The following is a 60,948-nucleotide window of genomic DNA, read 5'->3' as shown; positions in this document are numbered from 1 at the left end:
TAAGACAGTATCTTTCAGAAAACAACCTGTAAACACTGATTAACACTGTTCCTACACAATTGAATGTCTGACTGCTCGGATGGGTGACCTCAAGGTGGCAGCTCTAAATTAATCATGTTGGACACATGAACGATTACATCGGGCTTTGCTCCTGCAACGGCTGAGGATCCAGTAACAGAACGGGGTTATGGGCTTGGCCATCGTATAGGATGCTTTTCAAGAAACCATATGCTTCATGTTATTTGTTAGACTATTATTAATTGTCCAGGCCAATTGTTTGATTGCAGAATATACCAGTCAACTGCAAACCATACATGCAGTTGGATCATTTATGTTACAAGTAAGCTTGGCTTGAAGAGAAAAGAACCACAGTTAAGTGTTTCAGTTGACTGTGAGCTGAAATTGGTAGTGAGAACTTGACAAGCCACGGTTGGCCACTGATTAGCAAAAGTTGAATATAGTGATTGCCATGAGGGAAGGAAATGTGATGAACACCTAACAAGGGCAACCAACAAGTCATAGTGGGCATAAAATTAGAGGTAATTTGCAGAAGTGACTGGGAGAAAATGGAAACTGCAGGTGTGGTTGCAACCAAACACGCAGTACATAGAGGAAAGCAAAAAGAAGATTAGCTTTTGTGGCTAAATGGGCTTCATCAGAAACAGTATAAAAGTACAATGGTGGAACTCAAGCCTACTAAAAAAAAAACAACCATCTTAATCCAGACTAAGCTGGTTTGCTGGTTTTAGCTGGTCTCCCAGCCTATCCATGCAGGTCTGGTTTTCTGATTTTGGACACTTCAGCCAGTCAGGTTGGGAGGCAAGCTGGCTGTTGAAATAGATCACTGAATACCTCATTGTTAGACCAGCTAAACCTGCTTAAATCAGCTAAGACCAGCAAACTAGGATGGCCAGGCTAAGAAAGAGCTAGACTATCTGAAAACCATCTTAGCCAGCCTGACAACAAGCTATACCAGCTTAAACCAGCAAAGACCAGCACAGGCTGGTTTAAATTGTTTTTTTTCATTAGGGAAACCATTTGGTGGAGGTGTTGTGCAGGCGTGAAAGCAGCGATCTTTAGTAGTATGGCTCTGTCAGAGCATCCAAAGAAGATAAAACAGTATTTCTTGCAAAGAATTACAAATTCAGACAATGATGATGACAAAAGCTGTGGTGGTTGACTCCCCAATGAGAATTGGATTGGTTTAGTGTGTGAGGAACAAATTCTACTTAGGCTAGAGATGAGAGTCACAAGTAGTGCAGAACGCTTTAGCTCAACGTGATTCTCATCTCAGTTCGGCAAGTTTGGGCAGCTTGAAAGTGGCAAACAGGATGTGCAGGCCTATGAGTTGAGTGACTAGTGAAGCCATGTGACAAAACTAAAGTTGAGTTCTTTGGATTGCAAATTAATTAATAATGGACCAAAGGCACCCCTTAAGAAGAAATAGCTTTTTTTGGTTGGAAAGAGTATGAGGAGTGAAATAATATATTTCTTAACAATATTGAATATAATATAATTTGTGTCAAATAAAAATTATGTAACGTAAACAGGATTGGGGAGTAACGGAATACATGTAACGGGATTACATATTTAAATGTAGAGATTTAAACTGTATTCCACTACAGTTGCATTTTAAATCATTGTGTAAAGGGATCAATGGAAAGGAGGAGGCGAGAACTGGCTTGACGGTGTAAATAATATTTTAATAGTAAACTTAGACACACAAACACACACATGACGGACATGTCCGTAAACAATCTCTCTCTCCCGCACGATCCTCTGCAGTCGACCTTTATCCCTCTTGGAGGCTTGATTAGCCTAATACGGGACTGGGTGTGTAGGATCACGACCCGGCCCCGCCCTCCGCCCTGCCACACATTGGTTATCTGAAGACACTTACATTCAAAACTACATTTTGATTACTGAAGAGAATACTTTGCATTATATTGTTATTTGTTTCATTTAATATTTATTGCTTTCAGATGGAAAACATTTATCCATATAAACGATGCGATCCAAAGTGCATTTGAACAGCGGTGAAACACTTTCTTATGATGTGTTACATTCATACGAGCAGACAGAGAAGTACGTTTGGAGCACAAGAAATAGAAATAAACCTTGTGTAAATTGTTAGCTTTACACTAAGTTAAAATGCTATTTCTAGCCATTTTACATGCACATGTTACCAGGAACGATCATATTGTTTTATCAAGAAAATTCATGTTAGATCATAATTTATTTTTTTCCAGTAAATCCTTTGATATTAGGGCAGAAATCATATTCTTGATAATAATTTTTGTTTTGTTTTCCTGTAAAAACGTCTCAAATTCCTTAAAGCAAGATCCATTTGATTGATCTTGTTTTAGAAACAACACTGCATATGATATTTAGGGTTTTTCAGAGAATGTATTTTTAACATGTGTATTTTGTCTTACTGTACAGACAGAGTTTTTATTTAAATTTATTTTATTGTCAAAACAAGTGAAAAAAATCTACCAGTGTTGAAGAAGTAATCCAAAGTATTTAGAATACGTTACTGACCTCGAGTAATCAAACTGATTACGTTACAGATTACATTTTACAGCATGTATTCTGTAATGTGTAGTGGAATACATTTCAAAAGTAAACCTCCAAACCCTGAACGTAAGGTGGTATTTATTAAAAAAAACAAAAAATTTATAAGATCACCTCTTTATTTTAGGGGGGTAAAAGGCACTGAGGAGTGTCTGTTGTGTGTTGTTGTGATTTAGGGTTTGTTCTAAAACTTAGTGAGCTGCCTAGCTGTCTCTTGCCAACATAGGCAATTGTCTTCTATTGTCTTCTACTTAAAGGATGCCTCATAACAGACCGATTTGGAATGTGCTACAATGTACATGCATCATTCGAATAGCAAACCTCACGTAAAGGGGAGACTCCAGTTGCAACTGATTTCAATACAGGTGATGCAAGTGGAACAATTTGCTAATCTAATGAGCACGAATGCACAAAGTACAAACAAATGTATTTTTCTATTATATAAAATATATATATAGATATTTTTCAGTATTGATTGTATTATAAGTATATCAATAAACCAAATTTCTCTTACTTCATCCGCCATCTTAACCCTTCTATAGTATTCATGAATTTTTTATACCAAAATAAACTTTCCTCATTTAATAGAAAATGGTTTCCTTTTAAGTGGGCAGTACAAGACTTGGTGACTTTTCCTCCATTTGCCATCTGGCCATGCAAAAAAAAAAAAAAAAAAAAAAAAAGGGGCTTGATTCAATAAGTAAAAAAATAAATTAAAAGCAGCATCTCTGGTATTCGCGGTCAAAATTGACCGACCATTGAAATTGAATGATAAACCTTTTTTTATTATCTGTCAAATAAAATAAATAAATCAGCCACAATGCATAAAAGAAACTAAAACATCCTCAGTGCAAAACATACACACCCACTCACACACAAACACACTTACACACACAAAAACATTAGCTGGTGAGACTATAACACAGAGCTTTTTTTTACATTTGTCCAAATAAAAATAACTAAACATAAATCAGTCACAATGCTAAACACACACATTCAGAAATGAAGGGTTGAGACGATAACACACAATGCAGAACGTTTACAAGAAATGTCCTCGTAAACCCGCCAATACCAAACGGAGGTGCCATTTTTCCAATACCATTCAAGGGTTAAATGCCAAGCTCATCACAATGCATTCTGGGATCGCCTCTCCTGGGGAAGGAAAGGATACATTTTCCAGAAAATGTACTGCAATTTTCATGTTAGAGGTCATAATGTATGTGAACATGACCCTTTTGAAAATACTTGTGAATTTTGCTCTGGCAATTTCTCTTAATGTGAAGTTCTATCATAAGTACCTATAAATGTCCATTTTGATGATACTGTATGTGTGTACAGCACATGTGGTACATTTACCAGTAAAGGCAACCCAACGATTGTCCTGTAATTTACATGGTTGCATGTGTGAAAGGGGCTGAACTCACTTTGAACATTCTTTATAACAAATCTATTCGCTCTTTATATGGGGGGGGCGGCCTTCAGCCCCTGCAACAAGAGGGCTATTAAAAAACTTTTGACAAAAAGACAAATACGTATTTTTATATATAAATGTGATAACTTCAGGGATTCTCATGAGGTACATAAATTTGCAACATTTTAAAAGTTATTAAATGTTAGACCAAATAACCTTAAAATCAACTTTTAGACATTGCACTCAGTGACCTGATGGATCAGGCCAATTTTGCAGTGCATAGTGAAAAACAGGTGTTTAGGGAAGTGCTGTTATAGTTTTTGTTGCTATTTAGTGCTTTATGGAGAAAATTAAATCAAAAGTACCTTTTACCCTGGGGGCCCTTTAGCACGTTTGTACCCTACTATGGACCAAATACAGTCCTACATCTAGGTAACACTTTTCCAACTAACAAGCAAAGCAATTGCAGCATTATTTTATGGGGTTACTTTTTACCATGAGTCTTGTTGCAATTAGGAGCAACATGGATGGACCACAATGCAGGCAAATCCCCTTAAAATGAGAATTCGTTTCCAGTCAGCCAGGCGAAGATTCATTTTCTTGAGGACAATTACCCAGATTCTTCTGCAGAAGCCCAGACTTGAATCTAATTGAAAATCAGAAGCATGATCTGTAAATTGCTATCCACTGGAAATGCTCTGTCTACCTTTGCAGAGCTGGAGCAATTTTGCTCTTAATAAAAGGAAAAAATTCTAAATTATTAAACAAATCTAAATGTGTAAAGCTCATAGAAAACTTTAGAGGACGTCTCTGCCTGGAGGAAAATTAATTTCATCTGGAATATCTGGAAATGCACACTATACAGTATATTCCAAATGTTCTGTCAAGGTTTGGACTGTTGATTTAATTGGCTTCTTCACCGTGAGTGACTCGCATCCCCTTTCTCGAGACGAATTCCGATAGTAGAGCATTCATTTTGATTGTTAGTGCATATTATGTAATAGAAGACATCACAATGATCTTTACGTAATTACACAAATAAAAAGGAAATAGAGTATAACATAATGCATCTGATTCTTGCATGACTATAGTACAGTAACTGTCACGGAAAATAAAAATAAAGAGGAGGGTACATATCACTCTGTCATGCCTGCGAAGACATGTGTGATACTCAGTGTGAGCTGCACAGATCACAGAACCACAATATATAAAAAAAACACTGTCTCATCTTCCAAGCATAGACTCCTGCAGAAAGCAAGAGGCTGTGGGGTTACTATAGTAACAGAGCTGACAATCCATGTTTTGTTGCCCTGTTTCACAGCTATCATGCCAAGAGTATGTCACCATGTGTTATCAGAGCTTACCCACACACACACACACACACACACACACACACACAAAATGTGTGTATTAAATGCAATACACATGAAGGAACATTAATCAGAGATGAGCTTGTACAATGAGTCATTTATGATCAGATGAATATTGAGCAATAAATTAATAAATAACATATAGACATATGTTGACAAGAGGGACCCATGCCATAAAGGGACCAGGGGCCACATTAGAGAAATGTCCTTCCTTAAATTCTTATTTACTCACCCTCACGCCATTACAGGTGTGTATGACTTTCTTTGTTCTGTTCCTTCAGAACACAAACAACGATTTTAAGAAGAATATTTCAGCTCTCTAGGTCCATACAATGCAAGTGAATGGTGACCAGAATTCTGAAGGTCCAAAAATAACATATAGGGTAATCCAAACAACTCCTGTTGTAAAAATCAATTTATTCAGAAGTGATATGATAGTTGTGGGTGAGAAACAGATAAATATTTAAGTCCTTATTTACTATAAATCTCCATCTTTGACCAGGCTCAACTGGTAGATGGCAATATGCAAGAAGAATGGAAATCGACAAATACAAAAGAAGCAGAATGTGAAAGTGGAGAATGATAGTAAAAATAGGATTAAATATTTATCTATTTCACAAACACATCAGTTCTGAAGATATACAGTAGATCTAACCACAGGAGTTGTATGAATAACTTTTGTGTTACCTCTATGTAATTTTTGGGACATTTAAAGTTCTGGCCACCATTCACTTGCATTGAAAGGACCTACACAGCTGTTCTGCAGAAGAAAACCATACACTCATGAGAGTGAGTAAATTATAAGATAATATTCATTTTTGGGTGAATTCTAGAGTTAAACGCCCCAGATTATCATAGAGGGTGGGCTCTTTTAACTTGGGCTAGTAAGCAACCACCCTAAACAATAGTAATGCTATAGCAATCATCCACAACACCCTCGTATTAAAGTGCCAACATTTGTACAGGGAAGCACTGCTTGAATTCTTGCGAAATGAATAAATCTGGAGGCATATTATAATTGCACAAATTACTAGTTAACTTAAAAACAAGTTAAGCTCAATCGACAGTATATGTTGCTAAGTGTTGTCCCTCTTTAATTAAAATAAAAAAGCAATAATCACAGTTATAGTAAGGCACTTACAATAGAAGTGAATGGGGCCAGTTCATAAACATTAAAATACACACGTTCAAATGTTCAGACACTAGTGTAATGGTTTTCCACTAAGGAAGGGTCGGAAACAGCGTCAGTTTTAAAGGTAAGGGACCTTTATTATCTTCTTTCCACAGTTTTAACAAATGACATAATACTTTGCTTTCTCGGTGTTGGTGTCGGGCTCTCGCCCTCATGCTCTGTGGCTGCTGATTTTATCCGCTCTCCTCACGCTACTGCAATTAGATACAAGTGTTAGGCTTAATTTAGCTCAGGTGTAAGCGCCCTTACCGCTTTTCTCTCCCAGATGGGCGCTTGACCACGCCCCCGCTGCCACAACTAGATGTACACATTATACATGCTAACATGATTTAGTGTGATAAAATAAAGGATTTACTAGCGTTAGCCAGCATTACACCGTCATAACAACGAAGTTGTAATTTTGCATATAACTTTACACAATTAAGGTTAGTAAGCGATTTTATCACACAAAAATCATTTATAATGCTTGCGTCTAATGGCTGTACCTTTGAAACTGTGTGTATTTTAACACTTACCTACTGGCCCCTTTCACTTCCATTGAAAGTACTAAGAGATGAGTCAAAATTATGCCATAAATGCTATCGATTGAGCTTAACATTTAGTTTGTTTCGAGCCTGAAACATTCCTTTAAGTGATAAGTTGTAACACATGTTCTGGACTTGTTTTGTCTTGTCTCTGTTCCGTGTTCCCCTCTGATGGTCCTCCAGGTTTTTCGTGTAAGCCTTGTGTATATATTGGTTGGTTAGACTGTAATGTTTGTGGAGGGATGAAAGAAGAGAGTCCCGGATCTAAGTGCAGCGCCTTTTAATCAACAATCAAAACACAGGAACACAAGAAAGCTAAACAAACCACTACACCCTACTAGGATACTAACCGACAAAGTCAGAGAACACACAAGGGCAATATATACACAGGGACTAGTGAGGTTTACAAGAAGCACATGGAGAACAATCAGAGAGGAACATGGAACAGAGACAAGACCAGGCACTGAAACATGATTTCAAAATAAGACAGTGTCACAACTGGAGAACAAATGAGGAACTGAATATTTTCAAATACCTTTCACAAGTAATGCTTTTTCAATGTGTTTGTCTGGGAATCATTAGTGTCCATAACACTTGCTCCTAATGATTGTTGAATGAGTTGTGGAACGGATGTAGTTATGACAGAACATATTTATTGATAGGGCTCAGCTGCAGTGTGGATTTATATTTGCAATACATTTCATTCACATGTGATGGCAAACCCCTTTACTGCCTTCCTATAAAAACTGTCAAATTGAACCAGGAATTCACGAAGACACAGTACATAATGAATGAAATTCCACCTCCATTCTCTGTCTCACCTTCTGCTAATATACATGTCTCCTAGAGCCAATTACAGACAGACACTATATTCACTAGGTTTAAAGCTGAACATTTTCTTTTCCTGATGACTAAGAACAGACTCTTAAAGGTTGTTTAAGCTTTTGGTCTTTGAATACAATGATTTAGAGCCCCTGTGTTGTATCCATAATCCTCATAATTCTCCCTTGTGTTACTGCATGTAGATTTTCTATTTAAATGGTCATCGTTACTGCTGTGAACTGTTTTTGCATACTATTTTACAGTCATGATTAAACTAAAAAGGTAACATTTGTCAAGACTTGTTTGATTCCATTTGAATTTTGAAGTTTGTTGATGTTTAAGTTTAAATTCACAAACATTCCGTTTCAGACTCTTGGCTCATTTGAACACATTTGACTCATTGGCGCATTCTGTCAATGCAAGTCTATGGGAATTCTGACTACTTGGTATGGTAAAACCATAAGTCTGATAAGTAAGTGTAAAGAGGGTTAAGAGAAAGGAGGAGGCGAGAACTGGCTTGACAGTATAAATTATAGTTTTAATAATAAACTGAACGAAAAACACACAAACATAAATACAGAGCAGCTGCATGTCATTCTTTCTCTCTCTCGAACCATCGTCACAGGGCGCCTTTATCCCTCAGGCTGATTAGGGACCGGGCGTGCGTTGTTCCAGCCCGGCCCCGCCCTCCTCCGCTCTACACTCCTCCTGGCATTGCCTCAGACTGGGGAGCTCCACGCTGTCAGGGAGTCCAGTCCCCACTCGCCTCGCGGACGACGGCCATTCCCTGCGTCCGGGCGGTCGGGCTACACCATCTGGAGACGGCAGCGGCCGGAGAGTTCTTGTTCCCGGACTTTGCAAATTCAACAAGAGAGAAACGCGATGAATTCAAAGAGTGTAAGAAACTCTTGCATTAATGGAAGTTTGCTTTTGCTCTGATCTTAACGGCCAAACTGAGAATAGAAGTGAAGGATGTATTTAAGTCTCCCAAACAAGCACTGTCCTTCATAAATACACTGGAGTGAGTAAGCCATTTGGTGTTTCTTATGTGAGTGGATTGACTCGCTGAACATACAATCGATTGTCTGAGGAAGCTGGGCGCAATTTTTGTTTCTGTTTGTATTGGTTCCACCTAGATGCTGGAGTTTGTTTTGTGGAATAACACTTCTCCTTAAAGAAACTTTTCATTGACGAAATGTGATATAGTGTTTCTTCAAGAAACACATCTTTCCCCACAGGAAGCTGAAAAATTTGGGAAGATATGGGGTGGACATATTTTCTTTAGTGCTGGCTCAAGTAAGAGCAGGTTTCTCAGTAAGTTCTCAGGATACGAAGTCAATTGGTCTAAATCCGAATCTTTGTCTCTGATTTTGTAAACTTTAAAGATTTAAATAATAAAAAGGTTTTCGATTGATGCGGGCAGGTTACATTAAGGAAGCTTAATGTTATTAAAATGAATTGTATTCCAAAATGTAACTACCTGCTACAATCTCTCCCTGTAGATGTATATTACTATGCGTTCAGTCTTAGACATTTGGCTCATTGGTCACTTACACCTGAGAGAGCCCCTCCCTGGGTTGTTTTGCGATTTTGTGGGTGCGGTTGTGCCATTGCCCGTTCTGCATAATTTATTTAGTAATTCGGCTGCTAAGCAAGTGCAGAGAGTGCGTGCAAAAAAAAAACGGCACTTTTAATTCTTAGTGAATCTGCTCCTGAATGACTATCCAATCTTTTCAAATGAAATTTTAAGTAAACATGAGAATCCATAAAATTGTCTCTAAATGCACATATATTTGGACTACAACTTCAAATGGACATTGTTTGCTAAAGCCTTGCAATGAAAAAAAGACGAGAGCTGGCTTTAATGGGCAGGTGTGTCTTCATTTCATGTTTATGTCCGTAACTCTCGTTTTGATTTTGTCATGTCAGATGTGTACTCCTGATGTAAAAGGAATTCCTCTCACTGTAACATTTCTATCATAAAACAGTGGTGAAATATCAAAGCTTGAGATCACACCTTTCTAATGATGTAGCTAGGTATATTTTGTCACGATTAAATCAGAATGGAAAACAACACGTAGTGAATGTAAACAATACTCATCATGACTAGTGCGGCCTTTGGCAATCTTTCGTTAGAAGGGAAATTCAGTAAATAGCCTATTACAGATTCTGAAAAAGTGAGCACAGTCATACTTCTTCTCCTCTTTCCTTTTCCTCTTCTGACTCCTAAATTAATACATCGGACAGCCTCTTTATTATGCCTGCATCCCACTCTACCTTGAATTTGATCGTAGAGGGATGGGGGCTCCCTAGGGGTTTTTCGAAAATGTCATTCTAGTCTGCTAAGCATTGTCAATCATTGGTTTCAAGTGCCATTGCTGTAAACTACTGTAATTGCCACCCGCAGGGGGCCCTTTCCCAGCTTGGGTCGCCAGGCAATTGCCTGCCTTGCCTGTTCCGTAGGCCCGCCTCTGCATATAATGTTTTATAATACATAATAATCTGTAATATTTTGACTTTTTTGAACGGGGAACGGGGGTTACACAAGTATCCTAGATTATAATAATACCATGATATATACCACCAGGATCCTGTTTGTTAGCCATATTCATACAGCATGGAATTTAAATGGTACTTCAAGGCACTCTAAAGAATACTATAGAATTACCACCTTCATGGTAGTTTCCAAAAAACATGGTATTACCATTGATTTTCCATGGTACTTTTTCTAAGGGTGATACAAGTTTAATGCAATTAATACTTAGTGTCTGTGGCAAAGTTAACAGGAAACTACTTTAAGTCAGTCCTTTGTGGAAATACATTGACTTTGGTGGATTAGATGACTCATAGTGCAGCTGGCGGATCACATGTTTTTGTCTGATATTCAAGTTGCTCCCCATCAGCCACCTTTGAACTCAGAAAATATTTTTTTTCATGGTCGAGAACCACACACATTTTCTTTAGAAAATTAGAAAATGAAGTTTTATATTGTGAACAAACTGGTTGTTGATTAATGTGTAACATGCTAATCAAATTGTGTTTTAAGAAACCAATTAAATATCAAGCTGCTTGTAAGGCTGAAATCATTTTGAGTGCACATTCAGTTCTCTTACGAGAGGTTCTCTCGTATTGCGTAAGCTAGCTTACGCTACGGGAAAGATTCATATTTTCTGAGATATTGAAGCCAAAAAATTATCCTTAATTTTGTATCATTTGTCAACACAGTGCAGCAACTGCAGACCTTGAGCGGGCTAGCTAGCGAGCTCATTGGTTGCTCTGCGGCAACTGCTGCAGCCTATAGACGAGCTTGGGCGAACTCGCGTCCAATGAGAGGCGTCCGCGCGCTTACTGCATCAAAGCCCGCCAAAATGGGCGTGGCTAGAGTGCATATAAGCGTAGTTCGTAGGCGAAGCTCTTCGCATCTCTGAACTGGAAGCCGCGTCGCCGTTCGAGGGGCATCTAGCAAGCTTGGACAGCGCTCGAAGAAGCCGGCCGTCTCCGCCACCTTCAGCCATCCTGCGAGCTACGCCATCCGGCGACGTATCCTTTTTTAGAGCAAGCTAGTTCTTAACGAACTTCACAAAAGAGTAACGAGCGTCTTTTTTAAGATGCCTCGCACCACTTGCGCCCCTCTCAGCGCCGGAGACCGCCACATCATCTGCGCTGTCTGCCTGGGACTGGGGCATGCAGAGCTCGCCCTCGCTGAAGGCGGATGCGACCTCTGCGAGGAGCTTCCGATGTCGACCCTGCGGGCTCGACTCGAAGCGCTCAGAACCGAAGCCGCTGTGCCGCCTTCCGTTCCGCCGCGCAGGAAAAAGCGCCGCTCCCAAAGGCTGCCAGAACCGGTGATAGAAGCGACTGCCTCACCGGAGCCTCTCCCTCGAGCATCGCTCTCACCCTCCCCGCCCCCCCGGGACGCGCAGTTGCCGCCCAGCGGCCGCACTGTTGCCATCTCGGAGGACGAGGCGGAGGATAAGGGCTGTTCCATCATGGCTTCGGACAGCGAGGAGTGGTCAGTCTCCCACGCCTCCTCCTCGGCCCAGGAATCCAGCAGGACCCGCGCCGGAGTCGAAGGGGAACTAACACGCCTCCTCACACAGGCCGTCGACCGCCTCGGGCTCGAGTGGTCACCGCCCCCTGAGCAGGCTCCCAACAGACTCGACGGCTGCTTTCTTCAGAGCCGTCGCCGCACAACACCCGCTTCGCCCCCTGTCAGTCCCCCTCTCTCAGGCTACTACAGTGGTGGATTCAGCAGCCAACAAGCCGGTGATACTGCCCGCTTGCCTGCACTCAAACTCCGTTTTCACGGCGACCCAAAGACATCTTGTAAAGAGCAAACATGCCTTATGTGTAGAAAATGTGCCCACAATCCAGTGTTCACCCCTACACACAAGCATTACACTTCCCGTGTTCCTATCAGAGCCCACTCACATAAAGCGGACACAGCCCGCTCGAGTGTTAGAATCAATAAACGTGCCCACGAATCCGTGCGCGCGCCCCTTCTCTGGCCGCTCTGTCACACGACCAGCCTTATGTGTAGAAAATGTGCCCACAATCCAGTGTTCACCTCTACACACAAGCATTACACTTCCCGTGTCCCGATCAGAGCCCACTCACATAAAGTGGACACAGCCCGCTCGAGTGTTAGAGTCAATAAACACCCATTCTCTGCCCGCTCTGTCACACGGCCAGCAAACACTTCTCTGTATGTAAGTCCCGTGCCCGTGACTATGCTCGCGCATCACTTAACAGATGTGACTCTTTCCCCATTCACCTCAATCGGGAAGTCACTCACAGAACAGCCTGTCCCTGCTGTCTGCGAGCAGTCATGCATAAGCACAGTAAGCGCGCTCACACATTCTGTTCAGCTGCTGTGTGCGGCAATCAGGGCGATTTGGCCATTCACCCTCTAGCGTTACGCTTCAAAGCGTGGGAAGCTATCCCAGGGATATCCAAATGGGTGTTAAGCACAATAAAACAGGGCTATTTGCTACAGTTCGATCGCCACCCTCCCCGCTTCAGAGCGCGGCTCGAAACTATTGTGAACACGGAAGCAGCCTGCATGCTTCGTTCAGAAATAGCAAACCTTCTGTGCAAAAGGGCCATAGAGAAAGTGCCGCTTCGCTGAGCGAGTTGGGGTTTTACAGCCGTTATTTTCTTGTCCCCAAGAAAGATGGCGGCCTCAGACCAATATTAGATCTCAGGGGTTTGAACAAGGTGCTTGCAAAAAGACCGTTCAAAATGCTTACAATCAGGAAACTCCTCGCGCATACGTGCCAGGGGGACTGGTTTATCTCTCTCGATCTGAAAGATGCCTACTTTCAGATCAGATAAATCCCCGTCACAGGCCATTCTTGAGATTCGCCTTCGACGGCCAGGTTTATCAATACACCGTCCTTCCGTTCGGCCTGTCTTTAGCACCCCGTACTCTCACGAAGTGCATGGATGTGGCGCTCGCACCCCTGCGGAGTCAGGGCTTGCGAATTCTGAACTATTTGGACGACTGGCTGATTATGGCACAGTCACATACGGAGCTTCTGTCTCACAGAACAGTTCTCCTCAGCCATCTGAACAGTTTGGTTCTTGCAGTCAATTGGACCAAGAGCTCACTACAGCCCAGTCAAGCAATTTCCTTCCTTGGAATAGAACTAGACTCCGTGGCAATGACGGCTCGCTTATCTACACGGCGTGCACGCCGTGTTCAGCGACTAGCCGCATCCTTTCAGATGAACAGCCTCACGCCTCTGAAAAAATTTCAGAGAGTGCTAGGTTACATGGCCTCAGCCGCAGCAGTACTTCAGCTGGGTTTACTGCGCATGCGCCCGCTTCAGCATTGGCTAAACACCTGCACGTCTCGCCGGGCTTGGGCCACAGGCCGCCAGCCGATCAAGGTGACTCAGACCTGTATTTCAGCTCTGCAGCCCTGGACAGTGGCCGAATGGTATCAGCGGGGAGTGACGATGGGAGCTGTATCTCGCCAAAAAGTCATCTCGACAGACGCGTCCAACACGGGTTGTGCGCTTGTGCGCTTTCTCCCGGTCATTCAGGGTCACCACGTCCTGGTCCGTTCGGACAACAGATCTGTGGTATCCTACCTAAACCGCCAGGGCGGTGTCAGATCCAGGAACCTCTTCCATCTGACGAAACGCATACTGAGTTGGTCCCAGTGCCACCTGCGCTCGCTGAGGGCGACGCACGTGCCAGGCCACCTGAACGATGGCCCAGACAGACTGTCCAGAGACAATATTCCTCCAGGGGAATGGTCCCTGCACGCTCAAACAGTCCAGAAGTTATGGCGCATATTCGGCAGAGAAGAATAGACCTCTTGCGTCAGAAGAGAACTCTCACTGCCCAATATTTTTCTCGAAAAGTGAGGATGCGCTGGCCCAGGACTGGCCCAACCGCCCACTTTACGTCTTCCCTCCCGTCTCGCTATTGCCACAGGTAATGCAGAGGATCAGGGAAACGCATCACTCGGTGCTCCTCATAGCCCCGCGTTGGGAGAATCAGACATGGTTCCCAGAGCTTACGCAGCTGTCACTGACAGCGCTGTGGCCCATCCCAGTGAGAGCAGATCTCCTCTCTCAAGCTCACGGCACGATCTGGCATCCCCACCCAGAGCGCTGGGCACTGCACGCGTGGGTGATCAACGACTACCCGTCGCTCTGCCAGAAGGGGTAATAAACACCATCATACACGCTAGAGCCCCTTCCACGAGAAGACTCTATGCGTCAAAATGGTCTGTGTTTTCAAAATAGTGCACCGACAGAGACCTGGACCCACGGACATGTGGGGTGTCGTCGCTGCTCGTGTTTTTACAAGAGCTGCTGGATAAGGGCAGATCCCCATCCACGCTCAAAGTGTATGTGGCGGCCGTCACGGCGTTCGCTGAACCCCTGCACGGCCAGTCACTGGGAAAAAAACGAGCTGGTCATCCGCTTCCTCTAGGGAGCTAGAAGGATGAACCCCCCGCGCCCCCCATCGGTTCCTATCTGGGATCTTTCTATAGTTCTCGAAACTATGAAAGCCCCCCCTTTCGAACCGCTTCAATCCGTGGATTTGAAATACCTTTCACTCAAAAACGTTTTTCTGACTGCCCTGTCATCAGTCAAACGTGTGGGAGACCTGCGTGTCTTGAGTTTGGACCAAGTGACTCCAAGGTCATCTTAAAGCCTAGAAACGGCTATGTTCCCAAGGTGATCGGTACTCCTTTCAGAGCACAGGTCATTTCCCTATCGGCGCTGCCAGCATCCGATAGCGAACGCGACGCCAATCTCCTTTGCCCAGTCAGAGCACTGAGATTGTATACTGCGCGCTCCGCCTCTTTCAGACGCTCTGAGCAGCTTTTCGTTTCGTTTGGAGGGCGCATCAAAGGTCTCGCCACCTCGAAACAGACACTGTCTAGATGGATAGTGGACGCTATTGCTGCCACATATGCGTCAAAAGACCTGCCATGCCCGTTGGGCATTAGGGCTCACTCCACTAGAGGCATGGCCTCATCGTGGGCATGGTCCAGCGGGATTTCCATTCACGACATATGGAAGCGGGCTGGGCTTCCCCCTCCACCTTTGTCAGATTTTACAATCTGGAAGTGCCCGCCCTGTAGGCAAAACTACTAGCGGTTTAATACGCTACAGCTCCCCTGGTGAGCTGCACTGATGGGACTCATTCCACACAGACCGGCACCGCCGCTCTGTCGTTCCCTTCCCACTATGTGCTTATGTATTACACACACACTGGCCCGCAGTCTTGCCGGCCAAATATTATTTCCCCAATCACAAGGGCTCCCCCGGGTCCCCCCACCCCCGGGGCTCATGCAGTGGATGCTTGGCGCGCACGGCATTGACAATGGGTTCCCGTAGCGTAAGCTAGCTTACGCAATATGAGAGAACCTCTCGTAAGAGAACGAATCGGTTACCTAACGTAACCTCGGTTCTCTCTAGATGAGGGAACGAGTATTGCGTAGCCGGCCGTGCTTTCAGCGCCACGGCGACTTTCGCTTCATTCAATGAAAACCAGGGTTCCAGCCTCACGAACTACGCTTATATTCACTCTAGCCACGCCCATTTTGGCAGGCTTTGATGCAGTAGCGCGGACGCTCTCTCATTGGACGCGAGTTCGCTCAAGTTCGATCTATAGGCTGCAGCAGTTGCCGCAGAGCAACCAATGAGCTCGCTAGCTAGCCCGCTCAAGGTCTGCAGTTGCTGCACTGCGTTGACAAATGATACAAAATTAAGGATAATTTTTTGGCTTCAATATCTCAGAAAAGATGAATCTTTCCCGTAGCGTAAGCTAGCTTACGCAATACTCGTTCCCTCATCTAGAGAGAACCGAGGTTACGTTAGGTAACCGATTCATTTTATCACCTTACACAATTACAGATAAAATATAGTAGTGTATAATACAGCATAATATTCTTGGCTATAGTGCACAACAGCAAACAGGAGAAATCAAAATTTATTCAACTCATCTCTAGTTTTACTGTACCAGAAACTAATGTCTCATTATTTATGATGTACTGCGTATTTGTGAAGATGCCAACCATGGCATAAGATGGCACATGGATCTTTCTTATAGATATATTATCCAAAGGGTGCATTCAGGGTATAAATAATCTAGGACAATGTAATCTAATCTAATATAAATATTGAATAAATATATATACTTACTGACCACTTTTTTAGGAACACTTGGTCCCTATAAAGTGCCCGATGTGGTCTTCTGCTGTTGTAGCCCATCTGCCTCAAGGTTCGACATGTTGTGCATTCTGAGATGCTATTCTGCGCATTACAATTGTACAGAGTGGTTATCTGAGTTACCATAGCCTTTCTATCAGCTCGAACCAGTCTGGCTATTCTCTGTTGACAACAAGGCTTTTTTGTCCACATAACTGCCACTAACTGGATATTTCTTGTTTTATTTTTGACACTAGAGTAAACACTAGAGACTGTTGTGCATGAAAATCCCAAGAGATCAGCAATTACAGAAATACTCAAAACAGCCCGTCTGGCACCAACAATCATGCCACAGTCTAAATCACTGTGATCACATATTTTCCCCATTCTGATGGTTGATGTGAACATTAACTGAAGCTTCTGACCCGTATCGGCATGATTTTATGCATTGCACAGCTACCCACATGATTGACTGATTAGTTAATTGCACCAATAAGTAGGTAGACAGGTGTTCCTAAAGTGCTCAGTGAGTGTATAATATAAACAAAATATGTAATAATTTCCACCTAATCACTTGTGAGTCAAGATGCTGTAACTATTCATACAGTCTTCTGCTGTTTGGTGTTATGTTTTGTGTCTAATTATATATTTTTTTTAAATATGCATTTGCAAATACCTGACATTACTATTGCATAATTTATATTTTAATCTTTTTAAATAAGCACTGATATGTGCAGGTTAACTGTAAACTATGTGAAGAGCAAAGTGCAATCCTCTCAGAAACAAATGGGAAAATGATTTTTATCTCCATTGCACTTTATTCATGTGTGATGATGACCTGTGCTGTTTTTCGAAATGCATCAAGAAGAATTAATGATAAGATAGAGAAAGGAGAATTGCTGTCATTCCTCCCACGGTTCCCTGCCAACACAAGCAGAGTGCTAACTAGGACAGCTTCCCTTCTCACCACACATTTCCATAGCAACCATTGTGGAACTTTCAGAGAAACATGGTCCCAAAGAGAAATAAGTGTTTTACCGCAATTAGTGGCATATGATGCCTTGTCTCGTGTAACAACACATAATATAACCTTTACAGGATCTAATACATGCCAATTAAATAAATACCAAGTATGAAGTCATTTCTTATAGGAGTATGAAAGTAATTACATAATACATAATGATCTGTAATATTTAGACTTTTTTGATAATCAGTTTGGCCTGTTTGTTAAGACATTAAAGGGTAACTAAACACCTGCTCAGAGTCTGACTCCACCCACTAGAAATATTTGAAAATGCAGGAAAAGTGGGCAGACCCCGGCGGGGATAGAGGGAACGAACCGAGTGCGGGGCTGAGCGGTGGGGGGCACCTGAGACTCGTAGTGACGGATTAATTGACAGCTGCTGTCAGACTCTATGTTATTATTATTCCTATAAAGGCCATTTTTGTTCTGCAGAGAAATATTTCCTTATAGGAGGACATTATTATTTACAAGACTTTTTGAATATTTAATGTAGTAGTTCACTATTATGTAAAAAATCTGTCATCGTTTATTCACCCTGTTGTTGTTCTAAACTCATGACTTGCTTTCATCTATGGAACACATAAATAAAAATAATAAAAATATATTTAATTGATGTTCTTTCCCATATAATGAAAGTGATTGAGAAATTGGGCTGTCAGACTCCAAAATGACAAAATGAAAGTATCATAAAAGTGGTCCATGTGAATTTTGTGCAATAATCGAATACTTTTATGATATGGGGGGGGATTTTGACAGCCTCAGTCCATATTCACTTTCATTATTTGGACAAAAGTGTCCATACAGGTTTGGAAGAGCATGAGGGTGAGTTAATAAAGACAGAATTCTCTTGTCTTTCAATTAATGCATAGATGCAATAGAAACACACAGTTACCAAAACACAATAACAAAGATTACAGCCGCACCGCGTGGTGCTTGAGAGCAGTATAATTCAAAGCTGACACTCAATATCATTCAAAGAGACGGCTGCTGCTTAAGTGTGGCAGAATAGAACACATGGCTTTGATGCAAAGCCGGATAATTTGCATGGAGAAAACGCGCCAATTTGGACTCAGGGCACCAAGAAAACACTCATCACATCTGTTGCCATGGCAGACAACTGTACAGTTAGCACTCCTATGTGTATGGAGTGGACAAAAATAATCAAGGTGATGTGGATGCCCATGCACGCAATTCATGATCCCAACCCTCTGAGCAGCTACGCATCTGTTTCTTTCTTTGTGACATGCCAACACACAATATGCTTATGTTTTGTTGTTTTTATCCCAATATGCAGTTTCTCAATTTCATCTGTAGGTCTATGTGATACACTGCATTGTTTTTTCCTCTCTCTATATATATTGATATATATTCTATATATTTTTTGCAAGCAACAGAAGAGTGCAGGACTATTTATTGTCTATTGTTAGTGTTTAATGAAAGAAATGTTAACTTTATAAATTTGGTACATTTATAAATTTAAAAAATATAGATTTGATTTATGAGCCGAGACAAGGTCCTGGACATTTCAGTTGGTAGTACAGCATTGTGGCAAGAGGGACACAATGTCTTATTCCCTCCATCAGGGAACAGAGGTTATGCCAGTTTGTCTGTCCAGACCAACACGTGCTTGCCCTAGACCAACAGCAATAGCCTCCGCAGGGCAAGCAATACTGCCAGCAACTCGAGGCAGTTTGAAGTGCCAACACAGCCGCAGTCCTGTCCAGAAGCCGGCGGCAGCGTACCCGTTGCTCATGGTGCCCCAGCCTAACTTGGAGGCGTCTGTCGTACTGAACAAGTGGCGGCAGACCGGAGTGATGGCCACGTGATGTGTGCAGCGGCGCCATGCACACCTCGGGACTCAAGTCTGAAGCGGATGGTCCTGGCCAGCCAATGTGACGAGTTGGAAAGTACTAGCTATGCATTAAGAGGCTACTGGACTTATTTAAGTTCAATTGGAGAATTAAAGTTCATGTAAATTTAAAAAGATAGGTTCCTTAAATTCAATAAAAATAAATAAATTAGTATTTGCATCCATGTATGCAGTTTATGGCTACATTTTTTTTAAATGAAATTAATAAATAATAAATAAACAAACGTTCAACTCTAGTAGCAAATTTTAGTCCTTCTAGTTCTTTCTAAGTGTATTTGGCTCAATGCTTTCTGTAGAAAGTTCAGAAACATATGGGGGAGAGAGCAGATCCACACAGAGAGCAGCTCTGCATTTCAAGAAAACACAAAGACACGGAGTGCAAGTGCTTTACTTTCTAAATAGATTTCTTCAACAGCTATCACCCAAATCCAGCAGCTCTGCTTCATTTCCTTTAATATTCAAAAGGTACTCTGGAAATAAGAAGCTTTCACTCTCTTGTAAAAGACTACCAGAGAGTGAACTTTTATTATCCAAAGTGTCCAAATGTGCTGGTTGTCGTCCTACACATCTTTCATCTCACATCTTTGGGTTGCTATCTGAAAGAACCTGGATTCTGATGTGGGTGTTATTTTAGTGAACCAAGACTGGTACATCATGTAACAGATTGTTACTTAAGTTGAATTGGTTGGTGTGAGAAAGTTCGGTTCTTCAGGAGACAACGAAGCAGTTCAGGCAAGTATTTTTATATCTGCCTACAGTGTTTTGTATTGTTTGGCTGCTATTTCAAACACTCAATTCATGTAGCTTCTTCACCACACTCAATAACAAACTTTTTAACACACTCAGTACACGCAGACACCGTACTTTTATGTCGCTCTCTCTCTCAGCAAAACTGATGCACTGGTGTGCCTTATCAGGTCTCCCTCCGCCATCACTACAATAAAAGACAGATGTTAGAGATAATTACTACCCAACCCCCTCATTGCTCTCTCTCTCCCAAAGACAGAAACATGACCATGCCCCCATCCCCACAGTTGGCTATTAGGAGTCGGTGTTTGTAGCCTTCTAGCCTGCTTAGCATTGCTTATTCTTATACGTTCATAATTTGATCCTTCAACATTTTACCACATGCTTAGTTTTTGCCTGCTTTTCTACTGTTTCAACTGCGTATACTTTACAGCGTGCACCAGTTTCTCTCAAGTTTCTTTTATTTTTTCCGCTTGTCTACATCTCACATCTCGACTGCGTGCATTCATGTTCTCCTCTGTGTTTTACATGGATTATTGCATCAATCTCAAACATCTGCTGATCAGGAACCACATCGAACCACATCAATCTCATACCCTCGTTGCTCAAGAACCATAACAACAACAAACAATTGCGGTAAGTCATGGCATCTGCTCACTTTATTTCTTCCTGCATTGCATGCCACATGTTTACTATAGCTTCTTCTGTCAGCAGTGAGGGATTCGCATATGGTAAATGTAAGGAATTAGTCTGGCTGAAGGAGAAGATTAATGAGTTAGAGACATGCATCAGAACACTAGTGGAGGTTAGTGAGAAAGAGAAGTCTTTAGACACTGTTTCGGATGTGGGTAGTACAGCGAGCAACACACACTCATCAGTTCCAGCTGTAGAACCCCCGCAGCAGGGTGTTTGGGTGACGTCTCAGCAGCATACTCGCTCAGCAAAGTGACACCACTCTCCCATTCCTGTTATGGTTTCTAATCAATTCTCCCCACTCAGTGATACTGAGAATCATGTTGAAAGAGCCTTAGTAATAGGTGATTCTATTGTAAGGACCGTGGAAATAGAGACTCCAGCCACTATTGTTAAATGCATTTCGGTTTTATTATTTATTATATATACAATTAAATTGTATCTACAGTGAGGGGTTCTACCAGTTTGGAGGCCGAATTGGAATCGATAAGAAGAATATCAAGGGAGTAGAAAAAAACGGTCAAAGTGAGCCTTATCAGCTGTTCTTTCTGAAGTATATAAAGAGACGTAGAAGTCCCTGAATTTAAGGGGGTTGATTGTAGGGGCGGTAGGGGTAGAACTTTGAGTAATATGATGCAAGGAAAAGGATTGACGTAGCTGAAAAAACAATTTACACAGGAGTTGTTGAAGACAGGTATCCAGTATCCAAAACGTGCATACAAAAAGTGCCAGCAAAAGCAGAGAAAACATCTAATATGTTCCAGCACCTGAGGGATCACAATCCAGAGATTCATGCCCATAATTTTACAAACACAGTAAATATTATATGTAGTGTACTACTTACCATTTGGTAAAGTCAAACACTGAATTGAAACCGTGTAAATCCAAAAAGTTGTTTATTTTAAGTTTAAAAGAGGAGGGATTCAGCTTTATATTGTGAATGTGATGCTTGAATGTAGAGATGAATGTAGTTTGGTGCAAAAAGTGCAAATCAAACCCAAAACAACAGCAAAGGACCTTGTGAAGATGCTGGAGGAAACAGGTAGACAAGTATCTATATCCACAGTAAAACAAGCCAAGGTATTGGAGTGGCCATCACAAAGCCCTGACCTCAATCTGAAAAAGTGTGTGCGAGCAAGGAGGCCTACAAACCTGACTCAGTTACACCAGTTCTGTCTGGAGGAATGGGCCAAAATTCCAGCAACTTATTGTGAGAAGCTTGTGGAAGGCAACCCAAAACTTTAGTCCTAAGTTAAACAATTTAAAGGCAACGCTACCAAAAACTAACAAATTGTAAACTTCTTACCCTTTGGGAATGATGAAAATAAATACAAGGTGAAATAAATAATTATCTCTATTATCCTGATATTTTACATTCTTAAAATAAAATAGTGATCCTAACTGACCTAAGACAGGGAATGTTTTCTACGATTAAATGTCAGGACTTGTGAAAAACTAAGTTTAAATGTATTTAGCTAAAGTGCTTGTAAACTTCTGACTTCAAGTGTAGATAGAACACTAATATTAAAAAGCAGAAGCATTTTAAAACTATATACAGAAGTAATGGCCAATATCGTATCATAAGAGCTATAATGTCTTTGTGAAGAACACTATTCTGAGACGTTCCACAAATATCAAGAACATTGTGACGAGGAGGGCATGACTGGGCCATGAGGACGCACGCCCGGTGCTGAATTGTCCTAATCGGCCAGGAGGGGGATACATGGCCGCTGTGTGTGTGTATCTGTGTATTTAAGTTGATGTACTGTATGTCATTAAAAGCTTTGTTGACTGCTCAGCCAGTTCCTGCCTCCTTGCCCATCCTTACCCGTTACATTGGTGCTGAAACCCAGGAAGGAGGAGTGATGTACTTTCATGGAGTCCTCGCCATTGCCATCTGCCAGGGGAGGAGACGCGGCTGTCTGCCAGGGGATGGAGGAGTCCCTGCCGGCTGCCAGGATTCAGAGGAATTTATCTATATATCTCTCTATCTGTCTGATGTTGTTTTAACCCAAATAAATTGAGTATAATAACATAAAACCTAACATATTACCTCCATTACTTAAGTGTTTTGAGTTAGGTGGATGATTTTCATGATTTCTCTAATTCTACCTGAAAAATATTTTTTTAGTTCAATTGGAATATCTGAGCTTGTTTTAGTCCATTTGTGCTTTTTTTGTGTTGACGCAACTTAAAACTTTAATGTCAACTTAACATATTAAGTTGTCATTGTAACAATTTGTATACTTAAATTGAATGAACAAGTGCATTTGCCAACTCAACTCAAAAACACATGTTGAATCAACTACATTCGGAGCCAGGCAACTTCACATCATTTATTGCAAGATCTTCAATACTAAGAAATGTAAATTACTTTGAATCTAAACACATGATAGCTGAACACTATCCCCTTTAATGCTGCCCCAACTTTTTTTTTTATCCCCTTTTCTCCCAATATGGAATGCCCAATTCCTGCTAGTAGGTCCTTGTGGTGGCGCGGTTACTCACCTCAATCCGGGTGGTGGAGGACAAGTCTCAGTTGCCTCCACTTCTGAGGCCGTCAATCCACGCATCTTATCACATGCCTCAATGTGCATGACACAGTGGAGAATCCACATGTGGAGGTTAATGCTACTCTCTGCGATCCATGCACAACTTATCACACGCCCCATTGAGAACGATAACCACTAATTGCGACCATGAGGAGATTACCCCATGTGACTCCACTCTCTCTCTAGTAACTGGACCAATTTCGTTGCTTAGGAGTGCTTAGGCTTAATTAACTAATAAATAATGTTGCTGATTTGCCAGCACCCAGCATGCATTGTGTCAATGAATACATTTTTATGTTTAGTGCTGTAGGCTTATTTTTTAGCTGTTAGCAGACTTTATCTTTGCTGTTGTTGCTGTTTTCATCACTACTGTTAGTTAATTGTTGTGTGGTGATGTTCAGAACTAATCTTTTTACTTAAATAGTTTTAACAAAGGTTGTGCTGTGTACTTCACATAAAGTATAAAGTACAACAGTACTAAAAACAAATGTAATTAATTAAACATATTTAGTTATTTGAACTGAACAGGTCGAGTCTACATTACTTAAATCTAACAGTCTTTGTCAATTGTTTGATCTATTGAATCAACAAGACTTCTTAAGTTGAAAATGTTTTATTTATTAATGCAACTTGAGTCAAAGCAGAAAGATAACTCAACTAAATTAAGTTGAGCCAACGCATATTCTTTACCTCAATGTAAATTACCTTATGTAACAAGTTTACATAACACTTTTAAGTTAAACGAACTTGTCTGTCAGTCTGGCACTCTAGCAACTAACAAGAACACCATAGCAATGCTATGTGGTCCATGTACTATATGTGGTGAAATCGCTCACATAAACTTCTCCATCTTACCAGCACTCGGTGCCATTCTCTCACAGGAGATGGATGACATGAGCTCCAGTAACATCCTCTTCACTCCTACTGGTTGTGACTGCCAAAAGTTGCTTCTCATTTGCAGTTGAACTTTTCTCAGCTTTCTGAAGTTGGTGGAAACGGCCACATCTAGACACCAATGGTCGCTCATGTCGGCGGAAATTGCCAACTCATTCAAATTTGAAATTGAATGAGATTATGTAGCTTTGTCGCTGCATGTATTTGTGTGAATGGGCTTTATAATCTTCCCCTATACTGTAGCTCCCAAATCTTATTCAATATATTATCCATCCATCCATCCATCCATCCATCCATCCATCGTCAACCGCTTATCCTGTGTACAGGGTCGCGGGCAATATATTATCAACGATGCCAAATTGCATGAGTTCTCATGTGTCTCATTTCGTATTATAATGTGCAAAGCTTGAATATACAGTAGTGCAAAGTTGTAGGGATTGATTTTATGGTCTATGATTTTTTGTCCTTTGCTCAACAGCTCTTGGTCCCTGTATGCTTTTGTTGTGTAGCTCTGAAATTCTGCAGTTAATGATGAGGACAGGTGGATGTTGTATGTGAAATTGATTGCTTGCTTCATCATGCAATAGCTGTACAAACCATTGCATAGTTAAACTAAACTACACTCTCTGGTGCTTCCAATCAGCATGTATTTTGCATGCTAACATTCAACAATAGTGAAAAGTTAATGTATAACTAAATAAAATATATTTATTTGAGTTACATTGACACGTCTAATTTTGTTGGGTTTACCCAATCCAACTAGTTTCTTTGTTAAGATTTCATAGTAATTTTAAGTTAGGAAAACTAATTTTGGGGGCCTGGGTAGCTCAGCGAGTACTGACGCTGACTACCAACCCTGGAGTCACGAGTTCGAATCCAGGGTGTGCTTAGTGACTCCAGCCAGGTCTCCTAAGCAACCAAATTGGCCCGGTTGCTAGGGAGGGTAGAGTAACATGGGGTAAACTCCTTGTGGTCGATATTAAGTGGTTCTCACTCTCAGTGGGGCGTGTGGTAAGTTGTGCGTGGATAACGGAGTGTAGCATGAACCTCCACATGTGGAGTCTCCGTTGTGTCATGTACGACGTGCCACTTAATAAGATGTGTGGATTGATGGTCTCAGAAGCAGAGGCAACTGAGACTTTTCCTCCACCACCCGGATTGAGGTGGGTATCTGTGCCACCACAAGGACCTACTAAGTAGTGAGAATTGGGGGATAAAAAGAAAAAAAGAAAACTACTTTCAATTATGTGGAACCACTGTCCATGTCTGAATCAAGTTCAGTCAAAGAGCTGTTTTTTTTTTAGTGCATTAGGGTGAAGAAATTTCACATAGCAAGAAGTTATTTGAAGACCTTTGTTAAGTAGTCACATTTTAATGTTCATACATTTCATGGCAGATATAGCCCTGTTTAACAGTATAGAGAACTGAGTGCAACATATACACTATTCCAGTTTCACTGCCAAAGAAAGAGGCATTTGTGCCCGTCTCATGCAAAAAGCTGTTAGAAAAGCCCTGGAACATTTATGAGAGGCAGGCCTGAAAAACTTCACATTACTTTGGTAAACAGAAACACAAGTTGACTGCCATATTTTGCACAATATATATTAGATATTTGGCACAAACGTGATCATATTCCATTCAGCTGAGAGTACTGACAACCACATTTGAAAGTGCTACGACTACAGAAATATCTCCTTGATATAAAAATAAGCTTTTTACCTCAGGCTAAAGCAGGCAGTTGTGCAGCCACATCAAAACTTACAATATGCAACATAAAAAAATGACTTAAAAAGTAGTCTTTCCTCGTTCGTCATCATAAAAACATTTGCTGAGTTCATCAGCTCTTCAGGAACAAAAATGGTATCCAAAAGATTATAATTAGGATATTTAAAGTGAAAAACATCGAGTCTCACTTTCATTGCACACAAAATATACAGAATAACCAAGTGCTCAGTCTCAGAGCAAAATAAGAACAAAAGTTTATACATTTGTGCTTGTGAAATCAATGCATTCCTCTCACAATATTAATGGAATCGTGACCACTACAGACCAACTCCACATGTATTAAACAACATAGGACATTTATGTCCGGAGTAAGATGTCACTTTAAAAGAGGAGATATTAAACATGCCCTTAAAAAGAGAAAGCAGGTGTCTTTCTCTATTTGGATTGCCTGCAGCGTGGACTTCTCCTCACCTGCTGCAGTACGTGAAATTCAACCCATACTGAGAGGGACTGCAAAGTGCTTTTGATGCAGAATGCATGTAACCCGTGCTTTTCTGCCTCTTTAACAACATCCTTGAGCGTTACACTCCTGCCGATGTCTTCTCTGCTGTGTTATTCAGAACTTCATCGATTCTGTCATCTTCTATGACAACTGGAATGAGAGGAATGACATGAGGCACTGGGGTCAAACTCTGCTTGCCTTGAAGAATTAAGAAGACAATAGTTTTAATGACACGATGACTGCTGGAATTGGATTGTCAAGCTTTGCGGACTGCAGAAGTAGTATCCTGCAGTTTTACATGATATACTTCTTTTAAATTGTTCTTTTAAGACTATTCTAAATTCTTGCTGAATTATTACGCATGCAAGTTTTATGACTTCATATAAATGGAGAGACTAGATTAGTATAAAATGTATTTGTCACACTGGAGAACCATTTAAAAGGAATTACTGAAGGCAATAAGGCGATTTAAAAATGGTGAAAAATTTAAAGGAAAGGAGAATATTTGAAAAATGTACATGCAGCTTTGTTTCATACAACATAGTGACCATGGCTGCCAAGCTCCAAAAAAGACAACAACAACAAACAAAAAAACATAAAAGTAACCCATATGACTTGTATGTAATGTTCCAAGACATTTTAAGTCATACTATAGTTTTGTGTGAGCAATGGATTGAAGTTAAGTTATTATTTACTAATATTCTTTGCTTTGTTTTTTGTCCTTTTTGGAACTTTCAGTAAAAAAAAAATACCATTCTGTCATTGAATGTAAACTAGTGACATATTCTGAAAATAATACGGATTGTAAGTCAGAACAATGTAAGTCAGAATTAATTAAATATATATATATATATGAAAAATGTTGCATAGTGTGGATTTCTTCAAAAATAATGCCATACATAGTTTTATTTTTTTAATGAACGTCATCCAATCCAGTAAACATAAAAAGCTAAATCAATATTCGGTGTGAACATCTTTACATTTAAAACAGCACCAACTCTCCTAGGTACACCTGGACACAATTTGGTTGATGGCAGATAGGATGTTCCAAGCTTCTTGGAGAATTGGCCACAGTTCTTCTGTCTATTTCAGCTGTCTCAATTGTTTCTGTCTTTTCATGTAATCCCAGACTGACTCGATGTTCAGTGGGGGGGCTCTGTGGGGGCCATGCCATCTGTTGCAGGGCTCCCTGTTCTTCTATTGTAATCTTTTCTATTTGCAAAAGTAATGTTATATTTCCTATTGACACACTAAAGCTGAAGATATAAATAACCATCTTCAGACAATGCTTTTGTGAAACATCTTATGTGCCTGAGACTTTTACACAGTACTGTGTATATATATATATATATGTGTGTGTGTGTGTGTGTGTGTGTGTGTGTGTGTGTGTGTGTCAGAAAATAACCTGAAAATTAAAAAAATGCCCCCAAAATTATAATTGTGGGAACAAAAGATGCCTGTAATAAAGTTATTGTTTTATTTGTAACATCCAACATATTTATTAATATTCTATTGACATTAATACATTGATTAGAGATTGAGAAAATATAAACTATTGGACACAAAATATAGTAAACAGTATTTTTATATGATTAGAAAATATATGCCCTCAAAGGTCACAAATGCCCCTCATAATCTTATCCAAAGGTCACAAATGCCCCTCATAATCTTATCTAAGGGGTAATTTTTGCCCCTTAGTGGAAAGTTTAACTCTCACTCACTCTCTATAACTCTCTAACTCTCTCTATACGTTTTTCTTCACTTACATTTCAATGCATGCTTCATAAGTAAAAATATTCTCACCTCTCTTACTTCGTCCAATCTGTCCGAGTTTTGGCGGTCGTTTGTTCTGCGCCGAACCAAAGAAGTTATTAGTGTTGTCCTGCAGGCGACAGGTGAGCGATATCTGCTCATCTTCATCATCACCATAATGAGCGATGTTCTCATAAGGCAACACCTCTGACATGATCGCGTCCACAATAATCAATAACTCTAAATAACAATAATCGACAACTATAGTTATAACGAGAGCGGAGATGTACGCGCCTAATCTATCGGCGATGCAACAACTAAACGGTCACGGTCAAATGTTGTTGTATTTTTACAGACATATTCTGAATGCCACTTTCACTTTCCCTACTAGCAAACAGAGGACACAGAACGCGAACTCACCCGGTGAAACAGGCAAAACAGGCGCGCGATGCGAAAACAAACGGATCCGTCGGTGAGCAGAGCGACGTCCCTCAGGCTGAATGTTTATGGTGCATCCAGAAACTCCCCCTCCCTGCCTATCACTTTACTGTCTTTGCAACTGTGTTGTTAATCAAAGGTATGTAGGTTCGAATCCAAGATGGGGAGATCATAAGCGATGCCCTAGATCGAAACGCAGTTTCAGAATGTAGTTTTTGCAAATGCGTGGTGTGACTTGGGTTTGAATCTCACAAGGGAAAATGCATGAACTGTCATGACATTTGACCATGCACGATTGTGTGTTCATTGTAAATAACATACATTAATAATGGATTTATTTGATTTTAAATGCAGTTCTCAAGCTAAAAATGATTTGAACGTCATTTTGATGGTGTTTGTGATTTAAAAGCATTGTCTTGGTGTCTTTACATGCTTTGGTATGTAGTCTTTGAAGAGAAGTTTCACAATTATGCAATTTAAACAACTAGATGGACTCTCAGCACTAACTAATCCACTGTGATTCGTGACTCTCCGTGATGGTTACAAGAGACAGGTCTTTATCTCCCTCTTCTGGTCATACTGTTGAATAAATGCAACCAGAAAAATTCAGATCACAATTAAAGACTGATGTTCTTTAATCGTTTAAACCATACCAATGTTGTTTGTAAAATAATAATAGGTAGAACCAAACCAATACAGCTTTCATGTTGAAAAAGAAAGGAAGAATGATTCAGTTCTACTTTCCTTGCTATTTAGATATTCCCATTTAATAATTCTGATTAAAGCTTCTGATGAAGAATTGTTTTTATAACATATACAAAATTTAAAATCTCTTCAGGCCCCTTTCCACCAAACTTTTAGAAGTACATATTTCAGTATGGGGTGTCATGTTGACACACATATACATATGCATACATACATATATATATATATATATATATATATATATATATATACACACATACACAGTGTCTCACAAAAGTGAGTACACCCCTCACATTTTTGTAAATATTTGATTATATCTTTTCATGTGACAACACTGAAGAAATGACACTTTGCTACAATGTAAAGTAGTGAGTGTACAGCTTGTATAACAGTGTAAATTTGCTGTCCCCTCAAAATAACTCAACACACAGCCATTAATGTCTAAACCGCTGGCAACAAAAGTGAGTACACCCCTAAGTGAAAATGTCCAAATTGGGCCCAAACTGTCAATATTTTGTGTGGCCACCATTATTTTCCAGCACTGCTTTAACCCTCTTGGGCATGGAGTTCACCAGAGCTTCACAGGTTGCCACTGGAGTCCGCTTCCACTCCTCCATGACGACATCACGGAGCTGGTGGACGTTAGAGACCTTGTGCTCCTCCACCTTCCGTTTGAGGATGCCCCACATATGCTCAATAGGGTTTAGTTCTGGAGACACCCTCAGCTTCTTTAGCAAAGCAGTGGTCGTCTTGGAGGTGTGTTTGGGGTCGTTATCATGCTGGAATACTGCCCTGCGGCCCAGTCTCCGAAGGGAGGGGATCATGCTCTGCTTCAGTATGTCACACTACATGTTGGCATTCATGGTTCCCTTAATGAACTGTAGCTCCCCAGTGCCGGCAGCACTCATGCAGCCCCAGACCATGACACTCCCACCACCATGCTTGACTGTAGGCAAGATACACTTGTCTTTGTACTCCTGACATGGTTGCCACCACACACGCTTGACACCATCTGAACCAAATAAGTTTAATCTTGATCTCATCAGACCACAGGACATGGTTCCAGTAATCCATGTCCTTAGTCTGCTTGTATTCTGCAAACTGTTTGCAGGCTTTCTTGTGCATCATCTTTAGAAGAGGCTTCCTTCTGGGATGACAGATATGCAGACCAATTTGATGCAGTGTGCGGCGTATGGTCTGAGCACTGACAGGCTGACCCCCCCCCACCCCTTCAACCTCTGCAGCAAAGCTGGCAACACTCAAACGTCTATTTCCCAAAGACAAGTACAAATCTAATTCTCATTACTGTAATGCGACTAACAAATAATATACTTTCAGTTGTAAAATATTTAGAGATCATTGTAATATTTGTTGTATATTTTTTATCTATGCTTCATTTATGCTGATTTTAATGAACAAATAATTTATTTTTAAAAGATTGAACCCCATAAGAATCTTTGAGAATCATGAGAACTACAAAAACAAACAAACAAGTAAAATGTTCTTCAACAACCTACTACAGTAATGAGAATTTGAGGGTGAAAATGAATTTATTTGTCATGAAAATAAATGCAATAAATCGTATTGCTCTGAAAAATTGGATTAATTTTCTTTATGCAAAATAAAATTCCTAAATATAAATATTTATTCCTTTTGAATTTATTTATAGTAAAATTCCAGTCAGGCACAAGTGATGATTATTATTCCCAAGTTTCAGTGAGTACAATCATCAAAACATAAAAACAACTCCCTGTTAACCAACTTAAACTAGAATGAGAAGAAAGCTTGTCTATACTGCTGCAGAATTGGATTCCAACATTAATTTGACATGGCATGAAATTGCAATAAACCGCACCTCCACATTTCAAAGTAAGATCATACAATATTCATAGTAAGGCCTTTAGCTGTTATACAGAGGGACAATCCTGTCTATCCTAGCCCTACAAATGGGACATTTCTTAGGTTTGGGCAGAGCCTTGTAGCAATCCTCACAGGTACATACATGGCCACATTCTAGGAACACACATGAGCGCTCATTACTCAGGCATATTGTGCACATATTAGGTGACACATCATCCTCTGCCAGGTTAAGCTCCTGGATTCGTCTGCTCTGCCACTTCCTGTACTCGTCCAGTAGAGTACGCTCTTTACTTTTCTTCTTACGCCGTAGATACTGCTTCCACAGTATGTAGAATAGTGTGGCACAGGCGGCTAAACCAAACAGCACTGTAAAGACTCTCCACAGCCTCAGGTGACTCTCCTGCTTACTCAGGAGTGCGTCGTAGTCTAAATGGCTGAGAAAATATTTCAAGCCCTGCTTGGGGGGCTGAAGACGGACCAGGTTGTTGTCTAGCACCAGCTCACCCACACCCGTCATGCTGGCACCTAGACGCAGCATCTCTTCTGTCTCTTGGATGCCCTGCGGGCGCTCGCCGCTGATAAAGTGGCTGATGACGTTGGTCAGAGACTGCTTGCTGGGGTGAAAGTTCTCATAGGTGGTCTCAAGGTCTAGTTCAGCTGCATCGAGTGGACGGACCACACGCACGGTTGTGGGAACAGTGTCATCGTGTGGGGCAAGGTCAAAGGGGACAGTGTTGGTTCGTTGGTGGATGACCTTTTCGCAATCATTCCTAGAAGAGGAGAAAGTACAGTGAATTTACAAAATGGAAATAGCGCCTGCCACACAGTGCGGCTATTTGCTCTCAAATTGTATCGTGAAAAAACAGAAATTGGTGACAAACTGCACCCCCAAATGTGCAGCCATGGCCAAAAGTATTGGCAGTGACATACATTTTTTGTTTTGCAAAGTTTGCTGATTCAGTATTTGTAAATAATTTTTTCACATGTTTCTATGGTATACTGGAAAACAATGATAAGCATTTCATGTGTTTTAAAGGCTTTTATTGGTCAATATTTACAGTGTTGACACTTGTTCTTCATAACCTCTTCATGGCGATCCATTCTTGCCTTATTAGTGCTTGGAGTTGATCACAATTTGTGGGCTTCTGCTTGTCCACTCACCTTTTGAGGATTGACCACAGGTTCTTTTGGGATTAAGATCCAGGGAGTTGTCTGGCTACGTATCCAAAATGTCAATGTAATGATCTCCGAGCCACTTCATTATCACTCATGCCTTGTGACATGGTGCTTCATCATGCTGAAAAATGCACAGATAATCACTAAATTGCTCCTGGATCGTTGGGAGAAGTTGCTCTTGCAGGACATTTTGATACCATTCTTTATTCATGGCAGTGTTTTTGGGCAGAATTGCGAGAGAGCCCACTCCCTTGGATGAAAAGCATCCCCACACATGGATGGTCTCAGGATGCTTCACTGTTGGCACGACACAGGACTCATGGTAGTGTTCACCTTTTCTTCTCTCGACTATCGATTTTCCAGATGTCCCAAACAGTCGGAAGGGGGCTTCATCAGAGAAAATAACTTTGCACCAGTATTCTGCTGTGCAATCCTTGTACTTCCTGTGGAATTTCAGCCTGTCCATGATGTTTTTCTTGGAGAGAAGTGGCTTTTTTGCTGCCCTTCTTGACATCAGGCCATTGTCCAAAAGTCTTCGCCTCACTGTGCGTGCAGATACACTCACACCACCCTGCTGCCAATATTGATCAAGCTCTGCACTGGTGGTGACACGATTCCGTAGCTGAGACTGTCCTGGTGCTGACTGGACACTCTGGGACTACCTGAAGCCTTCGTCACTGCAGTTGAACCTCTCTCCTTGAAGTTCTTGATGATCCGTTAAATGGTTCTTTCAGGTGCAATATTCTTTGGCCACGGCTGTAGTGTGTAAAGCTGGCGTGGATGAGCTTTTTTCATGCAGATGACCTGGGTTCCATTCCTACTTTTGTCCCAATTTTTCCTCATCTTTCCTTGTCCCACTCTTAATATTTCCTTTAATACTATGGGAAGGTTAAGGCCCGGGTATATTTCATTTTTGCGCATTCCGGATCGCGGAATTCATACAACTCGCATTCATAACTAAAAGAATGTACTGTTTTGTCGACAGATAAGTACATCCTTCGTTAAATACAATACATAATGTGACAGTAAGCGGTTTCGGATGCAGGGCGTGACTCACGCACACACGGTCCTCAGCTGTGCGCATCGTCTGTGCATGCGCTGGCCATTGACTGTACTAAAAGTGTCACAAAGTAGCTGTAGTTCGCATGCATCAAACGCATTTGTGTTCGTGTCAGAAAAGTATACTCACAAAAGCAACGCAGTCGGCCGGTCATGATCCGATCTCACTTATTACAATCCCATTTATAAATGGACATAAAATATTAATACTGAACATAAAATGACAGAATAGAGTATTCTGGAGGGTAATAATAATGTATATTCTTGTAGAATATTTTTAGTATTTACCAGAGATGTGTTGTGCGATTCCACACCATCTTTTTCTCTTTCAAGGTCAACCTCTCGATGACCCCTTTGCAGTTGTCAACAAACTGGCTGTTCAATGTCTCCTTCACTGACCGCACTACACCTAAAGACAGTACAAATGCAATCCTGAGGAACCATTCTGAGTGATAAAGACTGCTTATTAATGCTATATTCTTGTGTTTTGCTAGCAAATATTTTACTTCGTTTGTGTTCCAATTTTTTTTTATAAATACTAGGCTTGACAAAGTCCATTGTAGCTCTCATTTACTTGTAAAAGTATAAGGCATTCCAGAGAGCAACTTACAAAAGGGCCTTTGCTTCACATGTGTATTCAATATAAAATACTTGTTAAGAGAAAGAAATGGTTCCCATGGAAAAACCTAACCTTGACCTATTTTGAATGTTTTTTTTTTCTCCCAATTTGGAATGTCCAATTCCCAATACTAACTAGGTCCTCATGGTGGCGTGGTTACTCACCTCAATCCGGGGTGGAGGACAAGACTCAGTTGCCTCCACTCCTGAGACCGTCAATCCGCGCATCTATCACATGGCTTGTTGTGAATGACACCACAGAGACTCACAGTATGTGGAGGCTCATTCTACTCTTCGTGCCCCAATGAGAGCGAGAACCACTAATCGTGACCACAAGGAGGCCTCCCTAGCATCCGGGCCAATATGGTTGCTTAGGATACATGGCTGGAGTCACTCAGCATGCCCTGGATTCAAACTTGCGACTCGGGGTGGTGGTCAGCGTCAATACCCGCTTCGCTACCCATCCCCCTCCCCCCCCCGCATTAAGACTTTTGATGAACCCGTCTTAAATGTAACTAAGCCTTACCTTCAATAACTGCATAAGGAACACATTTTCCTGGTGCTTCACTGATGATAGTTTGGAGATCTGGGTTTAATGGTATCTTCTTAGCCTCCTGTAAAGCAGGACAGATTTAGGTATGACTTTATAATGATAGTGGCATTATTTAAGTACTATTTAGCGATATTCAATGCGGTTGTTTTCTTACCCTTAATCTAGTGACATGGCTTGCCTTCCTCTTGTATATGTTGTATAATACCGCAGTCAGAGCTGAACTGGTGGCCAGCAAAACAATCTGTGCTGTGGAGGGTCTGCCACTGGCCTCCATCCTTCTGTTTACAGCCCAGCTGAGTATAAAGAAATAGATTTAATGAAAATCTCACAATAAACCACTTCAAGTTCTACAATCAAGTTACATTCATAATATATAATTGATAGTGTTGTCATGAGGAATACCATAGAACTGGGTGAGAAACTGTACTTTATCTTGCTCAATATCAGATTAATCTGGATATCAATTACACACAGAGAAAAGCAATTTTATTGTCTGTATATCGGAACAGGAGCTGTTTCAAGGTCTTTGACAGATTTTGACTTGCATAAAAACAAACAAGCTGTAAACTAGCTAGCCGTGTCTTCCGATTAAAGCAGTCTAAAATATACGTAAAATATATAATTTTAATATTTAATAAACTGATGGTATAGATAGATGATATAACATACAATGATATCGATCAAGTTTGTCTTTAAACAGAACAAACATAAACCAGAAATAAAGGTATACTTGGACTTCCTCCACTGAAGCTGTATCGGCCTCCAACTCCGTGTCACAATCCTTTCATAATAAAAGTCCCTTCTGCAGGCGGTCTCTGGCGTGAGCAGCCCCTGATGTGAGGAACATATGCGACTCAATTACACGTATAAAAATTATAATATATATATATATATATATATATATATATATATATATATATATATATATATATATATATATATATATATATATGAATGCTAACTTTTACTAGCCATTTAGATTTTTTTAACAATGTTATTTTTAATAGCAAATATAAATAAAATATAATATTATGTTATTTTTATTATATTATGATAATTTTGCAACACAGAAGAGAAACTTCTTGTTCAAGCACCATTTCAATTATTATGACCTAATGTCATTGCATGCAATTTTCTATGTATGGTAAGGTATGGTGCCATAAATATTTGGAATAAATCAATGTCAAAATAAAGTGAACCTGCAGAGTTACTTTCACAATAGATGTAAAATGTGAATTGCTCAGTGGAAATAAATCTAAACTAAGCTCAGAGCACCTCCTGAGTTTGTCTGAGATCATTTGCAGCATTCTCATTGATGTCACTATTCTTGCAAACTGTTTTCAGACAACTCAAACAGAGAAGAAAGAGTGAGAGCTCAATGCACATGCTCTGTTTGAAGCGCTCACGCTCATAAACCACTGTTTGTCACTCAGACTGTATGCCACTTCGAGATGTCTTACAGGTCGCCTGCCACAGTGGCGGTTAGATGAGCAAAATTACCTGCCATTGTGCATGATATTTGGCAGGCTGTGGGTGCTAATTACATACCCTGGTTACAATACTTAGTAGTAGTCACAACTAATTGTGACCTGTTGTCAAGCTTGGCATTTGTGAGAAATAGATTAAAAATGACTATATTTAAATTACCTCATCAGTGACAACTGATTTAGCCTTTATAAATATGTGTTTGTATAAAAGCTAAGTCTTTTTTGTTGATAGAGAGTCAATGTTGTTTTTCCTTATTTCTTAAAGACATATTTATCAGCATTGTAAATAATTATTAGCGCAAACTATTGCGAGGGCATGCAAAATGATCTAAGGAAAAATATTTCCACCCTGTCCTCTAAGGGGACACCATGCAATGTAGAACTGGTTTCAACCATTAACCCTGGGTCAATGTCCTTTTCTGCATATCGCGGCGCCATTTTGTGGCCCTGTTCAGCCTGTTGCAGCCCGTTCGGCATAACGCTGCAGCCCGTTTCAGCTTATCATGGCCCGTTAAGCCCCATTTTGCTCTGGACCACTGGGAAAAGTCCCAGTTCTCCTTATAATCAGTTCACCCCTGGTTAGCATGACAATGAGCTGAGCAAAAAAAAATAATAAAATAATTATAATAATTATGTAGTGTTTTGTTGTCAAAATCACTATGTTCCTCTGACTAGATGTTTCTTTTTAAAGAACAACATATAAGAACATGCTTTTATTTTGAAAGCATACTGGTTGGTCAATCTTTGGTTATCTTTTTATTCAAAAGTAGCACACTTGTACATTATACATTACTTAGCTGACTGTGTACTGTAGATGGCAGCACTGATTCAAGCAGAGAGTAAGAGCTGTGGAATACTATTAGCCTAATGCACAAAATCACAGTACACATCCAAATTATATCAAAAGTTGCAAATTAATTAGTGAAAACATTTTTGTAATTAAAACAACCACATGTCTGATTATTTAGTATTTTCTGAGCCAATTTTCAAGTTGGCCAAGTTGATGGGTTGGGCCTCCCCACCATCTTCCCTGGAATCTACGCCCTTTGCTATTACAGACAATAATTAACATTTTCAAAGAAACTTGGTTGCAATAACTGTAAGACTTTCACCAGTAGCTAACCATTGCATAACATTAAGAAACTCTGTGCAACCCTGAATTTGCACGATTAATGCTTGCTTTCCTGTTCGTTCCCAAACCTGTCCTAGAGGCGCACCAACACTTTTGGATATCTCCTTAATCAAACAATCCTGATTCAACTCATCAGCTTTTTAGTTAGGTACTCCAAGATCTAAAATGGGGGTGTCTAAAAAAAGGGAGACATACAAAGGCTGCGTTCCATTCAGAAGTGATCATCCCTATGCCCTATTCCCTTCCGAGACTTTACCATCCACTGTGAGAGCTTTGGAGGGCTATAAGGTGCAGGGTTAAAAAATAATGGTAATTTGGAAGTCACTTTTTAAGTCTTTTTTTGGAAATTCTGTTTGAAGCAGTCTCACAGCTTGACTATCATGATTGTTTTCCCTTCAAATGGTGATTTATCCCATTATCCCAGCTGTTTTGGGGTGCCTTTAGTACAGGTTTGGGAAGGTAATATACTGAATGATCCATTTATAAGCCCCTAATAAAGTAGTATTTTTATTTAGCGCCACAAACACCAGCTCAAGAGACCAAAAAAATTACAGCAGTTTCCTTTTTGATGAAAAGCCCATTTGAGATTGAATCAATTATTTATCAAGGAAAATTAGAGTGGTATCCCACAGCGTCTAAAATAGGCTCTATATAAATCAGTTTGAGCTGTTCATTAGAGGTGATTTAAGAAAATCTGCTATTGGTGTGCTATGAACAATGGAAACTTCATGTAAGCTTGGTAAATGTTTTGCTTCCGAATAGTGGCTGCTTGCAACAAAATACATTTTATCTAGTATGCTGGGCAAATTAATGTAGAATATGGAGCTCATAGTATATACCTGTACAACATAATCACCCACTTAATTGTCTGTTCTATTCAGAAATAGAAATAATAGTCTTTTTACTGACATTTTATCACAGTTAAAATTATATCACTTTAGGGTTTAAAAGAAGTTAAGCTCAATCGACAGCTTTTGTGGCATAATATTGTTTACAACAATATATATATATATATATATATATATATATATATATATATATATATATATATATATATTATATATATTATTATTATTATTAGCAACACGCAGCGACAAAACGATCTCATTCATTTTCCATGAGAGCTGGTGACTTCCGGCAACACGAGCGACGGCGACCGTTGGCAACCGGATGTGGGCGTGTCCAGCGACGCGACAAAGTTGAGAAATGTTTAACTTCATGCAAATGAAGACCGACTTTCAGGAGCGACACAGCCAATACGGTAGAGCTCACGAGATCCTAATATTTTAATAATAATATTCTTTGTAAAGAAACAGTGCTGTTTAGACTCTCCATACACACCACTAGTGACCTAACCTCTAGCCACTGGCAACATGCAGCGACAAAGTAGCTGTCAGTGTGAACACGTCTTTCGGCATGACGCAATGCCACCTCTTAACAGTGATAAAAGTACTGTAATGCAATTGCAATATGGTAAAAGGAACCAATGTCTAATAAATAATCATATTTATTATGAAGAATAATAATGACCATTAAGTAGTTTATTAGAATTGAACTGATGTGGTGTCACATGTGTGCGTATATTGACTATTGTAAAGGGTAGTTCTAAATTCTAAATGAGTGACTTCAAGCTGTTGCTATAGTTCACTCACTGTAACACACGCTCTCAATTGACTTATGACTTTATTTTTTAATAAGATTTTATAAGATTTGATTTATAGAGATATATTGATTTTGGAATGTCTTTCCCAAACAACAGAGGTAGAATACGGCTGTTGATTCCATCGTCAGTCCATTCCAGAGAAGCTAAACAAGCCTTAAAGGAAAATTCCTGGATCAATTCAAGTTAAGCTCAATCGACAGCATTTGTGGCATAATATTGATTACCTCAAAAATGTATTTCAACTCATCCCTCATTTTCTTTAAAAAAAAAAAAAGAGCAAAAATTTGGGTTACAGTGAGACACTTACAATGGAAGTGAACGGGGCCAATCCATAAAAGAGTTAAAATACTCACTGTTTCAAAAATATTGCCACAGAATGTAAACAAAATGTGTTTTAACATGATTTTAGTGTGATAAAATCACTTGCTATTTTTTCTGTGTAGTTATATAAAATTTTACAACTTCGTTGCCATGACGACCTAAAGCAGCAAACACTAAAACCCTTAAATGACTGTAAAAGCAATGGTTTAAAATGTACAGCTCCAATAATAAAAACGTTTTAACAGAATAATTCATGTATATGCTTTTATAAAATTATAAGATAAAAATGTCTGTTTATACTCTCTAAAAATTAGCCCCATTCACTTCCATTGCAAGTGCCTCATTGTAACCTTGATTTTTGTAAAAAAAAAAAAAAACAACAAAAAAAAAACAAGTCTAAATAATCTTTTTTGGGATTCAACATTATGCAACAAATGCTGTCGATTGAGATTAACTTGTATTGAATCCAGAATATTTCTTTAAAAATATGAGTACCAACATAAATTAATCTAGATCAGGGGTGCCCACACTTTTTTGTGTGATGTTCTACTTTTAAATGACCAACTCCATAATATCTACCAACAAAAAAAAACAGTTTCATTTAAAATAAGAAAATGCTTGTTGGGACTGCATGTATCCCTACATGGAATTCGTCTTCTAATTAATAAAAAAATATATAATAATGTTCAATGTTGATATCATTCAGTTTTAAAACTAAACCCAAACACCTACAGCACAATAGATTACAATAGCCAGGGCATTTACCTTATTCTGATGACGAGTAAATATTGATGAGGCCAGGTTTTGTTTATTCGGTTGCCATGACAACTAGGTTTGTGCATACGTGCCTTCCAAGGATTTCTGAGAACAGAGCGCGAAATTGCGATGCTACTGCCCAGATTAGGCAAAAATTTCGCGCTCTGTTCTCAGAAATCCTTGGAAGGCGCCTATGCGCAAACCTAGTTGTCATGGCAACTGAATAAACAAAACCTAGCCTGGTCAATATTTACTCGTCAAGTGCATGTCAGACAGAAACTAAAAGAAGGAAAGACATTCTATTTATTTTTATTCAAATTTAACGAAAGTACATTTAATTTTTGTGTGATCTACCAGCATTGCCTTTGCGATCGACTGGTAGATCGCGATCGACGTATTGGGCACCCCTGATCTAGTTTGTGATCACCTGGCATACAGTGATGATCAGTGATTACTGTCTAATGCGAACATCAAGTGGAAGCCAAAAACATGAGAGCAGGGCTCTTTTCACATTAGCACCAGCTTACTCGCCAGAGGACAACTCCTGCCCCAGGGCTCTGCTGCTAAGGGAATGAGCAAACTGTTTGTGTTGTGTAGCACTCTGTTCTTTACCCCTTAAGACACTCAGGCAAGACACACAGCCTTCCTGTGTCTACTCAAGCATGAGTTCAGACAGAAAGAGTGTAGACAGATGGGGAGGCAGTAAACAAACAAGTGCTGGACACCAGATGTGTCTGCATTAGTTCCGTAGAGCGCATCGTTGAAGGTGTGCAGGAATGCAAATGTACTGTACACCTAATCCAGAGGAAAATTTTATAGTTTACGAGAAGAAATAAGTCTTTCAGTAGCCAAAGATATTCATAGTTCTCAGTTATGTTTCAATAAAATATTAACATTGTCTCAGGTGTTTCTTCTAAAATTCTTAGAATTAAAAATATAAATATATGAGACAATTGTTTACACACAGTGAATAAGTGTAAAGCTATAAAATTAATGTGGATAGTAGAGGTTGACCGATTAATCGGTTTTGGCAATTGGCACGATAAATACCTCTGAAATCGGTTATCGGCAAAAGTTCGGAAATTATAATTTTTTTCCTGTGGGTGGCATTAAGGGACCACCTCGTGGGGATTTGTGGATCTATATCTGTCGTAATTAACTACTTTTCCATTTTTAGCAATAGTTTTATCCTTTCTTCAGCGCTCAACAATAGGGGTGACCTGCTGGCCCGTGGCCAGTTTTTGAGCTGTTTCCTTATAAAAGCAGTTTATTCAGCACACTGAAGCATCTCCCTCATAGACATCCATTCCAAAAAAACTGTATCTTGTTTCCTCAATTTGATTTACCAGTTCATGCTATGAGATGTTACTCCACTCTTCCACCAAGGCACTTGCAAGTTCCCAGACATTTCTCGGGGGAATGGCCCTAGCCCTCACTCTCCGATCCAATAGGTCCCAGACATGCTCAATGGGATTGAGATCAGTGCTCTTCACTGGCCATGGCAGAACATTCCTGTCTTGCAGGAAATCACGCACAGTACGAGCAGTATTGCTGGTGCCATTGTCATGCTGGAGGGTCATGTCAGGATGAGTCTGCAGGAAGGGTACCACATGAGGGAGGAGGTCTTCCCTGTAACACACAGCATTGAGATTGCCTGCAATGACAACAAGCTCAGTCCAGATGCTGTGACACACCGCCCCAAACCATGACTGACCCTCCACCTCCAAATCGATCCTGCTCCAGAGTACAGGCCTCGGTGTAACGCTCATTCCTTTGACAATAAACGCATGTCTGGCCATCACCCCTGGTGAAACAAAACCGCGACTCGTCAGTGAAGAGCACTTTTTGCCAGTCCTGTCTTGTCCAGTGAAGGTGGGTTTGTGCCCATAGGCGACGTTGTTGCTGGTGATATCTGGTACGGACCTGCCTTACAACAGGCCTACAAGCTCTCAGTCCAGCCTTTCTCAGCCTATTGCGGACAGTCTGAGCACTGATGGAGGGATTGTGCGTTCCTGGTGTAACTCGGGCAATTGTTGTTGACATCCTGTACCTGTCCCGCAGGTGTGATATTTGGATGTACTGATCCTGTGCTGGCATTGTTGCACATGGTCCGCCAGTGCAAGGACGATCAGCTGTCCTTCCTGTCTCCCTTAGTGCTGTGTCACAGTATGGGCAATGGCTGTGTCTCGTTTGGAAGGCTGCGTCCTCCAGAGGTCGCATTTCTCGGCCGCATATGTCATCGAGGCTGTCTCGTTTCAGAAAAGCGAGTAGGACACTTCAATGCAGCCTTTGAATGCGACCTTCTTTCATGGGAATTCTGAGGATGCATGAGGTGTATCCTTCGTGGGCACTCACAACCCACAATTCTTTGCTTCAACAGAAATGTCTAAAAATAATTTGCCCTCAAATATGATGTTCAAACGCAAGTAATGTTAATTCCCAAGTTGAAGTTCCTCAGTAGATGGGGGCAGAGAATATAATATGTATAATTATAATAATAATATTAATTTATAATTAAAATTAAGTATTAGACTAAAAGTACACCTGTGTTTTCTTTTATCTCTACATCATTATAACACTCCTAAAAGTTACATTTTACCGATCACGCTTGTAGGCATGCTGTCATAGCAACCAAGTTACATTCCGTTTCTGTTTGCCCTACGAAGGCCATCTTGTTTAAACAAGGTTTGTTTAAAGGAGGACTCTCTGTATTCTGCAGCCTTCAAAGGATGCGTCCTACCTAGCACGCAGCCTTCCAAACGAGACACAGCTATTGCAATTTATTTCCCGGCCACATCTGCAGTCCTCATGCATCCATGCAGCATGCCTAAGTCACGTTCACGCAGATGAGCAGGGACCCTGGGAATCTTTCTTTTGGTGTTTTTCAGAGTCAGTAGAAAGGTTTCTGTAGTGTCCTAGGTTTTTAAAACTGTGACCTTAATTGCCTTAATTGATCTGTAAAGTTATTTGGATTCAAAATTATCTTTAAAATACAGTGTCCTGAAGAAGGGATGTTTCTTTATATATATATATATATATATATATATATATATATATATATATATATATATATATATATATTCATACCTTGGCCAAAAGTTTGGAATAATGTACAGATTTTGCTGTTTTGGAAGGAAATTGGTGCTTTAATTCACCAAAGTGGCATTCAACTGATAACAAAGTATAATCAGGACATTACTGATGAAAAAACAGCACCATCACTATTTGACTGAAAAAGGAAGTGATCCCAAGCCTAGTTTTTGTGATGTATTGAACATTGTTGTTGCTAATTTCTGCTGATTTAAACTGATCATCATCATTTTAAAGGCATCTGTAAGAATGGTTGAAAATGACAAATGAAACGGTAATGTTTTGCAGCGTTTTCCAGCAAACGTTTTTTTTTTTAAATTTATGGATTATGTTTATGTATCGCCTTTTTGCACCTTTCACTTTGATTGTATGGACCTACAGAGATATTCTTCTAAAAAATGTATTTGTGTTCAGCAGAAGAAAGTCATACACATCTTATATGGCATGAGGGTGAGTAAATGATGTGAGAATTTTCATTTTTGTGTGAACTGTCCTTTAAAGTAATCCTTTACAGGACCAGAAATGTGTATAAAGACAGTAAATGGGGTAAATTTTGCTACTCATTTTACATTTAAGTGTCAAAACTATGTAGAAAGTTAACAGCAGATAATATGGACATAAAATTAGTTTATTGCTCATTTATATACAACGATTGTCTTTATGGAAAAGCGACATTTTTTTCATTCAAAACTCAAATTTGCACTTTTCAGATTCAACGTCGCATTTTCAAGGGTAAAGTATTTCATCAATATCCACATCCGGTATTAAAGGATATAAAAATGACACAATTTATTGGGAGCCATAATGCGTTTGGAGAGCTGCCTTTAAGGATTACCACACAAAGGCACCAGGTGAATAATGAATCGTCTTGGCACTGGTTTGCAACATGGTGATGCTAATTTCTGCTCTTTACAAACTTCAGCAGAGTGCCTCATTTGTATTCATTGCCATGCAAGATGAATATGCAAAAAAAGCTGAATCAGGCCAACTACGTGGACATCTTGAGCTATATTACGTAACTCTGTTTAATTAAAGTTTGTATCCCATTTAACTTCTGCTAAATCTTTCTGATGAAGAGGGAAATTAAGGTGCATATTAGGCATTCACTTCCATTGTAAGTGCCTCACTCTAACACAGATTTTTGCTTTATTATTTATTTTTAAGAAAAGGAGGGATGTCTAAACACATTTTTATGGTAATCAACATTATGCCACAAATACTGTCGATTGAGCTTAACTTGTATTGAACCCGGAATATTCATTATTATGATTCAGTTATTTGTCTGCATCTTTTTTTTGTTTGTTTTTCTGCTTCATCACGCTACCCTACATGTAGTTCTTGTATAACAAACATTTCTTAGGCATTTCATGATGGAACAGAGAAGCAAACATTAAAAATGAAAAGCGAATTTTAAAGTAAATGGTACAACCTTCTGTGGATGCTTTATATTTGTTGTGTATACACAGTACACAGAATATATTTAGCTAATGCTTTTGGCACTGGCTCCGTCTTTCATCCAAAAAGTGTTCACTCATATCAAGCCAACTCATTCTTTACAGCAAGTAGTCACAGTGTGTTCTATCGACCTTGTGTTCACCCATAAATCACACATCTATGAGACCGACCCTTTCTTCCTCTTACGGTCTAAACCCTTTTTGCACATTATACTTTATTGGACTGGCCAAGGCTTATTAAGGAGAAGAGAACTTGATTTGGTTAGCTGACCATTGTCTGTAGGGAATTATACAACAAAAAGTTTTTGTCAGTTTGACATTCTGTAGAAAAAAGAAGGAATCTACATGAGTGGTGCTTGGTAGTGTAAAATTTACCAACACGATGCTAGGGTGTTGAAAGATGTTGCCAGGGCAGTTTTCTGAGTGGTTGCTAGGGAAGTGCTGGATGGTTGTTAAAAGGAAGTTACATGCTGAAGTCTCTAACCTTCAAGGTATAGTTCACCCAAAAAATATACATTTACTCTCCCTCATGCCATCATAGATGTGCATGAATTACTTTCTTCTGCTGAACACAAATGAAGATTTTTATAAGAATATCTCCATTCTGTTGGTCCATTCAATGCAAGTGAATGGTGGCCAGAATTTTGAAGCTCCAAAAAGCACATAAAAGCAGCATAAAACAATCCATAAAACTCCAGTGTTTAAATCCATGTCGTCAGAAGGGATATGATAGGTGTGGGTGAGAAACAGAACAATATTTATGTCCTTTATTTTTTTTTATTATAAATCCTCCTCCCTGCCCAGTAGGTGGCGATATGCACATAAATTGCGAATTGACAAAAACAAAGGAAGAATGTGGAAGTGAATGTGGACATTTAAAGTAAAAAAAAGATTAAGACCAATGGAGGCTTGTGGAAAACTTTTATGCTGCCTTAGTGTGCTTTTTTGAGCTTCAAAGTTCTGGCCACCATTCACATGCATTTATGGACCTACAGAGTTGAGATATTTTTGCTAAAAATCTTTGTTTGTGTTCAGTAGATGAAAGAAAGTCATGCATCTGCGATGGCATGAGGGTGAGTAAATTATGAGATAATTAAAATGTTTTTTTAAGTAAGAGCAGTACGCTTGCCTTAGCAAACTAATTAGCAAAAATAACTGATAAAATGTAATACAATTTCATGAGAGGTCTCCTAGAAACAAGTACGATACCTAGAATGATTTTTCCATTCTGAAACTTTTTGGTAGTGCTGCATGGAGAGGACATGTGATGAAGTGGCTAATGATAAACAACGCTTTCAGAGGAACCATAAAATGAAGTCAGTTTGCAAGCAATCATAGAGGTTCTGAGCTTGCGAAATAAACAGTGGTGCATTCAGCACTGTGAACAGCATTTCTCTCAAACAGAGCAATAATGCTTATGTGCCATTTTCCTCCATCAGCTTCAATAAAGGAGTCTAATGAGCACAGAAGACAAATGTTTCTCCTTGTTTCCCCTTAAAATGGATGCCTGTATTGCAGCAGAGGGGCACTGTTAATAGTCAGGCACAGTGCAAACAGTCCCGACTCTCCAAAGAAATTAAACAAGATAGAATCTTGAGTTGTGTTTAACCCTACTGTACATTTAAGGAAGGTTGCAATAGCATAATCATCCTTTAATATTCTAAATGGTCTTCTGTCTATGGGTTAATCTCATGATAGCATGCCCAGGTCATGTTACACCCCAAAAGTAAAAAAACAACAACAGTTTAATTATGGAAGAAAGAATATGAAGCCTTTTCAAGAGTTTTTGCATTCTGACATTATTGTAATTATAATTAAGCACATTTTCTCTCACAGTGTCTCTGAATGTTTTTTAAAGAAAAATAATTATTCCTATTATTCTCAATGGTGATTCTCAGCATAGGTGTTGCTAGATCCTATTTGGGGGGTGGGTGGCTTCAACCTGCTCTAATTGAATATCAGCCCCCTAAAAATACCCCCCCGAAAACGCATACAATGCAAAACATTGCTGTTTAATTTGTCTTTTTCAACCATTCTTACTGATGCCTTTAAAATGATGATGACTAATTCTCAATTTCAACTAAACATCTAGGTTACTATTGTAACCTCCGTTCCCTGATGGAGGGAATGAGACGTTGTGTCGAAGAAGCGACACTAGGTGTCTCTCTTGAGAGCCTCGTGGCCCTAGTGTCGCTTCTTCGACACAACGTCGAAGTGAGCGACAGACGGGGAACGTCTAGGTTACTATTGTAACCTCCATTCCATGATGGAGGGAATGAGACGTTGTGTCCTCCCAGCCACGACGCTGAACCGAGCCACTGTTTTGGCCGAACCTCATTCTCGGCTCCTCAGGGCAAAAACCTGAATGGACAGACGCATTTCCCTCCCTTTATACCCGTATGTCCGGGGGCGGGACATGCAAATTCTGTCTGACAATTTCTCATTGGCCTTTTCTCAAGTTCAGAGATGTGCGACAACGTCGAAGTGAGCGACAGACGGGGAACCTCATAACCTCGCCAGATAATGTTGTCTAAGGCTACATCTACATTAAACCGGATACATTTGAAAACAACGTTTTCGTTTCAAAACGTTCTCCGTCAAGACCAGCATTTTCCAAAAGTTGCTCGTCCACACTGAAACATATGAAAACGCTTAAATCATGTTACCGCACCTGCAAAAAATCCCTGTTACATGTACAGTCTGAAACGCAATTGTCCTCGTGTTCCGTCACCGGACACCAATTCCGAGTAAACTTCCCTTCGCCTTTGAAGGAACGCAATGTGAAGGTTGTACAAAGTAAAAAAACAAATTTAATAACACTATCAAAGTGAGTATCAAGTACAACAGTGCCGCTATAACACGGGTCGCCATCTTGATTGTTTTGGTTGGATAAATCACATGACTGCGTCACGTGACAACAAATACATCATCATTTTCAGATATATTCGTTTTCACAGTCCATTACTACAACGCAAAAACGGCGTCAAAAAAGAGTGTTTTCAAAAAGCTCAATTTCCGCAGACAAAAACGCCGTCTCAGTGTGGACGGAAGGCCAAAACGGAGAGAAAAAGAGGCGTTTTCAAACGAAATCGTATCAGTGTGGACAAGGCATAAGTGATCAGAGATAAGCCCCCCTAAGATTCAAATCCTAGAATCGCCCCTGATTCTCATTATAACAAAAAAATTAATACAACAACGGGATTACCCTGGCGACCACTATGTTTGTTTATTGTTCACTTTGTGTCTTTCATTTGATTATGGGGTTTGTAGTTCTTTTCCTTGTCTTTGTTCATTGGTACTTCTGTTTATTAGTCCCAAGTGTTCCTTGTTTGCTCATTAGTCTCTGTGCATTGAATCCCTGTGTTTCCCTCTGTTCATTGTCAGTCCTTATCAATTCATGGCTGTAGTGGTTTCTTGTGTTCTCATGTTTTTGGTTTTATTTTAATTAGTTTTAATTAAAAGCCTACACTTATATCCAGCCCCTTTCATCTTTTGTTTCTGCAAACATTACAATACTACCATAAAGTACTAATTTACAAGTAAAATATATACATATATGCTATATATTAGGGCTGTCACTTTAACTCATTAATTTAGTGTGATTAATTAAAAAAAAGATTAACACAATGAATCGTGTCCCCAGACCGTAATAAGGAATATTCCAACCATCAGAGAAATTCAAGCTTGAAGTACCACCTGTTCTCTCCATGGAGCAGTAAGCGAAACTCCTCCTGTATAGACAACACACAGCTTATTCCACACAAATTAGAACAAACCACACTCGCCAACAGCAGACAGCACCAGTGGTGTAATAGTGACGGAAGAGGTGTGAATACATCATCCCCAATTAAGTATTGTATACTTAAAAAGATTGCACACGCCGCTAATGTGTAATTATTTGTTTTCAACTTGGTAGGTTTGATTTAATAGGTTTTATTAATGTTCTTTTTATTACAAGCAAGATGGGTAATACTTTATAAGTACTTTTAATTAATATAACACACATAATATGTTATAAACTGTTAATATAATGTTATAAACACATAATATGTTATAAACTGTATAAACTGGCATTGTGTATCTAATATAAGTGTAGTCATTTTCACTTTAACATGTTATATTACCATATACATTAGATATGGTCCAGCATTTAAAACTAGCACAGGTGCAGCAACACACAGTATAAGTTTAATAGCATACGTATTGAAATGCCTAAATATTTTACATTTAGCAGGCTCACAGCATAGCAAATATACAGAGCAAATTATGGTGACATACAGCACTCAATGTACAAGTTAGAAATGTCCCTAGACTACACTACTGGACAACATTTCATAAAGCATCGAGATTCTTTTTTTTTTTTTTTTTTGTAATGAATTAAATATTACTATTTATAATTATTTAATTATATATTCAAGTATTGTTTTTTTAAGGGTCTTTCTCCACAAATATATATACATGTGATTGATTCTATTAGTTAATCAGCATACTCTGTAATTAATTTGATTAAAATTAATATTAATACATTTACATTTATGCATTTGGCAGACACTTTTATCCAAAGCAACTTACAGTGCACTTATTACAGGGACAATCCCCTCGGAGCAACCTGGAGTTAAGTGCCTTACTGAAGGGCCCAACAGTGGCATCTTGGTGGTGCTGGGGCTTGAACCTCCGACCTTCTGGTCAGTAATCCTGAGCCTCAACCACTGAGCCACCACTGCCCCATCAATACATTTTTTTTAATTAATTAATTTTATATATATATATATATATAATTTCCCCTGTATAACAGTATAATTCCGGTAATGATAATTATGGTGAAATTTGCTTGATTGTTATAAAAATGTCACTATGCATTTTTTTTTTTGCATTGGGACTATTTCCAGAACCCCCAAAATCTCATTACTGTAGCATGTCTGGACGTTCTACTTTAATATCTCCATTGTTTTACATGATTATTCTCATTACCTTAACGCAGTAATTTTTTTCTGTATTACTTAATATATATATATATATATATATATATATATATATATATATATATATATATATATATATATATATATATATATATATATATATATATATATATATATATATTTTTTTTTTTTTGTTTGTTTGTTTTTTTTGCAGTAATGAGAAATGTGAGGGAAAATGTGCAGAACTGTCATGAAAATATTATCACTATGCAAAATATATAGATGGCCCTACAAATAGGCTTCATATTCTAAATGCAAAGAAATATATATATATATTTCTTGGTTCTTTTGCTTTTGGAGAAGAAATGCACTAGAATTGTTTTGGACTGGTTTTGTGACATTCACCCTTGTTCACATATTCTCATCAAAATGAAATTGAATTATGACCATCCATTTGCTTGAGAACAGAGTATTCAGAATATCTAGAGATATAGAGTTACATAGAAGTCATTGCAAATTACAGCCTACCATTTAAGCAAAACTTGTGAATCACATGGGTGAAGTCTTCATTTTTGCACATTTCTTCTTTCCTCATTAGTAAAAGTCACAGAGTTAATTTTCTTGCACCCTTTCATATGTAGATGAGGTGCGATTCTGCCACACAGAATGCTTAAATAATGCATTCACGACTGCTGTCCCATTTTCTGTTGCTAGACAGAATGTGCAATCCATGACAGCTTGCACAGACCCTCTTCCTTTCCTACAGTCTGATCGAATGCACTATATGGAAAATTAGTGGGGAGAAGACTAAATTATGACTGATAATGAGTTTAATGAAAACATGCCCTCGGGTCGATTCTTCTTTGAATATTTCCAAATTTCATTCATCAGTTGGTGCTCACGCAGCGCCAACGGCGTTGCAGATACTGTAGGTCAATGTGAACCATGCTTATCAATCCTTATAAAGGCCAGGTCATCATGAATGACTCCCGGCTCTGCCCGCTTGGAGTTAATCTTTGGAGTTGTCATGGGCATATTCTTCAAATTACAACCCTCCTTTATCTCATACCCATTAAATCGAGACACTGCAAATGTCTTTGCTCTGCAAGATTTGTTCCAATCCCCACTTTCAGTCAAAAATCATAAACGCTGCTGCATGTAACCCTCACTTACATTTCACAAGCTGTGCCCAGCTACACCAGTGTCCACTCTGTGAAACAAATAGCATTCACTTTTTATGTTTCTCACGAAAAGAGCTGTCACGGGTAATGGACTGAAACAAGTGTCTTACCCTTCAGGCCGACTATAGAGATAAGGGCCACAGCACCCATCACATCTCTCAAAGGGTAAAAATAGACCTAAAAGTTGTTGGTTGTGGCACTGTGTTAGAATGTTGTTGTAGGAAGCTGCCTGATCTTGGGGTCAGTGTAATATAATACTGAATAAAAATAATATAAATAATATTCTATTTTAAACCTACCGCAGCACTGCCATGGAATCTGGTTAAATCCTAAAACTTGGCGTAGGAACTTTCAGGGCATTTCAATTATGGTCAAATGCTCTCATCTCCTCTTCTGTCCACATAAAACCTGGTGTCATAGTTTGTTGTTATTTTAAATGTACTGTATAGAGTAACTTGTAGTCGCCAATCAAATTGAATTGGGAGCCATTTAAATGTAACGCGCTCAGCGCACGTTACCAAACTGAATTGAACGCAACACATTCTGTGCACAAGATTAAATTCATGGAGCGAGCACAGAAGGGCCTTACATGTGATCTGGACAGAGCTGCACAGGAGCAGCATGTGAATACTTTTTTGATTAAATAACTGTGGTTTTAATATTCACATAAGATCAATAGCTTGATTTCAATTTAATTTAGCGAGTGTGGCTCAGTTGGTTGGCTGTGGCTCAGTTGGTAGAGTGGGTTGGCCACTAATTGCAGGATTGGTGGTTCGAATCCCGGCCCACATGCATTGACTCCACATGCCGCAGTGTCCTTGGGCAAGACACTGAACCCCAAGTTGCTCCCAATGGCTGGCTAGCGCCTTGCATGGCAGCTCTGCCACCATTTGTGTATGAATGTCATATGAATGGTGAATATGTCACAGTGTAAAGTGCTTTGAATACTGTTAAGATTAAAAAGGCACTATATAAGTGCAGACCATTTAGATTGATCATTCAGCCCAAGACAAAGGAATAGAATGACGTGCTGTTTTTGCATTGTTTATGGAGCAGGAATCACAGCCTTACATGTACTGCAGCACTTCTGAGTTTAAATGTCCAAATGTTAAATGAGTTTTGTTTGTGGCACAAAAGCGAGTAAAACATTTTTTTTCAAAGAGATGAGGTTTTTAATATCGAGCTCTATCGAGTTTTAAATCAACCAACTCAACCTCCCTACCCTAAATACGAGCGTATTTACCCTGCTAATGGCGGGTAAACGTAGAAACTTTACCAGACATTAATAATTATTGCATTAAATTATTTTTAATTATTAATTTAACAGAATGATTTAGCAGTCACTTGTAACATTACCAATGCCAACCTAACCAATAGTGTCATAAGTGCAAATAAGAGATAAAACCAAAAATCGCGGCGATGAAACCACGTCATTTTGCCTTGGTGCTATGACACTTTCGGCTCATGTGTTGACTTGTGTGCTCTTCAGGACACGTACCCTGGTCCTTTGCATCGCAAGTGCAACACTTTATCAGTTGAGCTACTGCACAATTTGATCACACTTGAAAAACGAAAAACATGTAAATGTAGTTTGTTATGGAATGCCAACTTTAAAATGTCTCGCCTAACAAGTCATGCGGTACAGATGTCATATGATAGCAGTGTGTGGGAAAGTAAGTGATTATGAACTTAAAATATGCCATTTTACTCATGATTTAGGTGAAAAGGAAACTCCTTCGATACATACAAGTCTCAATAAAATAGCAAAAATGGAGGTATAGTAACATCATTCTATGAGACCAAGTTGGCTTCTACAGTGCCATGGCAAACGAAATGGTTTTGACTGTGTTGTGAGCTTGCAGTTTGAATTGAATGTGATGAGAGATAAAGACTGGGCTCTGCAAAAATGATATTAAGACAATAAATAGACTATACATCTTTCCATTGCAGTTGCCTTGCTGGTTGCATGCAACAACAAACAAAGCGGGACCACACCAGTGTATTTCGATTAGCAAACAAATTACTCTTATAAGCACTTTCTTTTTAATGAATCAGTAAATTACTTGCAACTCTAGTGGGATAACGCAAAGTGAAGGCTGTATTTCTTACATTTTTAACTGTAGCCCTCAGACGCTTAAACTAAACACGGCATGTAAAAGGTTCTTTGACTGTACAAAGAGCATGCATATTTAATGAGGCAAGCATTGATGCAATTTATGATTGGTTACCTGTTGCTAAGCAACTTGTTGTCGGTGCTAACCCTTTTCCAAAAGTGTGAAATGCTGTTTAACCCAGTGTTAAAAGTGCCTTTAACCAAAGGTTGACAAATGTTAACCCATGGTTGAGTGTTTTGAGAGAACCCCTGAAGAAGATAAAGAAACATGCGCGGTCCAGTAATGAAAAATATTAGGCTTAGTCCACAACAAAGCAGTTAACTGCTTCGTCAAGTTTAATGTTCTATATCTGTTCCATCCACTATTCTGTGAAAGACTAACAGAAAAATCCCCAATGTGCTATAACTGTTCTGTAATGACTGATTGGAAATAGGAACCAATCCATCAAACTGAGATGTAATCTCGGAGTGACAGGAGCAGTTCCACTCCTCTGCACAGTCTATCGGACTGATGGAAATGCTTCACAATGTAATGCATAACTGCTGACCTGCCCGGAAGAACGGCTCATCCAATACACTTCATTCTTCAGAGACAGAGACTGAGGGGAGCACTGAAAGATCTCATCATCTACAAGCTGTCTAACATTTAGTGGCATTTTAGCAATGCTGTAATCTGGTTTCAGATGAAAAGGTACATTTGTTAACATGTGTAATTACGAAAAGCACATTCAGTACTATTTTTTATTAAAGAAAATTGTGGTTCCATGGAAAAAAAGAAAGGAAAATAGCTTACAGGTTTCAGTTGACATGAGGGTAAATGGGTACAGAATTTTCATGTTGAATTTTGGGTGAACTTTTCCTTTAAATTATAGTTGCTAAGCAAAAACTCACAACTAATGTGATGCATCCTTTCAGGGAATATTTGTGCATGTTCAAATGTCAAGAAGCAAATGTATCCCTAGTAATTTCAGCTTGGCTGGACGTTTAATAAACTCTGCTATAACCACGTTTAGATAATTGTTCTAGCACCTTCTTACTCTTGTGCTATTGTTACACGAAATCATGTCCTAGAATTTTTCCCAAAGGTGAATTAATTAAACGTATTGAGTATGGCCCAGTGATGTCCTTATTAAGACTCCTAGAAGGTCAAACAGGCATTCCCAAGGGACACTCTAACACAGGGATGAGCCCTCTTCTTGTACCTCAGTGTGAAATATGCCAGTAGGACAGGTCAGTGGTCAGAATATCTGCACACAAACCCCGGGTATGGGGCAGTTTGTCCATTTAATTTAGTTTTCCTTGGTAACAATCACAGTTGGTGACATCATTTTCATTTTTGTGTAAACTATCCCTTAAATTTCTCAGAGCTGTCTAGTTCCATTTTTATGTTTAAAGAAGGCAGGTTGTAAAGGTTTCAAATGTAATAATATATAAAACGTTCACATTATTTATTGCATTATTATGTACAGTATATTTATAATATATATACAATGATGAGCCAAAACATTATGACCACCTGCCTAATATGCTGTTAGTCCTCCGTGTGCCACCAAAACAGCATGGACTCGCCAAGGTATGGACTCTACAAGACCCTTGCAGGTGTCCTGTGGTATATGCCACCAATACATTAGCAGCAGATCCTTCAAGTCCTGTAAATTGTGAGGTGGAGTCGCCATGGATCGGACTTGTTGGTCTGTGATGCTCAATTGGATTGAGATCTGGGGAATTTGGAAGCCAGAGCAATACCTTGAACACATCATGTTCCTCAAAACATTCCTGAACAATATGTGCATTGTCCCGCTGAAAGAGGCTACAGCCATCATGGAATTCCATTGCCACGAAGGGGTGTTCCTGGTCTGCAACGATGTTTAGGTAGGTGGCACATGTCAAATTGACATCTACATGAATGGGCGGACCCAGGATTTCCCAGCAGAATATTGCCCAGAGCAATTATACATAATTTTGTTCTGTTCGACTTTATGACAATAACTAATTCCACCATTGTTTATTGGAAGGTTCTTTTTCAATGTTCTAGTTATTAAATATATATAATTTAGTTGCAGTCTTAAATATAAAACAGTCTTGTTACTTTCCAAGTCAGCCTTATCTACTAAGCTTGAATCTCTCTGGGCTCTTCTGTTTTCTTTTAGTTAGTTTTGGAGTAATGAAGATACATTACATAGTTTAGTTAAAATTTTTCTAATACTAAAATTTCAGTTAATGTATTATTATTTTTTTCATTAACGATAACACCATTGCAATGGCAAAATTAACCTTAATGGGATTACTGGAAAATAGAGTGGTCCCTTGTATTACCTGCATTTTATATTGTGACCTTTATATTTTAAACTACTTTTTGCACACAGTATGTATCTTACATTTTAAGGATGTCAATATGCACATTGTTTGATGGAGAGCTAATTTGATTTGGCTAAATGTGGAATAAATCGATTACATAATTGAAAGATTAATTGATGATCAAAATAGGTCACAGCTTTAGTTATCAGCATGATTAATGGGGTTTGAAGGAGTTAAACAAGGACTGCCGAGACTCTGAGCTCCAGTTCTGATCAGCAGTCAGTGATGTAGACGGTAGAGGAGGAGGAGGAAGGAGGAGCAAACGGAAGAGCCGAGCAGCTGAGCCTTTCAGCTTTTAGTCTCTCATCAGCGGATGGCAGAGCAGTTGCCTTTGCTGTGCTTGCTTCTCTGAGAAACACACATACACAATTACGCTCTACTTTGCTGTTTGTGAAGGAGGGCTGAATTCTGTCTGCTCTGGATCATGCTGCCCTGGAAAAGGAGTAAGTTCGTGCTTGTGGAGAACGAGATGATAAGCAAGCCTAAAAGTCTCAGAGCTGGGCTGACCTACCATTCACTTCTATCGACTTTGCTCCACTCCTGCCCCGACCTCGTTCCTGACTGCCCGTTCCACTGGCTTGGAAGCGTCTTCCATAGCAAGCGTCAGAAAGTGGAGCTTAACAAAGAGGAGCCCACTTACAATGTGCGTTACCTGGGGAGCACAGTCACCATCATGGCCAAAGGGGAAGACTGCACACAGGATGCGGTGGCCAAAATATGGACTCGCAGCAACTACGGTGAACAATGCGCCAAGATGAAACTCACCGTCAGCCCTCATGGAATTCGCATGGGAGCAGATAAAGGTGGCAAAAAGAAGCCTGTCCACCTCTATTCCCTCAACCGCATTACGTACTGCACTGCTGACCCCTTCCGGCCCAAGATCTTTGCATGGATTTACAGGCATCAGGTGAAGAATAAAGCTGTTGTACTACGCTGTCATGCTGTTCTGCTGGCGAAGGTGGAGAAGGCCAGAGCATTGGCACTTAGTTTGTACCAAACCTCAACTTCTGCATTTACAGAGTTCAAACGGCTAAAACGCCAGAGCGACTTCCGTCATTGCCAACAACAACTATTGGGTGAGGATTTCGTGCCTATTATACCCCTACGAAGACTTATGAATGGACAGTGCCACTATCAGCCACCTACTGAAAAGCCTGGATGTGCCTCACGGCTGCCATCCATTACTGAGGAAGAGGAGGAAGATGATGATGAAGGAATGGTGAATGCAGAAACCACAACAACAAACAACACTCCCAGTCTCCCTCCGGAGAAAGATCTGGGAAAGATGGTAAACGAACTGGATGAGGTTTCGATTACAATTTGGGATGAAGCAAAGATGACTATAAGCACTTTGGTGTGACTTCAAATGGATACAGTTTATTGTCTTCACCACTGAGCCTACATTCTTTTGCCCACTTTGTCCGGTACGTCCACCATCGATGCACCATGAAACAGCCCCCTGGAACTCCCCCTACCTCTGTAATGGGATAAGAACCAAGGGAAGAAACTGTTCCACAGATGAAGAGCTGCATGCAGAGGTTGCTAGAGGGATTTTAACTATATGAGCCTGTACAAGCACAATAAAGGAGAACGACAGGTACACCAATCATCTGGTATTGGTTAAGAGCTTACACCAAAAAGCCTTTACCTACTCCAACATTGAGCAAAGCTTACACTGCACACCCAAAGACAAGGCATGCATCTAGTTCTCTTGATATTCCTATTGATGAGTTTGTGAGTACATGCAAACTACAAGTGCTTTTGACTGATTGACTGACAATGAGAGTGAATATTTGTATAAAGAGTGCATTTTTGAATGACCAGTTAGACTTTTGACGTATGTAATTTATCCCTGGTGACCTCTCTCAATGGACTCCGCTTCAAGGGGACTGGAGGGATGGGGTTGAAGTTTATTATTTTTTTTTTTTGGCTCTTGGAGCAGCACTAATGAATTAAACCATAACTTAGGAATCAAGCCATTGACTTGACATGTTTACTGCTACCATTCGTCATAGCTCTGCTAATCTGTAATGCATAACAAGTGGAGGCATCACCTGTGATGTTTGAGACAAACATTTTAAAATGTTTTTTAAATGGTATCTATTTTACACTGTGATTTGTTTGGGACAAATGGCAGCAAAGTGCAAAATTAGATATTGTATTTATACAAATGAGTAATTGTAATTTATGCTGATTCTGAATATGTGTTGATGTAAAGTGGTTGTTATAAAAACCCATTTTTATGGGTTGTAGCTTCCATCTGTCAATTCTGGCATGATGTTTTGTATTTCCAGCACATCATATTCATCTACTGGATAATTTGATTGAAAACAGTGAAACATTGCGTTTTCTACTCCTCTCATAATTTTTCTGAACAGTAGGATGGATGTTAATGTTTAAAAATGGAAAAATACAGTATGTTGTATAATAAAATATTGGCTCATTTTTATTCTGTGAATATTTTTGGGGGGTACATTTAGTCAGCACACCAAATGATTTGCAAATGGGAACTTTTTTCTCACATCATCATATCCAGTTTCAAAAATGTATAAATAAATAAATGAAAAAGGAAAGAAATGTCCACTGACACAGGCTGAGTGGGCTGTGGAAGGAACGCAGATTTTGTCTGCTCCTTGAGGGCACTTAGCTTTTCTCTCAAAATGAGGCAATTAATCAGCCGACTGAATTGTACAGAAAGTGAGCATAAAACACCTGGGCAGGCAGCACCGAGCTTTCAGCTCGATGTAAAAAAATCAGCCAGAAGAGCTTTCAGCAGCCTCTACAGTACACATTTGATTACAGCGAACAAAGAACAAGCACATAAATATACAAATTTTTTTATATATTTTATATAAAATATAACATTTCCATAAAATCTGAGTTAAAAAAGACTTTTTTTGCCATGTAACTCAACCTGCATTGTTTGTTTTATGGACTTGAATGATACCTCAAAGTATGTGGCTTGTTGAGGAGAGTTGTTGCCAACTCTGTCTCATGGCAACTGGTAATGGTAATATGAGATGGTGAAATCAGACGAACAATGTTATTTTTTAATTTTTTTATTTAATCCCTAACATAAAGCTAACCATAAAATCTAACCCCTGACCCAAACACTAAACCTTACACTGATTTCAATAGGAGAACAACATTTGCATATCACAGAAGAAAGAAAACATCAGGGTTTTGAACGAGACGAGAGAAGTGTATTACAGGGTACTGATATACATCATTGTGACAGGGCAGAGGGCGGGGCCGGGGCGTGATTATACATACCCGGTCCCTTATCAGGCTAATTAAGCCTCCAAGAGGGATAAAGGCAGACTGCGGAAGGTGGTGCGGAAGAGAGAGATCGTTTACGGTCAGCTGACCGTCACGTATGTGTTTGTGTCTTTTTGTTTAGTTCTTCATTAAACTATTATTTATATTGTCAAGCCGGTTCTCGCCTCCTCCCTGCCCGTTCATATCCCCTTACACTGGTGCCAAAACCCGGGAGGGAGGTGGGATACACCGTAGTAGAGTTCTCGCCACTACCTTCCACCCCAATGGAGCAGCCGCGTGGGGGAGAAGGGCCGCCTAACCAAGGGCTGCTACCAGGGACAGAGGAGTCCCCTACCAGCTGCTGAAATGCGGCGGGGTCTGAGACCGCCGGCCGCGAGCGGGGAGGGGCTCGCTGCCGACCGCCAGGAGCGTGAGAACCGCTGCCAGGGGCGGGGTAGACCCATTCTGTTCCTCGAGAATGCGGTGTCAGTGTATAAGAGTTTCGACGGGCAAGGAGGAGGCGAGAACCGGCCTGGCAATATAAATAATATTTTAATGATAAACTTAAACAAAAGACACAGACACAAACATGATGGTCAGCTGCCCGTAAACGTCTCGTCGCACCACTTTCCGCAGTCGGCCTTTATCCCTCTCTGAGGCTTAATTAGCCTGATAAGGGACCGGATGTGTATAATCACGACCCGGCCCCTCCCTCGACCCTGTCACAATCAGTCTTTTGTATTGAAATAATAGCAAAATTTGGTGGATGATGACAGTAGCTGTTTATAAAATAGACTGTACATTATAAATATGTTGACACAATTCAGTATTGATGTGATTCAATCACAACTGCACTGTTATAGGTCGATTAATGATTGTTTTATAATAATAGAATATACATATTTTCTGTATAACCAACTTACGTTACACTAATGAAGGAGTCTTTTTGCATTATCTTGAGCATTGTCTAGCATTCAATTCATGTGTTATTGTAGTTTAGCTAAAATGACACAGATCAGTCCTATATTGATAGAACAACACTATATTTCACATGCTTTGCAGTTATGTAAGCTTACCTGTCCAATAAGACGAACGCCAATTCAGGGTCGGTTTTGATCCAAAAAAACAAACGAAGGTCCCTCCAGGAATCAAATGCCCTGCCGATGTTCACTCTAGGTGACAGATGGGATTCGGTAGATAAATGTTTTTTTTATTAGTTTTTTTGGCTTACTCTGAGTTTGTGTAGGATTCGGTGTTGTGCTGGATTCAATCTCTAAGATAACGTTACCTAGAGATGCAATTTGTTATCACTGTTGAATAGCAGAAGAGAAGCACTGGGCTCATTTTTTATGTTGCATTACAAGCCATTCACACATTGGCAAAAAAAGGCAAATATTACATGAAAATTGTTACATATTGCACCTTTAACATGGGTGAAAAAAAACACCATAGAGTTACTGTAGACTGAAAGAGGGATTCAAGTCATATATGAGGACCAGAATATCATTGAGCCTTGGGGTGTTTTGTTTTGGGCCAGTAAGCAACAACCTAGCAACCACCCAGAACACCCTAGCAACTGCAAAGCACTGTGCTAAAACATTCAGAATACCTTATCAACTGCATATCAATGCTCTGTCAATTCGCTGGCATTGTGGCACAGAATTTTTCAAGGGCAAGCACCACTCACATTTTTGTCAGAAAATGTCAAAATTTAGCTTCCAATTGTTTTCTTTTTGGATCACAAAAGATTTTAAGACCAGAAACAGAGGAAATAAAAATCGTTTGTCTTCGAGGGAGCTTTTGCTGACTTGGAAGTAAATGAGATGGAAGTAAAAACAGCTCAAATAAAAGTTCAGTATTTGAACTCTCACAGGCTCAAGAGACATTCAGTGTTACATCTTGTTCATGGCTCATATTCTGCTCTGACTGGAATATGGATTTGTGTAAAAATAGGCATTAACTAAGAGACAGGGAGAGGGGCATGAATCAAACAACAAATGCTGTCAGAAAGAAGATAAAATCCAGATGGCAGCAGAAAAGTGCATTATGGGAGGAGGGCACATTTCCATTATTGTGACGCATGCATGCATTTCATAAGCATCAGTTTGATACATGACCTAAAGCAAATTCATATACAGCATCTGGATCTAACAACACAGACCAATTCAGCATTTTGCCAAACCTACCAATGTTAAGTGAATTGAGAATTTTGCAGCCAAAAATATTTCTTACCACACATAAAATTGAATTTTGCTTAATTATTTTTTTGAAAATACATTGTAGTCCTGATTTTTTCCCAGTTGCATCTTAGTGACAAAATATCAGTTGCACTGTCCAAAATAATTTTGCATTCTGGTGCCCTATAGCCTTAACCTCCCCCTAATATTAGAGGACCATGATAGATTGATAAGAATGGTGTACAAGCCCCTAACATTAACCCTAAATTTAACCATAAACACTGATTGGTTGATTGAAAT

The 60,948-nt window shown here is 39.8% G+C and overlaps 3 protein-coding genes across 7 annotated transcripts; 1 reads left to right on the top strand and 2 right to left on the bottom strand.

Moving 5' to 3' along the window:
- Positions 1-23,634: 23,634 nt before the first annotated feature.
- On the bottom strand, positions 23,635-28,847 carry camk2n1b (calcium/calmodulin-dependent protein kinase II inhibitor 1b). The gene is made up of 2 exons (XM_052091979.1): positions 28,379-28,847; positions 23,635-26,725 (listed from the first exon to the last, which is right to left on the bottom strand). The coding sequence occupies exons 1-2, from the start codon at positions 28,539-28,541 to the stop codon at positions 26,655-26,657; spliced, it is 234 nt and encodes a 77-aa protein (XP_051947939.1). The 5' UTR covers positions 28,542-28,847; the 3' UTR covers positions 23,635-26,654.
- Positions 28,848-31,009: 2,162 nt separating this feature from the next.
- mul1b (mitochondrial E3 ubiquitin protein ligase 1b) lies at positions 31,010-35,522 on the bottom strand. 5 transcript variants are annotated; one of them, XM_052091568.1, is made up of 6 exons: positions 35,467-35,522; positions 35,139-35,189; positions 34,891-35,029; positions 34,710-34,797; positions 33,854-33,974; positions 31,010-32,100 (listed from the first exon to the last, which is right to left on the bottom strand). In XM_052091568.1, the coding sequence occupies exons 3-6, from the start codon at positions 35,008-35,010 to the stop codon at positions 31,371-31,373; spliced, it is 1,059 nt and encodes a 352-aa protein (XP_051947528.1). In that variant the 5' UTR covers positions 35,011-35,029; positions 35,139-35,189; positions 35,467-35,522; the 3' UTR covers positions 31,010-31,370. The 5 variants fall into 5 exon arrangements, with proteins under 5 accessions (XP_051947528.1, XP_051947529.1, XP_051947527.1 ...); XM_052091569.1 differs by having other exon boundaries at positions 35,406-35,497; XM_052091567.1 differs by lacking the exon at positions 35,139-35,189 and having other exon boundaries at positions 35,467-35,505.
- A 20,011-nt stretch (positions 35,523-55,533) lies between these two features.
- fam43b (family with sequence similarity 43 member B) lies at positions 55,534-57,593 on the top strand. Its single transcript, XM_052092080.1, has one exon. The coding sequence runs from the start codon at positions 55,638-55,640 to the stop codon at positions 56,571-56,573; it is 936 nt and encodes a 311-aa protein (XP_051948040.1). The 5' UTR covers positions 55,534-55,637; the 3' UTR covers positions 56,574-57,593.
- The last annotated feature ends 3,355 nt before the right edge of the window (positions 57,594-60,948 follow it).

The sequence above is a fragment of the Xyrauchen texanus genome, chromosome 25 (assembly GCF_025860055.1).
Source record: "Xyrauchen texanus isolate HMW12.3.18 chromosome 25, RBS_HiC_50CHRs, whole genome shotgun sequence".
NCBI classification, from domain to species: domain Eukaryota; kingdom Metazoa; phylum Chordata; class Actinopteri; order Cypriniformes; family Catostomidae; genus Xyrauchen; species Xyrauchen texanus.
Note: the sequence above shows the minus strand (reverse complement) of the source record. Positions and strands in the feature narration are given on the sequence as shown.

What these genes read in the sequence shown, in the direction of transcription:
- mul1b (XM_052091568.1), bottom strand. Translation starts at nt 35,010, where the DNA reads ATGGAGGCCAGTGGCAGACCCTCCACAGCACAGATTGTTTTGCTGGCC. An exon ending in TCCTTATGCAGTTATTGAAG is followed by an intron (nt 33,975 to 34,709) that starts GTAAGGCTTAGT and finishes TACTGTCTTTAG; the next exon opens with GTGTAGTGCGGTCAGTGAAG. An exon ending in AATCGCACAACACATCTCTG is followed by an intron (nt 32,101 to 33,853) that starts GTAAATACTAAA and finishes CTCCTCTTCTAG; the next exon opens with GAATGATTGCGAAAAGGTCA.
- camk2n1b (XM_052091979.1), bottom strand. Translation starts at nt 28,541, where the DNA reads ATGTCAGAGGTGTTGCCTTATGAGAACATCGCTCATTATGGTGATGAT. An exon ending in GATTGGACGAAGTAAGAGAG is followed by an intron (nt 26,726 to 28,378) that starts GTGAGAATATTT and finishes CTCTCATTCCAG; the next exon opens with TTGTCATAGAAGATGACAGA.
- fam43b (XM_052092080.1), top strand. Translation starts at nt 55,638, where the DNA reads ATGCTGCCCTGGAAAAGGAGTAAGTTCGTGCTTGTGGAGAACGAGATG.